The following is a 72089-nucleotide window of genomic DNA, read 5'->3' on the forward strand; positions in this document are numbered from 1 at the left end:
AAGTTCACTGTAGAATAATTTAGAGTATGTAGATAAATTTTATGTTTGTTTAATTTAATTTATCTGGTTAAGGTGTTACTAATTAAGTAAACAAAGGATTAGAGCAAGCAAGTTACGACCCTCGAAAAGGCTGAATTTATCAACCGCTATATAATATCTGTTGGTGTATTTTTGCATGGTTAAGTGCTGAAGCAATGCCTTGATTGGGCATGATTCATTTATGTCTAATGGATGGCGATTACTTTGCATGGTTAGTTAATTGCTCTATATATATATACTTCGTAGTATATGATGAAAAAGGGTCAATGAAAGAAGTAGAGTAATTTCTTTGTTTCATTCTCTTTGGTTTTGCAATTTTCTTATTTATCATCATCAGAATTTACAAAAATTTGCTTACATTTATACAACACATAATTATGACTGTTTCTTCGTTGTATCTCCTAAGTGAATTTCATGAAACCCAGTGTGTAGTATAAGGGTCGAAATGTTACTTTTGGTAAAGTGATTCGTTCACGCCTCGAAGCTTTATTGTTGTACAATTCCAACTTCATCTTTGTGACTCTTGTTCAAGTAAAATCCCCAACATTTGCAACTATGGGCTATATCCGGCTTATACCCTTATTAGTCTAATTACACTATCCAAGACAAGAGATGCTTTCGACCATGTAGATATACCCGTCATCCACTTGATAAGATCCTGTAGCAATTCACATGGCACCAGGCATTCTATAAATACCCTCTCATATCTCACTTAGCTTTTAAGATATGATAATATCTGTTCACAAACACTTCAATTTCCTTTTACCATCATATTTTATCGGTGTGTGCACCACAAACTATAATATGTTGTGAACTAACATTATCATCGGAGCATTTTTCCTAGACAAACCTCGAGGGTAATTGATTTGTGATGATCAATCAATCAAATAACCTATTCTAAAAGCAAACCTAAAATGACACTTGTCACAATGTCACTAAAAATTTTCTCGCCATTTTCATTATTTCTTTATTTAAATATTATTTATATAAATATAAGTATATAAATAAATAAATAAATTTTTACTTTAATTAACAAAATAGCTAATATTTTATTATAAATGTGTGATTTTATTACATAATATTATAAATCATAAGATTCCATTACATAATATGCGTGATTAATTATGGATATAAATCTTATGATTGAATTTATATATATATATATATATATATATATATATATATATATATATATATATATATATATATATAGAAAGGATTGACGCAATATTTTGGTTAGTGTTTAATGTGGTGCTTATTTCTAAGTGTAATTGACTCTATTGTATACACAATATTATCAGTCGTCATAAGATTCTATCAATAATCAATATCAATAATTATATAATAAAAGCGAAAATAGGAATGACAAATGTCATCTCCTAATTAAAAATTTTACCGCCCATTTTACTTTCTATTTTTATGTAGATTCTTTAAGGAAATTATTTTATAATCATCCAAAATATCTTTCTTAATCAATAATTCAATAATTATATAATAAAAGCGAAAACAGGAATGACAAATGTAATCTCCTAATTAAAAATTTTACCGCCCATTTTACTTTCCGTTTTTATGCAGATTTTTTAAGGAAATTATTTTATAATCATCCAAAATATCTTTCTTCAAATTAAAATTCTTAAAACTAATAATTCTCCATATAAACCCAATTAATATATTTTTACATATACGTATTAGTTTATATTAGGTAATTTTTTTTTTTTGTAAAGAAATCAACATATATTACATAAATATTATTGAACAATACTGCTCTATATTACCTTAGTTTTCGATAATACTATTAACTTTCTTTTTTCCAATTTTGTTACTTTTGATATAATTGTTTAATTCAATTAAAAATAAAATCATTTTGTTACCACACACATATATATACACTTTATTTTCTACTCTTAAAAGTCATATCAATAACAACGCAGCACGTGCAAGTTTCATCCTTAGAATTGTTTTTTTTAAAATAAAACCGCATAGATCTTTTTTTTTTAAAAAAAATCAAATCTAAGGGCCTATTCTGATTTACTGAAGTGGAGTACTGATTGGAGCTACACTAAACTGAAGTGAATTGAAATGAACGAAACTAAACTGATTGGAGCTGAGCTGAAATAAAGTGAAGTAACTGAAGGTGAGCTGAACTGAAATGAAATTAAGCTAAAGAGAACAATCCCTAAGTATCACTAATCTTGACACTAGTATAGCTAGGTATAAAATTAAAGTTTATTAATTTATTTTTGAATCAAAATTATGAGTATAATATTTTATAAAATTCAATACAGTAACTTGTTATAAAATTTAATAACAACCATATGCAGTTATCAAACATTCAAACTTGATAGGAAATCATTACCACCCCCTAGACACAATTTCGCACTTATACTTGATAGGCTGATACCAAACTTCTTAGTTCTTACCTCTCATTTTGTTGTCGCTACCCCGATGGTTTTTAAATTTCCATTTTCACCTCTTAAAGAATCTCATTTGGTAAAAGCTAAAACTAGTGATTCAAAAAACAAAAACTTTTGCATGCCCCCCAATTTACAATAATTTTATTGTACATCGAACATTTTACGAAAAGTGACCCTTTTTTCTTATAAAAGTGATCCTTTTTTTTTTTACAAAAGTGACCTTTTTTTTTCTTATAAAAGTGACCCATATTTTCACAAAAGTGACCCTTTTTTTATACAAAAGTGACCCCTTTTTTTTAATTAAAGCTAAATTACCCCTTTTTTTCACAAAAGTTACCCTTTTTTATACAAAAGTGACCCTTTTTTTTCACAAAAGTAACCCTTTTTTTTCACAAAAATAATTAAGCTATATATGCAAAATAGTGTATCAAAATCAAAATTAGAACTATTCCTCCATTTTTTCCGAACAAACCCAATTCACCCTCAAAATTTGAACCACTGCCAATTTCGAACAAGCCCATTCAAACTTGTTCGAGCACCGCCCATTAGGCTGCCTCTAACACTGAGTGTCTGCGTTTTGAAGTGTAATTATTGTTGTTGCTAGCGGCTGTACTTCTGGAGCTTGAGCGGCAACAATGGAAGGACTTCCAACTGAGATAATCACAGAGATTCGCCATGGAAGAGAGAGAGAAAGCTTGAATATCTCCAATGGAAGAAACAGGAGAGAGAAAAACAAGAGAATTAATAATAACACAATAAACCTAAAAATGGAATATGACCATAAAAAAAAGTGTTTTGAAGCTTAATAGCACAATCAAAATGGAGGAGAGAGAATGGGTAAATAGTGAGAGGAGAGAGAAAAACAAGAGACAGAAAGTGAGGAGAGAGAGAAACTGAAAAAAAGAAGAAAATAATGATGAGTGCTCATGTTATCATGTGCTAGCCCAAATTAAGTAGTAACTTGCTTCATTTGTACACAGATTTACAATATAGCTATCATAAATCGGATTTTTTTGAACATTTGTGTTCAAAAAAGTTCTAACTAGTAATTCATTACCATATTTAATACTAAGTATATATCATGCATACATAAGCCTTCATCAACGTCCTTTGACTTTTTAGCTTAGACCCTGTTTAATTCACCTTAATTTTGCTGAAGTGAAATTATTTTTACTGAACTGAACTTATTTTTACTGAACTAAACTTAATTTTATTGAACTTAAATTATTTTTTTTGAACAGAAATTATTTTTACTGATTTTCTATTATAATTCTTCTTTAAGAATACTGAATTTTACTAAACTGAACTTATTTTTACTGAACTGAAATTATTTTTACTGAACTGAAATTAATTTTACTGAACCGAACTCATTTTTACTGAACTGAAATTATTTTTACTTAATATTATTTTTTAAAGGTGAAGAGAACATAGCCTTAGACTGAAAATTTTCTTACGGAGTAGTAATTTTTTTAAAAATAACCTTTCTATAAATATTTTAAGCCACTGCTTTAATCTCCATAATGTCAACTAAACATGAAATTTGTTACTAAAGTTAAATTATTTAATGCTTAAGTGTTTTTTTTTTTACTTATAAAAACTACTATTAAAACTATTTTTTTACTGGGTTCCTTTGATTTAGTAATTAATTTTTATTAAGAAGTACTTATTAAAACTGTTTAATTTTTAGCTAATTTTAAATATTTTTGCTAATTCAAATATCTATAGATTGAACTCAAAGTACATTCTTAATAATTGAAGCTAATATTTACGTAATGTCATGTTCTCTTTACCTTATTTTTGCTGAATTATAATTAGTTTTACTAAAATGAAATTATTTTTGTTGAACTTAAATTATTTTCAATAAAAAATAAATTAATTTTACTGAACATAAATTATTTTTGTGAAATGAAATTATTTTTACAAATTCCCTACTATATTTCTTCTTTTCATTTATTGATTTTACTGAAATAAATTTATTTTGCTAAACATAAATTATTTTTACTGAACTAAATTTATTTTAATTGAACTGAAACTATTTTTACTAAATATTACTTTTTTAAGGTAAAGAGAACATGGCCTAATAAAACTTTTTTTTTATAGTTAAAATAGGTTTTTTTTTTTTCTTTTTTAATTGTATATTAAGTTGAAAATAGAACAAGGATATGCATAATTTGACTCAAAATTTTAAAGTAACAGTTGATTTTAATTTCATTATATGATTAATTTGATTTCATCTTCATACAAAAGTAAGAAGTTGTTTTCCCTCCGTTCATTTTTAATTGTACAGTTGTTCTCATAAAAATTTTCAAGAAAAAACATTAAAAAACTGCTAAATTATTGTTCTAAAATGTAAATATCGTTTTAATGTAAAATTATATGAGTTCATTAATTATAAAATGAAAATTGAAAAATGAATTTTCTTGAATTTTAAATAAAACCTTATATATAAATATATACAAGCATCTAATGTATTTCCTAAATTAATATTCATTTTTTCAAAAAAAATAAATTAGTATTCAATATCAATATGGAAATGCATGAGAAAATCACATCTAAGTTATTGTAATCCCTCTATTCACTTTTGTTAATTTGTACTCTTCATTTTAACCTCTCTTTTTCGTTTAATTTAGATCACTCTTTTTTTTTTTTTTTTCTTTTTGGCATACCTCGTTTTTCATCTTACCCCTTCGGCCCCACAATGATTACATCTGTCATACTATCACTCCTATTTTATTTACCTTTTTCTTACTCAAATTCACCTTTTACATTTTCCCTAATTATTGACTTACGATACTTTATCTTACACATGTATTGATATACACCTACTCATATTATTCAATTTTTTTTTTTTTTAAAAAAATTGTGTATTCATAGTAACTAGATTAAACCCCGTGCACTACATGGTTGTTAAAAAATTATAAAGATGATAAATTTTACCCAAAAAAAATTGATATAAAATATTATGAATAGACTCATCAGTATTACAAAGTATGAACTATATGAGAAAGGAAATAATTAAATATGTACTCGTAATAGTTATAATGGGCAATTTGATATTAAAAGAAGTTTATTTTAGAAATATACAAAGATAAAAGTCATAATTTAGATACAAATCTTATTTTTATGTAAAAATAAAGTTTTTTTTTATTTTAGTAAATAATTTTGGAGGGAAAACTTTTTATATTATATTTCCAAGTGTCACTCTAATAAGTTTCGCCTTTAGTATAATGTAACTAGTTCTTTGCCCGGGTTACATTCAAATATTCACTAAAAAGTATTTTTATTAGTTACACTAAGGCCCCGTTTACTTCACCTTATTTTTGCTGAACTGAAATTATTTTTATTGAACTGAAATTTATTTTTGCTGAACTGAAATTAAATTTACTGAACTGAATTTTTTTTGCTGTACTGAAATTATTTTTACTGATTTTGTATAATATTTCTTCTTTATAGTTACTGAATTTTACTAAAATGAACTTATTTCTGCTGAACTAAATTATTTTTACTGATGATATGAACTTATTTTTACTTAATTGAAATTAATTTTACTGAACTAAAACTATTTTTACTTAATATTAATTTTTTTAGGTGAAGTGAACGGGGCCTAAGTTTGTATTAGTTTTTAGATTTAGTATATATTAAAATAAATATGTACGTTATCAAATTAATATAGATTAGACATGTTAATATAGAGTATTTTTATTTTTGTAGTTTGCTGACAAATATATGAAGTTAAAATAGATTTAGAATCCCTATTTTTAAGTAGGATGAACATTTTATTTTATAGTGTAATGGATGAAGATTCAAGTGAATATATATTTATACGGAGTAACTTTTTAAGTTAGGTGATTTTCTATTTGCATTAATAAATTTTATTTTTATTAATTTAGAAATTTACCATTACTATGATTTTATTTTATTTTTAGAAAAATTGGCTTAAAATAATTCCAATTATTAACGGTATGTGCAAAATAATACAAACTCAACTATTTGCTATTAGTGATACCACCTTTTATACTATCACAAACTTTTAAAAAAATCGGGTCTATAATAATTATTGTACATCCATTATAAAGATAACCAAAAGTGATTAAAAGTTACCCCTGAAATGAATAAAAGTTACCCCAATATGCGTTAAAGTAACCCAATTCAAATAAAAATTATCTACGCTTTATTAGTAAAGAATCACATTTTAAATGACTAAAAATCAATTATTAGTGATTGAATGTAATTAAATTACCTTTATAAAACTTTTCTTGTTGTTGATTTATATAAAAATTGTATCATGTTTAAAGTTACCTAAAAAAAGATAAAAAGTTACCCTAAAATTAGCTAAAAGTTACCCTTATACTGCTCGATGCACACTAATATTAGTGTAAACCAGATGTATACAAAAGTTTTTGTTATGTGCAAAATAGTATGCCAATATCCAAAATGTATTTTGATGAATATTCCGTCTATCTTTGTATTTAATTATTATTTTTTATATTAATTTTCTGTTTTCTTTTCAAAATGCATACATAATACTATGTTAAAGATTTTCCTTACAATCTAAATTGATAATGCCCCACCCTATTGTTAGATTGTTTTTTTTTTTAAAAAAAAAAACAATATGTAATTTTTTTTTTTCATAATACAGTAATTTCAACATCTCAAAATAGTAAATAGGGTATTTAAATTCCTTTTTATTATGTTGATATAATTAGTTTAAAAATATCCGAAATTTTCCCACATTCACCAACCAAATAATGCAGGGATTTTTAAAATAATTTTTGAAACTAATTAAATCAAAAATACCCTATTTACTTGTGTGGTAGACTGGTAGTAGAAATAATTACTACATGTATTAAGAAATAAATTATTTAAATACATATTGAAAATTAAAAAAAAAATAACAAAGGGGTGGGGCATGCATTATTAATTTGATTGTAAAGGAAATTATTAATACAATATGTATTTTGAAAAAAAATAATAAAATAGTAATAAATATAGACGGAATATTATTCAAAATACCTTTGTGGTGGCTAGGCGTACTATTTTGCACATATAGTATAAAAGGTGGTACCGTTAATAGCAAATAGTTGAGTTAATTTTCCACACACCGTTGATAATTTGTATTATTTTAATCCAATTTTCCTTATTTCTATTAAGGGTGAAAAAAATCAATAATTTACTATCTACGTTGTTCGTTATTTTTAATCTTTTCTTATTTATTTATAAAGTAAAGAAAAAAAAATTAATTAAAGTTGTTATTGTTCTATTTTTTAGGGTTGTTTAGGTTGTTGGTTTTATTTTTTATTTTTTATATAGACTAAGGGCCTGTTCATATTTACATTTTTTCAGTTCAGTTTAGTTCAATTCAACTCCAATCAGTTTAGTTCAATTCAGTTCAGTTCAGCTCTAATTAGTTTAGTTTAGTTCAGTTCAGTTCAATTCTTAATTTTTGTGCTTTAGATGTTTTAGCATATTACAACAACAACGACAATAATAATAATAAAAATAATAATAATAATAATAATAATAATAATAAGGGGTGATAAGGGGCGATTAGGGTAGGTTTCCACGTTTTTTTCCGGCAGATTTTCCGGCGCTTTCCGGCGATCAGGTTAGTGTTCTGGTCAGGAGTGGGTTCTCGATTTTTTTTGTTACAAATTCATCGTCATTTAGGTGTGATTTTGGAGCAGTTTCGGGTTGGTTTGGTGCAATTTCAGGCTGTTTGGGTGCAGTTCCGAGTCCTTTTTCCAACATCATCTTTGGCGTAAGGTGTGATCAGGTGGGCGGTTTTCAGTCAGGGGTATTTCAAGCGGCTTTTGGGTGGATTTCAGGTGGTTTCCCGGGTGGTTTTCAGGCGGCTTTTGGGCGGATTTCAGGCGGCTTTTGTGGGTGGTTTCTTGATCGATTTTTTGGCGAATTCTCTCACTGTTTTCCTCGGGTTTTCGGGCTGTTTCAAGCGTCTTTACGGTGCGTTTTTTTTGTTATTTTTTGGGCTGTTTTGGTCAGTTTTCAAGCTGCGGTTTTGGGTGCAATTCTGCTGTGTTTTCAAGCGTAGTTTTGCTCTGTTTTTGGGTGCGTTTTGGGTGCAATTTCAAGCTGTTATTGGGTCATTTTGAGGGCAGCTTTTCTCGCGAATATTGGTGTTGTTTTTGGTCAGTTAGAGGAGGTTCTTTGTTGGTTTCTATTTTGGGTTTCGGTGATCAATATTTCCAGCGATTTTTGGTATTGGGGGCTGTTTTGGAGTAGTTTTGGGTGCTGTTTTTGCAGCAGTTTCTGGTGCAGTTTCTGGTCCAGTTTCGGCAGCTCTTGGGTGCAGTTTTGGGTGTTGTTTTGCGGCAGTTTCTGGTGCTCTTTCGGGCGTATTTCAGTTTTGGGTGGTGCAAGTCTGCTATGTCGGCTGCCATTGTGAAGTTTCATTGTCCCTTTGTGGGTCTTAGTGGTTGTCAAGATGGGAGTGGAAATGGCCTTACTCGACGTTCTCTAATCAAACATCTTAGTGATCGTCATTGTTGTATCGGTGCGCGAGATATCACCCGACATTCTCTTACTTCTAATTTGGCTGTTTATAATGAGGCAGAAGTTACTTTTAGGCGTATGGGGATTTGGTTATGTGGAGTTTGCTATAAAACGCACACGGTATGTATTAAGTGTCGTCATGGTGGGGATGAGGATGTGTCACCCCCTGATGAAGGAGATGGTGTTGTTCGTTTTGTGCTTCATAATTTCACCAAGCCGCAATCTCCTTCTTCTCCTGCTCGAGTTGATCGTATGGATGGATTGGTGCGAGATCATAACGGTGGTTTTGATGTGGCCCTCCTTGATTGTTTATTCTCTAAGGGGTTTCGCTTTGTTAAGTCTATCCCTCCCAAGTGTCGTTTGGGGTTTTCTCGGGTTCTGAAAGGTGCTCTTGATAAGGTGATCTCTAAGCCTGATGACATTTCTAATTGGGTCTCTTTGTTGGTGTTACCTCTTTGCATCCTTAAAATATTTCGCCCGCGGAGTAGTCGTGAGTCTCGGTCTTCGGTAAGACGTCGGCATCAAGAAGAGAGTATTTCCCGTGCTATTTGTTCTTGGAGTGTAGCGGGTGGTAATTTGCAGCTTATGAGGGAAATTTTGGCAGAGGATTCTCCTACTTTGTCGATGGTTGATGATGAGGACATTGATTTGGAAGAGCGTAATATTGCAGTTCGGGTTCTTTCTTCTTCAGGCGTTGCACCTTATAATGACGCCACTCTTGCAGATTTACAGTCAAAGCACCCTTCATCTCTAGCTCCATCCTTTCCTGATATACCTATTGATCACCTTCATCTCGTTACGACTTCTGCTGTTGTTTTAGATCGGATTAGGAGTTTCCCTCGTGGCACATCATGTGGTAGGGATGGTTTGCGTGCTCAACATCTTATGGATTGCTTGAGTGGTGCAGTTGTGGCAGTCTCAGATGAGTTGGTTGACTCTATTACTGGGGTGGTTAATCTCTTTCTAGCTGGGAGATGTCCTATGGAATTAGGAGAGTACATTGCTAGTAATCCTCTTACGCCACTTGTCAAGCCCGGTGGTGGTATCCGTCCTATTGCTGTGGGTACGGTTTGGCGGCGTCTCGTTTCGAAGGTGGGTGTTGTTATGGTTGGTCAGTCTTTAGGGATTTACTTTGATGGCCTTCAATTTGGTGTTGGGGTTTCTTCAGGTGGTGAGGCAATTCTTCATGCGGTGAATCGGTTGATTGAGGACCGTGGTTCTGATGTTGGTCTATCTATGTCGTTGGTGGATTTTCAAAATGCCTTCAATCTGGTTGATCGTTCGGTCATGTTACGTGAGGTACGTCGTCGTTGTCCGGGCATTTCGCGATGGGTAGAATTCTGCTATTCTAATCCAACCAGGTTGTACTATGGGGACCAAACCTTATGGTCATCTCAAGGGGTACAGCAGGGTGATCCCCTTGGTCCTTTGCTTTTTTCTTTGGTTTTACAACCCCTGGTGTGTAAAATCAGAGAGACTTTTGATGTATGTCTTTAGGCTTGGTATTTAGATGACGGCACGATTATTGGTGACACTTTGGTGGTGGGGCAAGTTCTGTGATTATGGAGGAAGGACCTCGTTCTGGGTTATGTCTTAATGTGGAAAAAACTGAAGTTTTCTGGCCTACAGAAGACCCTCAAAGCAGGCTGGTGGGTGTCTTTCCACCTAATATTGCTCGACCTTTGCGTGGTGTTAGGTTGCTTGGAGGTCCCGCTAGTTCCGATTCTGGTTTTAGTGGTGAGCTTGTGATGCAGAGGGTGACCAAGACCATTGCCCTTATGGATAAGGTCGCTATGCTCGATGATCCTCAGTGTGAGCTGTTGTTGCTTAGGGCATGTACTGGAGTTTCAAAACTCTACTTTGCATTGCGTACTTGTCCTCCTAGTACTTTTGAGGTGGCTCAGCGCACCTTTGATGCAGCTCTTCGATCTTCCATGGAGCGTATTGTTACTGCTTCGGGGCCTGGGTTTGGTGATGGGCAGTGGCGACTTGCCACCTTACCATTTGCGTTTGGAGGGCTTGGTGTTTATTCTGCAGGTGATGTTCGTCACTATGCTTTTCTTGCTTCTCGGTTACAGTCTACTGGGTTGCAGACACAACTTCTTCGGCATGCTGGCATTGTTGGTCTTGGACGAGCCTTTGAGGATGCGTTGAGTCTGTTTAATGGAACAGTGGAGTCTGACATTTTGAGTAATCCTAGTGAGGTCGCTGCCCCTAAACTCATGAAGAAATTGGCAGATATATATTTCACAAAGGTTACCGCTTTTGCAGAATCTGCTTATTCTTTAACTCCTCGACAATCAGCATTATGGAAATCACAGCAGGGTGATCACACCTCTGCTTGGCTTCGGGCGGTTCCTATTTCAGGGTTGGGTCAGACGATGAACGCCAAGACTTATCGCTGTGTGTTGTCCTATCGGTTGGGTGTTCCATTGTTCTCTATCTCGACGTTGTGCTCTGCTTGTTCGAGGGTTTTTGCTGGAGATATTTTCGGTGATCACGCAGTGTCTTGTGCTGGTATTGTGGGTATTAAACATCGGCATAATGTTGTTCGGGATACCCTTGTTGATGTTTGCTATCGTTCTGGGATTTCAGCGATAAAAGAGGTAGACATTGGGTTGGCCGGAGGGAACGACGAGGCCTCAGACCCGCGGATATGTTACTTTATTCATGGGATCGTGGTCGCGATGTCTGTGTTGATTTGACAGGGTCTTCTCCTTTGACACAGTCAGGGCTATCTGACTTCATTCCTGGGCGGGTTGTGGCTGATGCAGCTCATCGGAAGCGGGTTAAGTATGAACCTCGATGTCAGGCGATTGGATATGGTTTCATTCCCTTCTCCTTTTCTTCGCTTGGGGAATTAGAGAAAGAGGTTGTTGCGTTACTGAAGCGGATTCAGAGGTTCTCGACGACGCAAGACATTGGGGCTCGTGCTGCAGCTCATATCTTCACTAGGGTAGGATTTGCAATAGCTAGAGGAGTGGGGGCCCAGATTGTATCTCGGCTTCCCACTAATTTATTGTAGGTTGTATGACTTTTGTTTTTGAGATAATAATAATAATAATAATAATAATAATAATAATAATAATAATAATAATAATAATACCTCCGGTTCATGGTCATTTTAGTCGCAGCAAAGGACAATTTTACGCAAACCTAGGCAAAAGATTGAAAGCATGATTATGGAAAAATAAGGGTACATGCTTAACAATTAATCCTGCCAAAAAAAAAACCTTAATTAAATTAAAATAGTAACCCACCACCACCACCACTATTGACACCACCAAGCATCACCCAAACCACCCACCACCACCACACAGAATCACCGAAACTACCCAGTACCGAACTTAACACCGCCGACGCACCACCCCTACCCCACGCACCCAGCAACCCGTCGTCCCACCACCACCACCCCACGCACCCAGCCACCCACGAACCCAACCACTACCACAAACCCAGCCACTACCACGAACCCAGCAACTACAACGACCCCACCACCACCACGGCACCACCCCACGCACCCAGCCACCAACGAACCCAGCCACTACCACGAACCCAGCAACTACCACGACCCTACCACCCCACGCACCCAGTAACCCACAAACCCATCAATTACCACGAACCCACCCGCCGATTTCATACCCACGAAATCAAACCACCGATCTGCAACCTAGAAAACCAAACCCACAAACCACTATCGCCGCCGATCTACAACCCCCGATCTGCCGATTTCAAACCCACAAATCAAACCCATAAACCAAACCGCCGATCTACAACCACAAATCAAACCCACAAAACCAAACCCACGACGCCGCCGATCTACAACCCCCGCCGCTCGTAACACCATGGAACCACCATGAAAATGTGGTTGGAGGAGGAGAGAGAATATTCAATGGGAGGAGAGTTTAATTAATTAAGATTGGGGTTTAATTTAATGAAATCAGATTTGTAATTTAATAAGGGTGTTTAAGAAAAAAAAAGTAAGGGCATATATGTCATTTTACTGGCTAAAAGTTACCAAATAAGGAAAAAAAATGTTGCAAGTAATTTGAACCACCCCAAAATGGAAATTGTTGCGACTAAATTGAACCGGAGGTAGTAGTAATAATAATAATAATAATAATAATAATAATAATAATAATAATAATAATAATAATAATAATAATAATAATAATAATAATAATAATAATAATAATAATAATAATAATAAATAATAATCATTATTATTATCTTCAATTATATTCGTCGTTCAAAATGGTCACATTTGTTTTTTTTATAGTTGAGCTCATTGACAAAATGAGAGTACTACACACCAGTTACTAGCTTTCATAATTGGTTAGTTCTTCGTCTTCTTCTTCTCCATTAAGTTGCTCCATTACCTCGGCATTCCTCTGAATTGACCCCCCATATCTGATCAATTATTTGGTTTCGTACAATATCCATAGCTGCTTTATTTTCTGTTATCATCGTACATAGTATGATCTTCTGTTGGTCCCATGACTTCAACTTGATGCGTAAAGGAATCCCTAGTTCATGTAAATGAACAAATTGTGTAGAGTACAACAAGCAACGATTATTTGCAACTGATAACAATAGTCCATTTACGGCATCGAATTAGGTTGTAGAACCTTCCACCTATTTTTCATAACCGCAAAAATTCTCTCAATTACATTTCGACAAGAAAGTAGGGTTTTTTTTTTTTTTGAGAAACTGCAACATATGTGATTGACTACAGTAAAATATTGAAGAATACTTTTTATTTATATATATATATTTAATATTACAAAATTTAATAATTTAAAATACAGAGTTATTTTTATAACACTTTTATATTTTCCACAATCCACTATATATATTATCATTAATTTTCATAAACGTTTTCATATATTTTTATGCATTTTAATTTTTCCAGTTAGTTCAGTTCAGCTCAGTTCAGTAAATATGAACATGCCCTAAATTATTATTTTGTAAGGAAATTTTTTTTTTTTTACAAAAATTGACGGGAAAATTTTTATTGTGGACGCGAAACGTGTACTTATGAGTTAATTTGGTGATTACTTTAGTATATGTATACATAGATTGATTGAGTAGAACATAAATGATTAAAAGGAGTAATTACTATTTAAATTAACTTATTATATTGGTTATCTTACATGCTACAATCATATCATTTTTTTTTTCTTTGGTTGTTTATTTATTTATTTTTTTATTTTTTTTTTTTTTTTTGAACGGATATCATTTTTTTCTACATGAGGGGAACTTGAATTCTAAAATTGCCATGTAATTATGTGCTTATTGGAAATGGATATTCACATGCATGATTTTGAGCGTCAAAAGGACGTAAGATGAAACAAGTAAATAGTGTACCAACTTAGGCCAATATGATGTGATTTTGCTGTTCTTGGACTCGTGTTGCTTTGACTAAGATCTCATGTATTGTATGTTGTAGCACAGTAGCACTTGCACATAACATTTGTCCTTTATGATAATGATTAGAAGACAGAAGAAACATAGACAGACTTCAGAGATGTTAATGGGGGACGTTCGGGACGGGGAGATGTTGGTCTTCTCATGTCATCCCAGCCTATTATTGTCTAAGCTAAATGTACAATCACGTTTCCATCCATTTTCACGACGACTCCAACATTCATCCTCAACCTCATTCTAGTAGATACAATTTAAAAACATCACTGCTTACCAGTTAGGCAGTTACCACTCATTCGGGTACCTAATACTCTCCACCTTTGCCTTAACACCCACTTAATCTCCGTTCTTTTATGTATCCATTGGAATCTGATTTCATTTGATACACATAAAGAATCAAAGTGTTAAAAAAACATAAATGGAGAACACTCTTTAAAAATACATTATTGTACCTTTTGCACCTATGAAACTCAATTGCTAAATAATCTCAAAACCAATTTTTCTTTGAATGTCATGCAAGTTTACTACTTCGTGAAATTCAATATAAGGAGGGAAAAAAAAAAAAGTGGTGTGGGACAAGGTTGAATTCAAACACCTATTATACTTTAATTGATATATAAATAACCACCAAATTTCCAAGTAAAATAAAAATTAGGGTTCATGTTCAATTGAAATTAATTCGGAATCTCTTGATGTCAAGGGAACACAAATCAAGCATAATATATGCTAGGTGAGGATGGAAAAAAGCTTTATGGGCAAGAACCTTTTACAAATCAACCCCGTCTAGGTCAATGGGCCAGACTAGGCCTGTTAAAAGTGGGGTGGGGGAGGAATCTCCACCCAATGCAAAGAACTTTAAGCAGGGTATGTATGATCCAATAATTATATGGTTGGAAGATGCAAACTTTACCACTAGAGCTCTATTCTCATAACATTGAAAAAAATAAAATTTAGTAAAAAAAATTTCAATTCAATAAAAAAAATTATTTAATTAGTAAAACCTAATAATTTTTTAATGAAAAATTAAGTTAGAAAACCAATAAAAATAACTTCAGTAAAGTAAATTAGGTTTTTTGACATAATACTCCCCACATCATGATATAATGCTTAAATTATTTTTAGGAAATTTTGTTTTTTACCACCTCACAAAAACACGAAAATCTGTTTTACCACCTCCCAAAAAAAAAGTATTACTTTACCACCCCATAAAAAACACGAATATATGTTTTACCACCACTTAACGGTTTTCATCCAAAAATTCCGTTAAGTGTGGCCCAGAGTAACACATGTCAGCATTTTATTTGTTAAAAAAAAGAGAAATTAAAAAAAACAAAAAAAACCTAAACTACTCCAGCCACCACCACAGCGCCACCCCCGCCGCCTTCCCCCTAACTCACCATAGCACTCCCCGAAATCACCACCCGTGTCGCACCACCATTCCCAACCCACCTGAACCCTCCCCGTCCCTTTCCCGCAACCGAAACACCCCCCAAAACCACCAAACCCAAAAACCTCCTTCCCTAATACGGTCACGATTTCGGCCACAAATGGCCGAAATCGGCCGGTTTTGGGGCTGAGTGACCTTAACCGGCCGATTTCGGCCATTTGTGGCCGGAATCGTGGCTGTTTTGGGGGGATTTGTGGTCATTGAAGGTTGTGGGTCGGTGGTTTTTGGGTCGATTGCGGTTGCGGGAGAGGGAAGGAGGCGTTCAGGTGGGTTGGGAGAGGGAGGGGGTGGAGCCGCGCCGCCGGTGGTAGGTTCGGGGGGGCAGTCGTGGGTTGAGTGGTGGCGCTGTGGTGGTGGCTGGGTAGTTTTAGGTTTTTTTTTATTTTTTAAATTTTTTTTCTTTTTTTTTTGGCCAATAATAATACGACACGTGGCTTTATGGGCCCACTTAACGGATTCCTAAACGGAATCAGTTAAGTGGTGGTAAAACCTATTTTTGTGTTTTTTATGAGGTGGTAAAGTAATACTGTTTTTTTGGGAGGTGGTAAAAGAGATTTTTCGTGTTTTTGTGAGGTGGTAAAAAAACAAAATTTTCTTATTTTTATGGTATAACTTTATGAAATTTGACCGAAAAAAAACCTCATTAATATAAATAAGATACATAATCATGTGAAATAATGTTAGATTTATCTTAAAGCGTGAGTTTGAATATCATTTTATTTTAAAATGAAATTAAAAAAAATATTTTTTATACGTACATCTTAAAAAATCGTGTAAAATAAAATAAACACTATATCATTGGACGAAGGGTGTAATAAATAAGGGGTTGAAGAAGAAAATGAGGGGGGAAAGAGAGAGAATAGGACTTCTTAAATTGCTTTAGAGTTAAAGAGATGAGGATGCCCCAACTAAAGAGTTAAACTGACAAAATCGTAATTAATCAACGATTTGTCCAGTTAACATGGCATTTGTGTAAATAAATCAACAATAATGGGGTCCTATTTGATTTATTTACGAGTTTGCTAGTTGATATATATTTTTTTGTTTATCAAGGAGATACACTTGTATTTTATCTTAAAGAGATAGGAATTTAAAAAGCAGGACTGAATATTGACAAAAAAAAATGGAGAATTTAAATAGAAGTAACTTTTGTATACATCTGATGTACAGTAATTTATTGTACATCGGGGGTCACTTTTATCAAATTTAGGGTCACTTTTACAATTTTTGGGTGACTTTACCAATAAAGCATAAATAGTTCATAACTTTTATTTATATCAGGGTAACTTTTATTCATTTAGTGTGACTTTTGCTCATTTTAGGATAATTTTATAATAAATGTACAATATTTATTGTATATCTAATTTATTTTAAAGTTTGTCTTTAAAGAGAAATAAATTGAGGGTGGGGCGAGGGATATAGGTCTAACCATAAGTCCATAACCATATAGTTTTCTTCTATAATGGAAAATAATGATAAATCTAAGAAAGACAAATTTGTTTTTACAGTAGGTCGTAGAAATGGTGTAAAAGAAAATTCATGTAGATAAAAGTGGACATGAAACGATGAAAGAGGACGGGACCCACTAACGGAGTCATAGAAATTTTTTTAAATCGTGGCAAATAAAATTCAACTTTTTTTCTATTTTATGGTAAACAAACTTAGGCTCTGTTTTTTTAGTTTCGGGCACAGCGGAAACTTAGGCCCCATTCTTTTGAGTTTCTGGGTAGAGTAGATCCGATCTTATTATTATTATTATTATTATTATTATTATTATTATTATTATTATTATTATTATTATTATAAAAAAACAAAACGTACAGAGTCAATCAATTTACAAGAAATTGGTAGGGAGCCGAGATACAATCTGGGCCCCCACCCCTCTAGCTATAGCGAACCCGATCCTGCTGAAGATGAGAGCAGCTGCACGAGCACCAATATCCTGAGTCTTAGCGAACGCCTGAACCCGCTTCAGCAACGCAATAGCATCCTTCTCTAATTCCCCCAACGAAGAAAAGGAGAAAGGAAGAAAACCATAGCCAATAGCCCTGCAACGCGCCCCATACTTGTCCCGCTTCCGCTGAGCCGCCGCCGACACAACACGACCAGGAACGAAGTCAGACAACCCCGATTGTGTCAAAGGTAAAGACCCCGTCAAATCAACACATACATCAAGGCCTCTATCCCAGGAATAAAGCAGCACATCTGCAGGTCGTATTATTATTATTATTATTATTATTATTATTATTATTATTATTATTATTATTATTATTATTATTATTATTATATCAAAAAAACCTACAAAGTCAATCAATTTACAAGAAATTGGGGGGAGCCGAGACACAATTTGGGCCCCACCCTTCTAGCTATAACGAACCCGATCCTGCTGAAGATGTGAGCAGCTGCACGAGCACCAATTTCCCGAGTAGCGAACGCCTGAACCCGTTTCAGCAATGCAATAGCATCCTTCTCTAATTCCCCCAACGAAGAAAAGGAGAATGGAAGAAAACCATAGTCAATACCCCAGCAACGCGCCCCATACTTGTCCCGCTTCCGCTGAGCCGCCGCAGACACAACACGACCAGGAACGAAGTTAGACAACCCCAATTGTGTCAAAGGTGAAGACCCCGTCAAGTCAACACAGGCATCAAGGCCTCTATCTCAGGAATAAAGCAACACATCTGCTGGTCGAAGAGCCCCGTCGTTCCCTCCAGTCAACCCAACGTTAACCTCCTTTCGAGTAGAAATCCCAGACCGAAAACAAATATCAACAAGGGTGTCACGAACAAAGTTGTGCCGATGTTTAATACCCACCAACCCAGCACAAGACACTGCATGATCCCCATAAATATCTCCATCAAAAACCCTTGAGCAAGCAGATAACGGTGTTGAAATGGAGAACAAAGAAACACCCAACTTGTACCAAAGAACACTACGGTAATAAGTCTTACCATTCATAGTCTGACCCAAACCCGATATCGGGACCGTCCGCAACCAGGCCGAAGAGTGATCTCCCTGTTAGGACTTCCATAAGGCAACCTGACGCGCAGATAAGGAGAAAGTGGAATCCGCAGATGCAGTGACCTTCTTGAAATATATATCTGCCAATTTTTTCATGAATCTTGGGGCAGCGATCTCACTAGGGTTACTCATAAGTTTAGTCTCCACAGCCCTGTTAAAAAGACTAAGAGCACCATCGAAGGCCGGTCCCGAACCAACAATACCGGAATTGCTAAGAAGCGTAGCCTGAAGACCAGAAGACTGCAAACGCGACGCAAGGAAATCATAGTGCCGAACATCACCCGCCGAATAGACACCTAAACCACCATAAGCAAAAGGTAAGGTGGAAATTCGTTATTGCCAATCACCAAAACCAGGCCCCGAAGCAGTTACAATGCGCTCCAAAAAAGCCCGAAGGGCCACATCAAAAGAAATCCAAGTCGTTTCAAAAATACGATGAGGACAAGTGCACATAGCAAAGTACAGTTTCGAAACCCCAGTACATGCATGAAGAAGCAACAACTCACATTGGGGATTATCGAGCTTAACAACAGCATCCATTAGCACCATGGTCTTCGACACTCTCTGCATAACAAGCTCACCACAAAAAGAGGAATTAGCACTAGCAGGACCACCCAGCAACTTAACGCCATGGATAGGACGACCAATATTTGTTGGAAAGACACCCATGAGACGGCTACGAGGGTCCTCTGAGGGCCAGAAAACACAACGTTGACATGAAGTCCGAGACGAGGTCCCTCCGCCAAAATCAACTCCAAAACCTTTCCCAACTCAGCAGGACATTTCCCAGCGAGAAAAAGATTAACCACCTGCGTAATAGAGGCCATCAACTCATCTGAAATAGCAACTGCAGCACCACTCAAACAATCCATAAGGCGTTGAGCACGCAAGCCGTCTCTACCGCACGACGTACCCCGCGAAAAACCCCTAATCTGAAACAAAAGAACAGCAGGAGTAGCAATAAGGTGCTGATCAACGGGAATATTTGGTAAGATAGGAGTCGAAAAGGAAGGTTGCTTAGCTTGCAAATCTGCAAGAGTAGCATCATTGTAAGGGGCAAGACTAGAAGACGAAAGAACCCTAACCGCAGCAGTGTAATGTCTGTAAAAAATCTTTCTCTTACTGATAGGTTGTCGTACACATGTCAAAAATAAATTCCTAACAAAACCAACTAACCATGTAGTAAGGTAAGTAGGGTCGAATCCACATAGAGATGGCTATTCAATCTAGCTTTCAAGGTATGGAGAAACTAAACTATGTAACGAAATTGGGATAGATATAGATTCTAATTTAAATAAGAAATAAAATAATTAATAGAAAGATCTAGGGTTATGGTTCACCATGTTTATAGTTCGAAATCTATCAAGTATCAATAACAATTCAATCAATCAATTATCTAGAGCAATTGCTAAGCCTAAGGTCAGGTCTTAACGCTCTCAATTCAACATATGTAGTTCGGTCGCTAACATAATCAGAATTGCTAATTGTAGGTAAGCCTCTAAAAGTAAGATCTTTCGATTCAAACTCTTATTAACAAAAATTAATCAAACAGTTGATCAGGTTGCAAGATTAACAATAAAACACTATCAATTAGAGAAATCAATAATCAAAATATTAAAATTATCAATCAAGATTCATAATATAAACATGGATTCCCTAACCCTAGAAATAAACTACTCAAACATGGAAGAAATAATTAAAACTAGATCTAAGGAATAAAACATAATTAAAAATAAGAAATAGAAATAAAATACCTCAATGAATTGAAATAATAAACCCAAGAATCATCCATGGAAGAATCCATGGAGATGCCATGAGACACTAGGGTTCAAGAGAAAACTCAAAAGAACGTAAAATAACAAAAATCATAAAAAGGCATAAGGAAAAAATAATATCCCTTGAGTATTTATATTATCCTAAAAATAATCTAAAAAATAAATAAAGAAAATAAAGATTACATAGGCTGAATTATTATTGGATGATAAAAGATAACGTGGAATAAAACCGCAAGCAAAGTCAACAACACGAGCACCTCATGGGCTGCTTTGGCTCGCCAGAGCCTGCGGGAGCAAGCTGGTGGCCGCGGGCTGGCAGTAGCTACGGCTGGTGTCGAGTGGTCGCGGGACAGGGGCGCAGCAACATCCCGCGGGGGGCTGACTGCATTGCTTAGATTCAAACGTCTATAACTTCTATTTTAGGAAGCTTATGAGGCGTGCACCTATCATTGGAAAGCTCTTCAAGTCTAGTTTCCAACGCAATTTGAATCGCTTCAATCCAATCTGTAGAACTCAAGTTATGATCAAAAGAGTGACCAAAGGTCTGTTTTGCCACTTTGTAAAACATCGTTTAACTTTGTTTCTAACTCAAATTCAATTCCGAAAAGTGCATAACAACCCTTGTGGATGCTATATTCATTCCTTATGCATATAAATCTCAAAATCAACATCCACGTTCGTGGGATCTTTGATTTATAAACTCAATTAATCGACTTCCATCCAAATATCATTCGAATCAACTCCAAACACTACGAAAGTGTCCAAATGTTTATCAAATCACCTGAAACATTAAGAAAAACACAAACGGAGCGTAATAGAGTACAAAACAAACAACTTATGTATTTACGACCTAAAAAGCGATTAAAAGACCTAAAAAGAAACTATAAACTTAGCATAAACGTGCCTATAAATCCTATATAAATGTGATTCATCACTTACACTGCTTAATATTGCGCTCAGACAAATCAATGTCCTCATTAGCGTCCAATAAAGGTGAAGACACCTCAGCCAACATATCACACACAAGTTTCACATAACCACAAGGCTTACACCAAGAACAAATAGCAGAAGTGATACTTTCTTCCTGTTGCTGACGCCTGACACCTAAAGAACGCTCTTGAATACTCCTCCGAGAAAAGGTTTTAAGGATACAGAGAGGCAACACAAGCAATTGAACCCAACAAGAGATGTCATAAGGCTGGCAAATCACCTTATCAAGGGCGCCTTTGAGAACCCGAGAAAAACCCAATCGACACTTAGGAGGAATAGATTTCACCGAACAAAACCGCTTAGATAGCAGACTATCAAGAAGAGCAACATTAAAGGAAAAATGAGGCTCACGATGCACACCAGGAACAAGATGAGATGCCATCGAAGAAGGACCCTGCGGTCTTGGAAAACCATAAAAAACAAAACTCACAACACCATCCCCAGAATCAGGATGGGCCACAAAATCATCAGGACCATGCTGACACTTCGTACGAAGAGTATGTGTCTTGAAACACTCCCCACAAAGCCAAATGCCCATACGACAAAAGGTTGACTCCGCCTCCAAGAAGATAGCCAAATTAGAAGAAAGAGAGTGCCGGGTCAAAACTCGCGCATTTGCACACCAATGATGATCACAGAGATTATTATTATTATTATTATTATTATTATTATTATTATTATTATTATTATTATTATTATTATTATTATTATTAATACTATTACTATTACTACTATTGTTACTATTATTATTATTATTATTGTTGTTGTTGTTGTTGTTGTTGTTGTTGTTGTTGTTGTTGTTGTTGTTGTTGTTGTTGTTGTTGTTGTTGTTGTTGTTGTTGTTGTTGTTGTTGTTGTTGTTGTTGTTGTTGTTGTTGTTGTTGTTGTTGTTGTTGTTGTTGTTGTTGTTGTTGTTGTTGTTGTTGTTGTTGTTGTTGTTGTTGTTGTTGTTGTTGTTGTTGTTGTTGTTGTTGTTGTTGTTGTTGTTGTTGTTGTTGTTGTTGTTGTTGTTGTTGTTGTTGTTGTTGTTGTTGTTGTTGTTGTTGTTGTTGTTGTTGTTGTTGTTGTTGTTGTTGTTGTTGTTGTTGTTGTTGTTGTTGTTGTTGTTGTTGTTGTTGTTGTTGTTGTTGTTGTTGTTGTTGTTGTTGTTATTTTTATTTTTATTAATATTATTATTATTATTATTATTATTATATCTCAAAAACAAATAAAGTCATACAACCTACAAAAAAATAGTGGGAAGCCGAGATGGGCCCACACTCCTCTAGCTTTAGAAAAACCTATCCTAGTAAAAATATGAGCAGCAGCACGAGCCCCGATGTCCTGTGTCGTCGAGAAATTCTGAACCCGCTTCTGCAACGCAATAGCCTTCTTGTCTAATTCCCCAAACGAAGAAAATGGGAAAGGAAGGAATCCATATCCAATTGCTTGACAACTAGATTCATACTTTACCCGCTTCCAATGAGCTGCATCAACCATAGCCCGTCCAGGATTAAAGTCAGATAGCCTCGACTGTGTCAAAGGAGAAGACCCTGTCAAATCAACACATACATCACGACCAAGATCCTAGGAATAAAGTAACACATCTGCAGGTCTAAGGGCCCCGTCGTTCCCTCCAGACAACCCAATGTCAACCTCCTTTCTAGCTGAAATCCCAAATCGATAACAAACATCAACAAGAGTATCCCGAACAACATTATGCCGATGTTTAATACCAACCATACCAGCACACGATACCGCATGATCACCGAAAATATCCCCGGTGAAAACCCTTTAACAAGCAGCGCACAGCGTCGAAACAGAGAATAAAGGAACACCCAAGCGGTAGCACAATACACATCGATAAGTCTTTGCGTTCATCGTCTGACCCAACCCTGAAATAGGTTCCGCCCGAAACCAAGCAAAGGTGTGATCTCCTTGCTGCAATTTCCACAAAGCTAATTGACGAGGAGATAAAGAGAAGGTGGATTCTGCAGATGCGGTAACCTTTGTGAAATATATATCTGCCAATTTCTTCATGAGTTTAGGGGCAACGACCTCACTAGGATTACTCAAAATGTCAGACCCAACCGTGCCATTAAACAGACGTAACGCATCCGTGAAGGCTCGACCAAGCCCATCAATGCTAGCATGTCAGAGAAGCTTTGTCTGCAACCCACCAGACTATAACCGAGAGGCAAGAAAAGCGTAATGACGAACATCACCTGCGAAATAAGCACCAAGTCCGCCAAACGCAAATGGTAAGGTGGAAAGCCGCCACTGCCAAACGTCAAACGTCAAACCCAGGTCCCGAAGCAGTAACGATACGCTCCAAGGAAGATCGAAGAGCCTCGTTGAAAGTGCGCTGAGCCACCTCAAAAGTACTAGGAGTACAAGTACGCAAGGCAAAGTAGAGTTTAGAAACTCCGATACATGCCCTAAGAAACAACAACTCACACTGGGGATCATCGAGCTTAACAACCCTATCCATTAGAGCAATGGTCTTGGACACCCTGTGCAGCACAAGGTCACCTCCAAAAGCGGGATCAGAACTAGCGGGACCACCTAGCAACTTGAAACCATGAGAAGGTCCTGCAATATTAGGCGGAAATACACCCACAAGCCTACTTCGAGGGTCTTCTGAAGGCCAAAAAACTTCAGTTTTTCCCATATTGAGATGTAACCCAAAACAAGGCCCTTCCTCCATAATCAACTGCAGAACCTTCCCAACAACCAAAGTGTCACCAATAACAGTACCGTCATCCAAATACCAGGCCTGAAGACATAAGTCAAAAGCATCTCTGACTTTACAAACCATGGGCTGTAAAACCAAAGAAAAAAGTAGAGGACCAAGGGGATCACCCTGCTACACAACCCTAAGGATTGGTCCCCATAATACAACTTGGCAGGATTTGAATAGCAAAATTCAACCCATCGCGAACTGCCCGGACAACGACGACAAAATTCACGCAACATAACCATACGATCAACAAGATTGAAGGCATTTTGAAAATCCACCAATAACATAGAAAGACCAACCTCAGAACCACAATCCTCAATCAGTCAATTCACATCATGAAGAATTTCCTCACCACCTGAAGAAACCCCAACGCCAAAATTGAAGACCATCAAAGTAACTACCTAGAGACTGGCCAACCATAACATCACCCACCTTCGAAACCAGACGCCGCCAAATAGTACCCACAGCTATAGGAATAATACCGCCAAATAGAACTAGGAGAACTTACAATATACTCTCCTAGTTCCATAGGACACTTTCCAGCTAAAAAGAGATTAACCACCCCAAAAATAGATCGAGTCAACTAACTCATCTGATACAGCCACCGCAGCACCACTCAAGCAATCCATAAGGTGCTGAGTACGTAAACCGTCCCTACCACATGATGTGCCACGTGGAAAACTCTTAATCCGATCCAAAACAACAGCAGAAGTAGTAACGAGATGAAGGCCATCAACAGGTATATCAGGCAAGGATGGAGCTGGAGAAGTACGGTGTTAAGACAAAAAATCTGGGAGAGTGGCGTCATTATAAGTTGCAACGCCTGAAGAAGAAAGAACCCGGACTGCAGTAGTGTAATGGCCTTCACAAATCTTCCTACGACATTGCTTGATATTACACTCCTCCAAATCAAGGTCCTCATCACCAACCACTGATAAAGTAGGAGAATCATCTACCAAAGTATCCCTCACAAGCTGCAAATTACCACCTGGTGCACTCCAAGAACAATTATTATTATTATTATTATATTATTATTATTATTATTATTATTATTATTATTATTATTATTATTATTATTATTATTATTATTATTATTATTGTATTATTATTATAATCATTGAATAATATTATTAAAAATTAATTACAATTATTATAATTATTATTAAATATGAATTATTTATTATTTATTATTATTAAATATTAATTATTTATTATTATTAAAATTAATTACTTATTATTATTAATAATTATTATTATCTTTCAGTATTATTTATTATCTTTAAATATTAGTTTTTATTATAAAAAAATCTATTATTATTATTATTATTACTATTATCATTATTATTATTAATTATTATAATTTTTATCATTACTATTACTATTATTATAATTATTATTAAATATTAATTATTATTATAATTATTAAGTATGAATTATTTATGATTATTATTAAATATTAGTTATTATTATTATAATAATTTAATATTAATTATTATTTTTAAGCAGAGCAAGGGAGAGCAGAGCAGAAGAGCAGGACTCAGTAGAGTAGAGTAGAGAAGAGCAAAGCAGAAGAACGGGGCCTTATACTCCCATCGTTATTAAATACTTGTTCCACTTTTCATTTCCTTCCATTTTTAAATAGTTGCTCAATTTCCTTATTTAGAAATTTTTTAGTATAATTAATTCATTACTCTCACCAGTGGACCCAACATAAATCATATTTTATTTATTTTATTAGTTTCAGATTCTCTCTCCTCCAATTCTCTCCACTACTTTTACTTTTTATAATTTCTTATTCTTCCACTTACCCCACTACCTCCATATTTTAATATTGTCTCCAAATTTTTCTTAAACTTTGCGCATAAAGAATATGGAAAATTATTTTATAAAAACTGAAGCCTTCTCCTATATTCAATTGCTCTACTTTCATGAACAGTTCTTGGAATGATTGGATCAATTTCAATTTCACTCAAACCCTAAATGGAAATGTATATTCCTAATGGGAATGTGGAAAATCTGGAAGCTTAGAAATGGTGTTGTTTTCAACAATGAAGAATACAATTGTAATTATGCATGTGTTTAATAGATTTATAATTGATTATCAAATCCACACTTTTATTTTACAGGGTGGATCAAAAGGAAATGCCAAAGATAAATTATACTGTGCCAAGGATCCCCTAGTAGACATATTAATTCCATGGAGGCCACCTAGAGCTTGCTTTATCAAATTGAATACTGATGGAGCCTGGAAAAGTGAAGAGGAGGAGGGTGCATGAGGTGGTGGTGTGTTCAGAAATGATAAAGGGGAGTGTTATTTTGGATACTCCAATAAGTACAATGCAAAAACTTCTCTACAGGCAGAGCTATATGCATTAAGGGAAGGATTAAACTTTGCAAGAGCTTTCCCTGTCAGATACCTTGAGGTTGAAACTGATGCTGAAGTTGTCCGATCTATGCTTAACAAAGAGCCTGACAATATGCATCATGAGCCTGCAGCTATCATTATTGATATAAGCAGGTTTTTGAGAAACCAGGAAATGACTATCTTGCTAAGCCATATTCCTAGAGAGAGGTACTCAGTGGCCCATTATTTGAGCCAGTTTGCAATGTGATGCGTATGCACAGGAGACATATTCCACACTATGTTGTCCCAACTAGTGTTCTTGCTGTTTATGAGGCCGACCTCAGTGCTTTGGAGGGTATTATGTAGCTCATGTTGGAGCTTTAGTTAGTTTTTATGTCATCTTTGGTTGTTTGAAATATTGTTATGTTATTTTAGTTGGATGAACTTGGTCCTTGGTTTTTATTTTGGGTTGTTCAAACCAGTGGACATTAGGATGTAATATATTTAGGGCTTTGTCCCAGTAATCCATGCTTTGTTCAGTGTATAAAAAAAAAATGGGAAATGGAGCAAGTACTTAAAAACGGAGAGAGTATTTATTAGGATGGTAAAACACAAACCTGCGAAATTTTAACACAGTAAAATTCATCTAAAAACCCCACTTGTTTTACATCCATTATCTGATCCACAGGGGCGGAGCTAGGGGGGCTGGGGTGGGCCATGGCCTCCCCCTTGGCTCAAGATAAATATTAAATTTAGCTTAAATTTGTTATAAGTTGTAGTGTAGAGGAGTTGGTTTTTGCCATGTGATTGTGGACAAGAGGTCAAGAGTTCAAACCTAGCAACTAACATTTTGTAGGGTTTTTTTTTTTTTTTTTAATTATTTTATATTTTTATAGTAATTGTAACCAACAAACTCAATAGTAGTTGCGATTTGCAAAATTAAATATACATGATCTTGGCCCCTCTCACTTAAAAAAAAACCCCACTTAAAAATGATATTTAAACATTGGGACAAACAAATCGGTACGAAAGGAATTTACACACACGATAGGTTTATGAGTCGCTTGATCATGCACTAGGAATTAAAACTAAAGCTAGGTTGCATTGTTAGTCACTCCTTATTTTATTATTTGCTTCATTTGTCTTTTGCGGCCATATTTTAATTTATTACTTGTTCCTTTTTCTATTTTGCAAACTTCAAAAATATTATTTTACTATTTTCCTCTTTTTTAATAGTCGCCTCACATCATATTTTAATACTTTCCATATTCTCTCTCCTCTCCACCTATACTTACTTTTGCCTTTTTAGATAATTTTTATTCTTTAACCGACCCCACTTATATAATTTTTTTAATACTCTCTTCTATTCCTTTTAAAACTCTAAACAAGAAGAAATAAAGCAAGTAATAAAATATAGAGGGAGTACTTTAAAATGCGGTACATCAGTACATGAACATTGAATTGAACCAATCATCGTTATTATGTAATGTGATGGGTGAACGAATTTTATCATGAAAGAGCACAAAAGAAATTTAGCCTTACCTAGGTTGCATAATTTGTTATAGTAGTCTGATGCTTGCGACTTGTCACTTTGAAGCTAGAAGAACATGGAAACCGTAGCTACTATTTAGGTTTAGGTGCGATTTAATATACTACGTATATAACCATTATTATTGATTATATGTCCCCAGGCCCCTTAATTATTTAGCTTTGGTACCAAACTACCAACATGATAACTCCGAGTAGGAGACTAGGAGTGTATCAAATTATTATATTCTTAAAGTTTAGGTTGTCTCATAACTTCATTATTATGGAGTACTATTTTCTTGTAAGAATATATTTATAAAAATGCAAAATTTAGGTGATTTTTATAGATCAACCTTAAATGGAATATTAGAAAATTGTAGATCGGGTGGTGCATATGTAATTTAATTTATTGATATCATATACTTCACATATAGATGACTAATTTGGTCTTAAATGGTTGGTTAGAGGATATATTTATCATTTGATGTGGTTATATTAATTATGTACAATATGAAAAAAGAAAGTTACTCCGTAAATTGAGTATTTGATAAATAGCCCTTTACCAATATGTACAATTTTAATACTCCCTCCATTTCATAATGTTAGTCTCATATGGAATCAATCACATAAAATAATAAAACAAATATATTTGGAATCTAACATTAAAGTAAAACAGATTTCATATTAGTTTACCTTATTTAACTTTTTTGATTTTTCATTAGGAAAGCACAAGTCATAATATAATTGCATAATTTAAGGTAAAAATTTCCTTAGTTAGAGTCATGTCATCAATACACAATCAATTAATTCCAAAAAAAAAAATCAAGTTTAAATGAAATATATTCAATATGGGAACAACTTTTTGAAACGCCCAAAATAGCAGAAAGACTTGCGTGGACCTGGTTCACAATAATATTATTGTGGACTCGAGGTTTATACACACGCAACTGACATTATTTTGGACATAGTGACCCTTATTTTGAACATAGTAACCTTATTTTCAACATAGTAACCTTTATTAATACTTGTATAACGTTTAATGTTATTGTGAATTTAAAATACGACGTTATGACCCCTAATTTTAACATAGTGACCTTTATTATTCATATTGAATATTTCATCAAAAATATTAACCTCTTATAGCTTATATATTACCAAAATGACTTTTAATTCAACATAGTGAACTTTTTTATTATTATAAAAACCATTTTTATATTGATAAAACAATTATAATTTCTCTAATGATAGTGGTCCACAATAAATTAGTGTGAACCAGGTCCATTTAAGAATTTGTACCAAAATAGTATATGGGACTAACATTATGAAACGGAGGGAGTAATATTTTTAACAAAATCTATACTTAATATTTAAAAACTATAACCAAGAAACTAAGAAAGACACATGTCCCCATCCATTCTATTACATTTCTCCAACCATAGTGTCACATGTCATCTTACACTATTAATTTTTTATTGCACCATTTTTTTAATTCTTTTATTAAACTTATACTATATTTTTCATACACACTCCATCTCTTCATCTTCTTCTCTCCCCTTTAATTCAACCTTTTCCTATTCTCTCTTTAATTTTAGCACTTCCACCTTTTATTTAAGCCTTTTTTTCCGATTAAAATTCTAAAATTTTAATTTCTTTAATCATGTTTCCAATTACATATTATACCCTATAATGACTTACTGATATTTCCTCACTTATCTCTCAATACAATTTTATAGGAATCACCCGTGCATTGCACGGGCCCAAATGCTAGTTAATATTGAAACATCAACATAAGCTTTCATTTTCCAACATTTATATTCTTTTTTTAGCTGGAATATTAATGTTCTTATAGATACTTATCGACTAATATTTCAAAAAAAAAAAAAAAAAAAAATATTAGAAAAGAAAACTTAATAGAAATAAGATTGGAAAAAAAAAAAGATGAAATAATAAACAAGGTCGATCCATCTAACTTCTAAATACATCAATTTTGGACAGTTTTATTTCTAGTTTGTATTCAAATATGAACAAAATTAAAGATGCATGATTATACACTATACGTAATTTCTTGGCCGCAGCAATAATTGGCAAGGAAAATGAGACGATACTTATCGTTTACTTAACATTAATAAAAAAGAAATATGGAAAAAATATGTTCCACATCTCTAATGGTGAAAATTTTACCCTACACTCTAGTGTAGGGTGTGTTCCCTACACCCCCCCTATGCTACGTCGTTTTGTAGCTGGTACTGAGTTCTCATGTGCAGCTTTTTTCCTTTTGCGATTCTTTCCTTTTTTTTTTTTTTTCTCTTTTCTCTTTTTTCTTTTTTCCTTTTTTCTTTGTTTCTTATTATTCAAGCTATGTATATATATGCTTTTAAACCCTTTTTCTCTCTCTTCAATTGATCAACCTCCATTTTTTATCTACATTTTTCTCTCGTTAATTCATCTTCTTCATTTGATTTTTTGAACGAACTCGTTAATTGTTACCGATCATCAATGGCGAATTCTGCATCTGGAGATTGCGTTGATTTTGATCGTGATTGCGAGCGTGTGTTTCCTTCTGGAGTTCGTTTGGTTGATTCGTTTGTGCAACAATGTGAGTAATTGTGATCATAATTTTGCAATTTTTAATTATCTCTAATTTGTTCTGTTATAATGCTCTGTTAATTTGAACTTAATTGATGTATTATTTTTCACTATCGATTTTTGAATTTACTACTTTGATTATATTATGATGAACGTTTTTGGATTGTTATACTTTGTATGAACATTTTGTTGCTTCATTTGTTGCTTCATTTGTTGTTTTCTCTGTGTTTTAGAATTGTGTGTTTTTGTTGTATATTTTGTAGATTATACTTTCAATTAATCGTTTATGTTTTCTTATTCATACTTACTAATGTGTTTATGTTCAGTCTTAAAGTCTTTTTTGATCATTTAATTTTACATTTTTATATCGATATTATGTGTAGTGGTAAATAATGAAAATATTGTTCAAAATATTATGTGCTGAAATTCTTTTTGCTATTGATCATGTGCTGTTTTGATATTGAACATTTTACTTATTTTTTATTGTTCATTCATGAAACTCTTTATGATCATTTATAATTGTATATTGTGCAGTGGAAAAAAATGATGATATTATGTATTTAGAAGCAGAACAGTCTGAATTAAAGGATAAAGAATTTAAATCTGAAGATGAAGCTTTCGAAGCGTATAATGAATATGCTTTTAGGAAAGGTTTTGGAATTCGAATTGGGAAGAGTAAGAGAAGAAGAGATGATTCTTTTTTGATGAAAAGATTTGTTTGTTGTAATGAGGGATTCAAAGATAATAAGTGTAAGAATAAAAGGATTTATGAGAAGTTGGATCATCGAACTGGTTGTTTAGCTTTTGTGCAGTTTCATATTGATCATTTAGGGGTCTATACATGTACAAGACATGAAATGGTTCATAATCATGCTATGATTCCTCCTGAAAAAAGGCATTTGATAAGGTCTCAAAGAGATGTGAATAAAGAGCAGCTTCTTTTCATTTCAACAATGAAATTGAGTGGAGTCAAAGTTACTGATTCTTTGAGGGTTCTAAAGAAGGAGGTTGGGGGATCTCCTAATCTTTGTTTTACTTCTTCTGATGCTTATAATGCATTGTCATCTGAAAAAGCTGCCCAAATTGAAGGATGTGATAGTAACCAATTGATTAAATATTTTGCCAAGAGACATGTGGATGAGGCAGATTTTTATTATGATTTTGAACAAGATGATAGTGGTGCTTTAGTTAGTTTTTTTTGGCGTGATGGTAGGATGATGAGAGATTATCATTACTTTGGAGATTTGTTGGTTTTTGATACAACTTATAGAACTAATAAATATGGAATGATATGTGCTCCATTTGTTGGGATGAACCATCATGGTAACAATGTCATGTTTGGTATGGGTTTTATTCTTAATGAGCGCACCGAGTCTTTTGATTGGTTGTTTGATACATTTTTGCACTCAATGGGGAGGAAAAGTCCCATTACAATTATGACTGATCAAGCCCAAGCGATTGCAGCGGGTATAAGAAACATTTTTCCTTCAACTGTTCATCATCGTTTATGTGTATGGCATCTTGAACAAAATTCTAAGAAACACATTGGAGCATTGAGAGCTTTGGAAGGCTTTACAGATTTGTTTGGATATCTTTTGAAGTATTGTGAAACTCCTGCTGAATTTGAATATTTCTGGAAAAGGTAAATTATTGTTTTTTGTATTTATTTTTTATTTTTATTATGTGATATATTTGATTATTATGTGATATATATATGAACATTTAGTGTTTTACATATGATCATACAATTTACTTTGTTATGTATGTTATCATAATATTATTAGTGTCCATATTGTTTATGATCATTATTCTTTATACAAATGTACATATTTTAATTTATATTTTGTTCATTTTTCAATTAATATATGATCATTTCTGTTATACAGGATGTGTGATAAATACAAATGTGAAAATGATGATTGGTTATGTGATTTGTATAAAATAAAGGAAATGTGGTGTCCTGCTTATTCTAAGAAGTATTGGTCTGGTGGTATATTGTCTTCTCAACGTAGTGAAACTACTAATAAGTCAGTTTCACAACGTCTTAATAAGACTCAAGGTTTATGTGATTTTTATCATGTTTTTCTTGATGTCATTTCTGAGTGGAGAAGTAAGGAAGGTGCAAGAGATTACAATACTCTGAGGGGTAATAGGCACCTAGCTTTTGCTAATATTGGTATGTTAGTTCATGCAAGATCATTGTACACTATTCAAGCTTATGTGCTTTTTGAAGAGGAGTTCATTAGGGGGACAGCTTATGATCATCTTGATAATGGTTTGCGTTTTCCAGAATATTCGTATCTTCTTTGGAGGCCTGGGAAGGATATAATTAAGCATGAAGTTGTTTTTAATAAGGAAACACATGCAATTTGTTGCACATGCATGTACTTTAGTGAGACTGGTTTACTTTGTTCTCATTCTCTTCGAGTATATCATTTGCATTGTGTGCGTAATATTCCACAAGAGTATATAATGAAACGATGGACAAAGGCTGCCATGTGTAGTCATGGTATTGAAGAACCTACTTTGAGGACAAATGTTGTGGCTACTAGTGTTTGGAGGTCACAAACAATCAGAATGTTTGTTAAGTTGATAACAAGTTGTCAGAATTCTTTGAATGCAAGGGCAGAGATTGAGTGTTATTTCAATCTGTTAAAAGAAAAGGTTGAGAGTGTATCAGGTGTAATTGACTTTAGTGAATCTGTTAAAGAGGTTGAAATTGTTGATCTTGAGATCAAGAATCCTCCAAAATCTAGGCCTAAAGGTGAGAGGAATGTAAGGCCTAAGAGTACCTTGGAGAAGCAGTGTAACAAGGCAAAGGGTAATTTCAAGAGGAAAAAGTCTCTGTACACTCCTTACAAAAGGGGTATAGGGCAAGCAGTTGTACAGGTATATGATCATTTCATATTTTCAAATTGATCATTTCAGTTTTCGTAAATGATCATTTATATATATTTTTTTTAAATAGGAACTTGATGAGAATGGTTGTGCTGTTACTTATGCTAATTCTATTAGTGATCCCATTGAATTGATTGTTTTGAGCAATAAACGGGCTCAGGTAAATTCAAATGTGCCAAAAAAAACATTTTATTTATATTTTATTAATATTGATTTTTATAATTTAAAAATATAGGTTGGCTTAAAATCAGCTGTTGTAGAAGAAATTCCTTCTAGTTCTAAGGAATCAGATCATAGTATTTCCAATGATTTTGATCAGGTATGTTTGTTTGTTATTGATTATAAATTTATTTTATTTTTTGGCATTTATGATCTATATTATAATTTTTTTTATTTAATTTTTTATTTTTTATATTTTTTTTGGTTTTTTGTAGGCTACTGGTGAAAGCTCTCTTTCATCCAGCATATCTATTGATGTTGATATTTCATCTATTGCTAAGGTTTTTTTTTTCCATATTTGTTTGTATAAGTGTTTGTAACTGATCATATACTGGTTTATTAATGATCAATTTAATTTTTTTTAAAGGCGAAGGATTTAAATCTTGAAGGTGTTTCTGCTGTTCAAGCTCGTTCTAATGTTGGTGCAAATAAAGGTGCTTCTGGTGTTAAAACTTACTCTCAAAATAATCCAAGAGTTCCAATTCATACTAGTGCGTCAACAAAATCTCCTGTTGTTATTCAACCTACTGTTCCCAGGAATGTTCAAAATCAAACTCAGAATTGTTCAAACACCCATCCAGAAATGATCATATCCAACTCCAGGAATGTTCAATCAACAAATGTTCAAGTTATTTCTCCTACGGTTCAAATAAATGATCAAGGATTTCGTGTTCAGAATGTTCAAGTTACTCCTCCCACAGTTCAAAGAAATGATCAAGGTGCTCGTGTTCCAATTCTTCAATCAAGAAATGTTCAATTAGGTTCTAAAAAGATTTCTTCTAAGTATGATAGGTTGTTAGCCTTTTTTGATACAAGTGTAGCTAAACGTTTGGCTAATAAAGATAAATAGTTAGTATTCCAGAACTTTATAAACATTAGACTTTTTTGTAATGTTGATTTAATTACTATTTTGTAATTTTGAATTTTCGATCTATTATGTAAAAGACATAAATATTATATTTTATATAGTACTATTTTTAGTATATTTGAACTTTATATTAGAATTTTATATGTTTTTAAAATTATACATTTATCAATGATTATTTAGTCATTAGAATTTTATATGTTTTAAAATTCTACATTTATCAATGATTATTTAGTCATTTGTATATGAACAAAAGTAAGAACCAACATCCAATTTATAAAACTTATAAAAAACTTTCATTCAAAGATTAAAATGAAATATCAATTACAATAATATTAAAATAAAATATAAAAAACTTTCATTCAAAGATTAAAATGAAATATCAATTACAATAATATTAAAATAAAATCCATAAGTCTATTTCTTAAAAAAATAAAAAAATAGTCATATATAAGAAATGAACATTTGAAACTACAAAGTTGCAAATTTTCTAGCTTTCCTTCTATTTGCTCTTGATTCAGTGTTTTCTTCAAATAACATCAGTTCTGCTGTGTATTGGAGCCTTAGCTTTCTAATTTGTTCCACCTGTTGAACAAAATGAATTGTCAAATTTTAATTAAACAATCTTTACTGTTTCATAAATGAACATTATATCTGAAATAATTGATCATTTATAACTCTTACATTGTTTGGTTTTAAATCACAAATCCAGCTCTCATTAGGATCAGCAGTGAAGGTTTCCATATGCTTCATAATGTAAACTCCACAGTTTGTATAGTCATTGTTGCTACGCCATTTCATCTTTTCCAAAACAACTGTGTAGTCTTCAATTATTTTTGCATCTTCATATCCAAGGTGTTTCATGTACTCTGCCAATCCTTTTAACTGATAGAAAAAAGAGTAAAAATTGTTTAGAAGTTTGTATTGTGATGAAGACATGAACAATTAATAAAATATAATTGATCATGTAGCCAAATATAAATGAACATATTATCTCACCATCATTTTTGGTTGTTCTTCATATTTTGCTTGGACTGATACATGTTTTGGTAGTTTTCTATTGTCAATTATATGAATTTTGTCTTCTATATGATTGACGCACAACAGAAAAAAATGTTGAGAAGTTGATACTGGGAAGAAGACCTGAACAAATTATATAATGTTATTGGACAATATATTGAATGTAATTGAACATTTGTATTAAACAAGAATTAATACCTGTTTATATCCAACAATGCTGTCAATTTTATTCTACTTCAGTTCATTGTCAATTCTTTCTATGAAGGCATTAATTCTTGTCTTCATTGATGATCCTTCTCGACAAACTCTATTTGTGCACATAATGTGCTGTTGAAATAGAAACAAACATATAGAAGTTAAATGAATTTTTAGCAATTATTTATCATAGGAAAATAGAATCAATAATATAAAAAAAGAAGAAAGACTAACATAAAGCACTGTTGAGAAATAAATCTTGTTTCTCGGCTTTTTATGATTAAGAAACCTTGCCCATCCATCTATGACACAATTTGTCACTTCAACATCATCTCCAAGAGTTTTCATTTCATTTCTATTGATGAGATTCAAGCCATCATAGTATAAGAGTGCACTGCATTATGAACATTTAATAATATGAATGTGAACATATTTTTATAAAAGATATTAAACCTTAAGTTTAATTAGTGTAAGTAATTACCTTTCATCTTTTCCACCAAGAGCAAAGTCTACTGCAATTTGGTTCATGGATTTCTCATCTTTAAACATATCCTTGTACTTGACCAAGTAAGGAGATCGAAAAGCAGGAGGAATTGTTTGCTTTTCGCGTTTTGGTCTTGTTGTTCAATATAAAATATTGTTAAATTAAGAAAATTATGAGGAACATAAATGAACATTTGAGTGTATATAAATAAATTTGAAATTATACCTTTCAACCTTTTCCTTTTTCAGTTTTTTTCTTCTTTTCTGCAATTGACTTTTTCTTATCATCATTCCTGGTCATATTACATAACACAAATGTACATTTAGGTATATGAAAATGTTCATTATTATTTTTGAACATTTACTTAATATAAATAATGTACCTTTTTGTGACTTTTGAGGATGAAGCAACAATCTTCTTGTTTTCACTGAAAATTCAAACAATGTCAGTACATATTAATAAAATATAAGCTTCTTATGTAACACCCTGAATCATTTTTAATTCATAAAATGAAAGATATTGATTTAACATAAACCACACATTCATATTACATATTCAACAAAATAATGTACACATATACAATAGTTTGAGAAACTCCAGTTTCAAGTTACAACACGATAGTAACATAAGTTAAATTGTTCCATCTAGATATTTTATCCTTACTAATTACATAACCCTAATAGTAAGACATGTCTTCAAGATTTTACCCCTCCACTTTTTCATCATTTTTTGTTTTTTCAAAAACATCTTCCTTGTTTTGTTTTCCACCTCCAACTGTGTTTTTTGGATCATCACTTTTTTCACCACCATCTGACCTAGGGTCAGCATCAACCACTGAACTAGATCCTGCATCTAAGAAAAAAATTTAATTAGATATAATATTATTTCTTTGTAAATGAACATTTGAGTATTTATAATTGAACATTATACCTGTTCTAGGCAATCCTTCATTATCTGACCTAGTGTCAGCATCAAATTTTGAACCAGTTGCTGCATCTAACAAAAAAGTACAATTAATAATGAATATTTCTTGTTTGTAAATGAACATTTTACACTTTTTAATTGAACATTATACCAGTTCTAGAAAATTCTTCAATTCTTTGTTCTGAAGCTGCTGAAGTTTTACCCACATCCTTTTCTCCAGCTGTATTATAAATCATCATTTTGGAGATACACTAAGTTAATAGTATTTACACATAATAATTAGAAATGAACATTTCCACTTAAGTTTATGTACATTATTATTAAATATATGAACATATTACCATTTGTTGAAATTATTGGTTGTTCAATTATATCACCAAGTGTTGAAGAGGTGGGCCCTGTTTCTGTTTAGGACAATTTAGACCACAAATTTAGAATTTTTCATATAAAAATTAGGATATATAGTCTCTTTTAGTTAGAATTTACCAATGGCTGGAGAAGGTGGAGTCAACCCCAAGCTGAAAGCTTTTCTGATGTCATATTCTTGTTCTTTTTCCTTTCCCTTTTTGGTTAATTTCTTCCCAGTCATTTGCTTCTTAGTTGTTTGCTTTTCAGACCCTTGCATCAGATTCTTCTCAGCTTGTGCAAGTGCATTTAGGAAATCCTCACTGCCAAAGAATTCTTCATCTTGGCTTAGAATTGATGGTTCCCTAGCTGCCACCTTTCCTAAAACTTCATCAACTTTTTTCACCAAGTCATTTCCAGGGAAGATATCCTTTGCCTTCACCAATTTTGAAGAAAGCTTTGACAGGTTTGAACAAGTTGTTTTTACCAGGGAAACAAAATCATCCATAAAAACCTATATGAATGAATATTAAAAATTATGCAGTTGAACATTTCATATTATACAAATGAACATTTATGTTAACAAAAGTGATCATTTTATAACCTCAGGACTTTCTTCAACTTCTGCAGCAATCCTTGGTAGAATTTTCCCTCTCCCAAATCCCAATTCTAATTCAATTTTCAACCTCTCAAGAACCATGTCTCTATTCCATGCAGATATGATAGGAATTGTTCTTGGAGGCCTTTTGTCTAACCTCTGAACTCTATCAAAATAGAACAACTACAAGAAAAAAGAAAACATGGAACAGAACATAAACAATAAAAAAAAAGTGCATTTATTAAAATTTAAATGAACATTTTGTATCTAAGAATATACCATCAGAAATTGAAGAGGGCCTTTGTAGAACCCCTTGCCTTGCTGCTTTCTCCAATCAACATGACATTTGATAAGTGAGTCATATACAAACTGACACCAGTTCAAATTTTTTATGTTTTCTTTGTCCATCATAGAATAAAAAAATTTGAAATGGCATTGATTGTTTGATACACATTTCATCAAGCAGTTCACAGCCACTGCTAAAAAGTTAGTAATGAAATGTTCACTTGGTGGTCTGTTGTTGGTGAATTTATCATTTATGTATCCATTCACAATCTGCAAACAAAATGAACTAAACATTTATACTTTTGATCATTTAATGTATTTAAAATGAACATTTAAAACTGATCATACCTGACTCACTGATGGAGTTTTTCCTGACCATGATTTTCTCCATTTCTTCAGAAATTCTGCATACTCCTCACTAATTTTATCAGACTTTGGCTCAACAATTGGAATTTCTCCTGTAGGCAAGCCATAAACTACCCTAACATCCTCTACCTCAATTTCTATTTTTTCATTCTTTGGTAGTTCAAAACACTGGCTATTTTCTTCAAAACTTCCCAATAACCAATTACAGAACTTTTGATCAAGTTGAGGTAAACTAATGTCAAGAAGTGATCCTAACCCTATATCAACAACTTGTTGTTTTTGGGTAGGTGTCATCTTTTTTATCCATGCAATGAACTTCACATGTCCTCCTCTCTTTGAAGATTTCTCTTCCTCAAATTCATCTTCCTGAATTTCCTCAACTTCATCAGTTTCCATTGCTTGAACCATTTCAGTTTTCATTTTCTTTTTTCCCCTACCTTCAATCTTTCCTTCATCATACAGTACCATCTTTTGCTCCTCCTTTTCAACCTTTGCCTTCACTGAATTCCCTTTCTTTGCCTGTTTCTTCCTTGGCTTTACTTCTTCCTCTTCCTCCTCTTCCTCCACCTCATAATCATCCTCACTGACAGGCTCTGCTTCTGCTCTATAAACTGACTCTTCACTATCATCATCACTGTCAGTAGAACTTTCATCAGTAGGATCTTGAGATGGTTCATCTGATGGTACTTCTTGTATTTTTTTTCTCTTTCCAACATTTCTCTTGGCAGGACTGACATCTGAAAATTAAATATATAATTTTGTTTAAGTATTGAAAATGTACAGTAAGCAAATGATAAAATGAACAAAATTGTTTTCTCAAATGATCATTCTATATATAGAAATTGAACATTTATAATATATCATTATATACCTGCTTTTCTTTTGCCAGCAACCTTAGAAGTTTTCTTCACTTCTTCTGGAGTTTTCTTTTTCCCACCTTTATATTGAAATTGAACATTAATGATATACCATCATAAATGATCATTCTATACATTAAGATTGAACATTTACCCTTTTTGCCTTGGTCTGGAGGATATTCAGCAGGAGCACCTGCCATTTTTCTGATTGGAGTAGGTGCTGGAGTTTTCTTTTTCCCAATATGAACATTTTTTGTAATAAAAATGTACATTTTAAAATTTTTACCTTTTTCCACAGTTTTCTCTTCTACTGTCCCTTTTTCTTTCTTTTTTGCTTCACCTTCAAAAGTAATAGTATTGTTAAAATTGATATTTATGACTATTAAACAAAAATATTCAATGAATATGATCATTTACCTCTCCTGATTTCCTTGCTTGCCTTTTCCATTCTTTTGAGATTTCTCATAATTCTGATTGTCGATTCTTTGTACTTCCTGTAAATGTATGATACTGTTATATAACTTTGAAATATATTCATTAATTGATTAAATTAATTCAATTATTTAAATTTAAACATACTTTGTGTTTCTCTCTATGTCTAAATGTATTTCTTGCATCTTGTCCTTTAATGTTGTTATTCTTGCATCATCTTTGGGTTTTCTGATATTTCATTAAAAATATGTTTGAATTTACAATTTTGATTAGTAAATAAAAAAAATGAACATATAACTTATATTACTATTGGCCATGAGCAAACTTTTTTGTACTGATTTTCAAATGAACATATAGTCTATCTAAATTGAACATTTAAGTTTTCTTACTTTTGGCCAAGACTATTCTTTACTGGATTGCTTTGCACTTTTGGTTGAACTTCTTCTTGCTTGCTGAAATCAATATTAAGAAATACTTTAAATAAAAATGAAATAAATGGTACACAAAATAGATAGTTATCAAAAATGAAATGAACATTATATATTTATACCTTTGATCAATTTCATTTTTGTCCTTTTTCTCAGGAGTATTCCTGTCTAGATTGCTCTGCTCTTCTGGCTGAACTTGTTTTTGCTTGCTGAAATCAATTTTAAGAATTACCTAATAAGTTTGGTATATATATACAATGTACAATAATTGAATGTAAAAACAATTATTTTATACATATAAACTTACTTGTTTAAAGTGTATCTTTCATAACTATTACCATATTCATTTTGTTCTATAACCTTCTTTAGAGTTAATGGTTCAGATTTCCTATCTCTAAATTGAAGCAAGTGTATCACTCTAAATGGCACATCACTACATTATAAATTAATTACATGACATTAGTTTGAATGCATATCACTGAAATGATTATTATCATATTTATATATGTGCATGATGATTTAATGAAATGTACATTTGTTATTTAAATCTCAATGAATACTCAAATGAACAAATATACATATATGATCATAATTATATCTATAAATGAACATTATGAGTATCAAATATGATCATATACAATGATGTTTCAATGAAATGTACTTTTGTTCTTAAATCTCAATAAATACTCATATGAACAAATATAAATATATGATCATAACTATATCTATAAATGAACATTATGAGTATCAAATATGATCATATACAAATAACATTTTAAACAAAGATAAAACCAATGTTTATCAAATACAACTAGCATATTAGACATGAACATAATATCTTCTGTAAATGACTAATTACCTTGGTAGTGGAGACATTGTTAAATCCGTACCAATTGACTTGTCAATATCTTTTAAAAGTTCAGGATCTACAATTGGATCATTTTGGCGGTTTTTTTTCAATTTGTCGACTCTTGACTGAAGAGGTACATCATCATCATCGTCTCTGTTTTATTTAATAAATTGTTAATGTTTTAGTTATTTTCAGTAAAATCTTAGAACAATTACTACAATCGCAAAAAATTTTAACAAAAATTAGGTTTTACAAATAAATTCGCTCTATAATTTTCATCGCAAGAATATGAACAAATTAGGTTTTACAAAAGTTAGGGTTCATACATTTCTTCAGAAATTTTCAACAAATTACTCGTCTCTGAAGTATTCTTCTCCAAAATCATACTACAATTGCAAAAAATTGAACAAAAATTAGGTTTCACACATAAAATCGCACTATAATTGTCATCGAAAGAAAATGAACAAAATTACTTACTCTTTAGATACATTTTGCTCCGATTTTGCAGTTTCTTCTTGCATGTTCTTCTCTGTAGTGGTTTTTTGCAAAATCGCACTACAATCGCAACAAAATGAACAAAATTAAGGTTTCACACATAAAATTGCACTACAATCTCAAAAAATGAACAAAACTAACGAAATTACTTACTCTTTTTGTTGTGATTGTTTAATTTCTTCTCGAATATCAGACATTTGAAGCAATTTTGGAGTATTTTGAAGCAATTTTTCAGTGATTTAAATTGAAATTTGTTCCGATTCGTTGGGTTTGATGAGAGAGAAACTCTAGAGAAATGAAGAAGATGGTGTTTAGAGAGAGAGAATGATTTGAAATTGATTTTTTTTTTATTTTTTTTATGTATATATATATGTGGGGTAGGGGAAGTTAGTTATGCAGTTACTGCGGTTATTGTGGGGAGTGGGTAATTATTGTGGGTTAGTGGAGGGGGTGTGGGTAGTAACTCTAAACGCTGCGTTTAGAGGGAGTGTAGGTTGGGCTACCTACACTAGGGTCTAGTATATACCAATGGTGATCTCTTTTGCGTTCGTTTGTGTAAATGAAACCCAATGCAAGATTATAGGAATTATAAATATAGAAACATGCAAGTCTAAGGGCCTTTTCTCATAGACTGAACTCAGCTGAATTGAACTAAATTGAGCTGGGCTGAACTGAAATGAATTGAACTGAAATGAATATTTTATAAGAGAAGGAAATTAGGAGTTGAATTGAATTGAAATGAAAATAAACGTATGAGAACAGGCCCTAAGTTAAGTACATCTACTAATTTTTTTTTAATAAATTCTTATTGAAATTCATGTTATGTTATGCATAAGAGCTCATTTGTTAGCTTCCCTCCCGATTCTAGGAGGTTCTGGGATCGATTCTCACCCCCGCCCTTGTGGCTCTCTAAACACCAAAAAAAAATAAGAGCTCATTTGTTATGGAATACAAAGGTATTATAAATGTGATTTTTTTTTTTTTCTATTTAATTTTTTTTTTTACAATAGCAAATTAACACACCACCAAAGATTACCTAAAATCGAAGAGGGAAAGCCGACACCTCCTCACCATGTCGTTTGCTCTTTGTACTTGATCTCTTTGTGCCTTTAAGATCGTACACCTGTTAAAATATTCTCCCACCTTCCAGATTTCCTTTAGTATCCATGTTATCAAGACGTCCTTACCTAGCCTGTCTTTGATGTTGCTTAGTAGCGAGACCGAATCAGAAAGAATGAGGATTCCCTATTTCCCTTCCACTTTTGCCCATTTCATTGCCTCCAGACAAGCCCATGCCTCACAATGTAGGGATGAAGAGGATATCCCATGTTTCCCGCCCCTACTCCATCCCGAATCTTGGCCCCCTTCCTTAACTGCCCAACCAATTCCTGTCCTTTTGTCTTCTTATCCCATGACCCATCCACTTCTACGATAAACCTATCGAATCCAGACTTATCCTTTCCCAGTTGTGCATGATTGAACCCTGGAGGAAGGTTTGGCCCTTCCCTGCTATCATCATTCACTTCCTCATGTCTATCACTTTTGATGAAGGTCTCATGGTCCTCCATTGCCTTGGTGATGAATTCCCTCACCAAGCTTGCTGCCCTAGTGGCCTCGTTAAATCTTCTAGCGTTCTTGGTTTTCCACAACCCCCATAGGGTTGCGATAAACAACTCACAACTTGTTCCCTTTAACCCATCCTTGCTATAAAAGAGCAGGATATAGTGTTGGATCTATCTTCGCAAAGTAATGAACCCAGTAAAATCAGAGCAAATTGCCAGGGATCCATTCTCCCAGACTTCCTTTGCCATAATGCAAAACCTAAAAAGATGTTGAATGTCTTCCAAATCCACCCCACAGAAACTACACATTGCATCAATTATATTTGTAAGCCCCTGTTAGCTAAATTGAGCTTTATTGCGATCCCATCATGGACAAGCCTCCATAAGAACAATTTTCATTTTGGCTGGATATCCATTCTCCAAATGATCTTTACCAGCTCCTGCTCGCAGTCATCTAGATTAGGTCGCTCTGAGCCTTGTTCCCTGGAACAGTGGTAGTCCCCAGTTTTGACAGTATATCTGCCTGACAGTATAAATGTGAATTCTATAATTATTTAGTGATTAATCATTGCAATAATGCAATATAATTGACTTTACTTGTAGTTTATCAGACAAAACTCTATGCATCATTGCATCATGTATAGGTTATAAATTAGATAGATTCTTAACTTAATAGTAGATAATCAAAGCATTTACAACTACAAGAAAATGAAGCTTTATATATTTATATTTTTTATTCTATTAATAACAAAGCAAAAGCACACCAAGTAAGGATTGTCTTCAATCTTGAATGAAGATTTTTGCTTTGTTACACTTGTAATACTCATCATTAGTAACCTTAATTATTAAGGTATGCTTCCTTCATCTTATTTCATGTATATTATTACGGAGTAAGATTTTGATATCTTATGGTTTGGTCTGTTTTGAATTATTTTTCTTTGGATTGACCATTTATTTTTTTGTTTTGTGTGAACTATTGTTATCTTTACAAACAACCCTTTATTCTGGTTTGATTTAATATGGTTATAAATTATAACATAATAATATACTTCGTTCCCTCTGTTTTTATGTATGCCCCATTTTGATTGGACACTACTTAAATTATATCAATGTAAAATTTGACCAATAACATCTTTAATTATCAATAAGTATAAATATAATTATAAAAGTTAATATTCAAAAACCATATATTGAGACGTTTTTAATAAGTAACCACATGACTATAATTTATTTTATAGTTACATATAACAACATGAGACGCTTAAAAAAACAAAGGGAGTAAAAATAGGAATTGAATAAGACGAATAGATTGAATAAAACCTTGTTTAGTTCACCTTATTTTTATTTAATTCAGAAAAATAAGTTCAGATCAGAAAAATAAGTTCAGATCAGATCATACAACATAAGTTCAGATTAGATCATCGTTTTATGTGCAGGTTTTTTTATTGCTAAATATCTTTAATATCGTAATGAAAAAAAATTATGAAAATCACATATTAATAAAATATATATTGTTAAGAATCTACAAGATCCCACTTGATATATTTTTTCCGTATAGATTATCATATTTTTGAGGCAAAGTTCGGTTAAATCTGACATTCAGATTACATCAGACCAGATAAGATAAGTTCAAATAATGAGTAAAAATAAGGTGAACCAGGCCGTGCTATCCTAGATAATCCTTCTATTTTGCCCTAGCTACAAGCATTGCACTTAGCCACTTACTATAGGCTTTATTTGTGATTGATCCAATAATGTTTATTTTAAGTTTATTCTCTATTAAAATTGACATTATTTATACACACCTCTTTGATCGTTTCTTGTAAACGCACTGGAAGAATTTTCAACTTTGTAAAATCTTATTAGAATTTTCAACTTGTAAAATCTTGTTAGACTTGTAAATGCACTAGAAGGATTAATTATTTAATGTTTATGTAAATATTTCCAGATATTAATGATCTAAATCATGCAAGGGTAGATTAGCAATCATAAAATTAAAGTCAACATATACTCCCTTTGTTCCGAATAAGATGATACAGTTTGACTTTATACACTATTCACATACTCCTTCCGTGTTTAAATAATTGCCCTATTTCTCCATGCCGGAGTTTTGGGAGAAATGGAGAAAGTAATAAAATATGGAGGTAGTGGAGTAGGTGGAAAAAAAACATTATAAAAAATAAAAATAGTTTTTTTTAGAGAGAATATGAAATTAATAAAATACTGCCTCCGTTTGTTTTTTATTTTATTTGCATCACTTCTCTATATAGTAACTGTACACTATATTTTATTATTTCTCTCTCTTACTTTAAACCCCACTCAAATTAATTTATCATTTCTCTATCTCATGGTCCCCCACTACTCTCTCACATACTTTTACTTTCATGGTCCCCACATTACTTTTAACATAATAAATTATTCATCCACTCACATTATTAATTGATCATTCTCCTAAAACTCCGCACACTTGCAAGTGATGCAAATAAAAAAAACGGAGGGAGTATGATTTATATTGGATCCATTAGTTGAGATAATTATAAATGATAAATGAATTAAATATTGTACAAGTATTCCAAATAAAAAAAAATAGAGCACGTATTTAAAAACGGAGAGAGTAACTTGTTTGACTTCGTTTTGTGATTTCATGTTAAGAAAAAATATAGTCATGCGGGGTCGTCTCAACATCTATTTTTTGAATATTAAAATTTTTAATTTTTGCTAATATGTATTCAAAGATATTTGCATTAGAAAGTATGTTTTGACAAACGTGCCTAAATAAAATGTGTCATCTAATATAAAACGGAGGAAATATATACAATAATACTAGCCTATTGGCTCTATTCCCCTTTCCCTTTGCACACCTTGGCTCGGCCTTATCAAGTCATTATCTCTAACCTCTTGCTTGGATTAAGGTTGGAACCCTTAACATTTGTATCTATGCTCACTATCACCAAACTAACACCACAACCAACTTAGGATTCTTGCAAATTAAAGGAGAAACATGCCAAAGTACATAGTAAAAAAAATTATCTCTAGTCTATAAGTTAACTGTTATGCTCTTGTGTACTTTGTATTACTCTAGCTAGACAGCATGGATATGGTTAGATTCACAACAAACATAAATTCATTAAAATATTTTATTTTATTTATATTATTATGTGGAAAGTTCTCTTCTCTTTAGCTAATCATTACTCTTGAAAAAAAAAAGACTTTTTACAAACTCATCATTGAATTTTTTGTATGAAGTAGAAGACCTTCTTTGCCTCCCTCTGACTTCTTTTCTCCTCACTCTCTCTATTCTTTCTCTCTCTACATTCTCTCTCTTCATTTTGTAAATAAATTACTATATATACAAATATATCCACTTTGTCCAAAGGCTCCAAAGTCTTCCATATTTTTCAAAAGCCACTTAGACCTTCCATTCACAATTTTTCTCTCTTCCCAACAAAAAAAAAAAAAAAAAAAAAAAAATCAAGATTTTTTTTTTTTTTTTTAATAATTAGATTAGAAGAGATAGAAAAAATAAAATAAAATAAAATGGGAAGAGCACCATGTTGTGACAAAGCAAATGTGAAGAAAGGGCCTTGGTCTCCTGAAGAAGATGCTAAACTCAAAGATTATATTGAAAAATTTGGCACCGGTGGTAACTGGATTGCCCTACCTCAAAAAGCTGGTAATTATTATCCAATTATTTTGATTATTAAATATTAATATAATGATTGAGTTATAATTAAATTTTGTGGGTTTGATTAGGTTTAAAGAGGTGTGGGAAAAGCTGCAGATTAAGATGGCTTAATTATTTAAGACCCAATATTAAACATGGTGAATTTTCTGATGAAGAAGATAGGATTATTTGCAGCTTGTATGCTAGTATTGGAAGCAGGTTTGTACTCCACTTTTTATATATTCACTCTTAATTATTTTTATAATTTTTTTTGATGATTATTGATAGAAGTTGATAAGTTTGGGTACTTGAATTTTCGATATTCCTTTAATTATACCTCATCATCAAATAATATGATCTATGTAACATCTTATTCTTGAGCTTCGGCTACTTGAATTTTCAATAGTTTTAATTTATTAAACCACCTTTTGTAAATGGAGAGTGTACTAAAAAATGAAATCAACTAAAAAAGGGGAAACAAAGAGCAGATTATGGAAACCATAAAGATAAAAATCTTAGATTAGTGGATTTCATGCATGTCAAATATAATCAACTAAACTTGTACATATTTTTTATTCATAGGTTTGCTTTAGTTTCACAAAAGCAATTATGTTTTGTCCTATATTTCTTCTGGTTTATTATAATTATTATAATTACAACCATAATAATAATGGAAGAAATAAATTAGTCAAAAAAATATATTAATGAGCATCAAATATTAAATTAATGGTTTGGTCATAATTTTCTTGGTTTAATTATTGGTGTAGGTGGTCAATAATAGCAGCTCAATTACCAGGAAGGACAGACAATGATATCAAGAATTACTGGAATACCAAGCTTAAGAAGAAACTTATGGGAAACATTATTACTAATTCCCCTAATTTAAACATTATTAATCAAAAAAAATTTACTACTAATAATAATAATTTTTATCCTATGCTTCAAAATCATCACTACCCTTCTTCACTTTCATCTCCATCCTCCTTACTATCACACGGCGTTTCGCCGCCTTCATCGTCTTCATACCCTATCACCATGTCTTTCTCTGAAGGGTGTTCAAATGTTAACAACAACAATACCCTAATTCTCATGCAAAATTATCACCAACATCATCAAGTAGTAAAAGACAATAGTACCCTTCTCGTATTTGGTAATGATGAAACTATTGTTCGTCAACAACAGCAACCAGCTAGTTGTAGTTCTGATGGGAGTGGGAGTATTACTCAGATCACTAATAATAATCAAGTTAAAATCGAAGATAATCGACAAAACTACGGGGGCTTTTACTCTAATCATGTTGTTAATCATAATCAAGACGACGATCAGGCGAAGATGTTATTGATGGAAGAGCAGAAACCATCATCGGCTGCCGCCGGTGTTACTAATGGTGTGTTATGGGGGCAAAATGGTCAAAATACGACTCCTGCTGGTGCTACCACTACTTCATTGTTAGATAATTATGGTTTAGAGGAGATCAAGCAGCTAATTAGCTCTAATTACAGCTTTGATGAAACCAAAGCAGAAGAAAAAGACATGACCAAGGTGATGTACTATTATTATTGATATCATAAATCAATATTAAATTATAAATTATTATTTTTAATTAGATTGGGTTTAATTCTTGTAATGACATGTTTTCACTTATCGTATCCTTTTATCCATATGAATCAGTTAGGTTGTTTCTTTTTACTACAGTACTTCCGTTAATTGCTAAATTTTTTAATTTTTTACACCGCACAAATAATACTCAAATTTGGATAACAATTAATGGGAGTAATATTAACTAATGTTCTAAATTAATTGTTTTTTTTAAAACCAAAATAATTAGTTAAAATATTCAACAATTAGATATGGTAATTGAATTTGTTTTTTACTGTCAGTTTGAAGATTTAATTTCAGTAAATGGAGTAAGAAATCAGAGAAAAGATATAACAGAGATGAGTGGATAAAATAAATTATAGTACAACTCTGAAATTGATGGGAATATACTAGTATAAATTTTGATAGTACATGGTAAAAGAAAAAAAGGAAAATTGGGATTGCTTCTGATTGCATTTCTTTTTGGGAAATGATGCATGAAATTTTTGTTGTACAGTAACAGCAGTCTAAGTTTCAGTTCTTTCTTACTTTATTTTTTTTAATTTCTCTGCAAAATTTAAACAAATTTCCATCATTATCTTCTTAGATTTCAACAATGTCAACAGTCTACATACTTGTGTGAAATAAACTTTGAACTGCTATCTACCCTGGCCTTCTACCAAAAAATAAAAAATAAAAATAAAAAATAAATAAATAAATTATAATAATAATAACCCACCAAAATTTAGGAGTATTCTTTTAATCATTCAATTGGAGTGATAATTTCATAGGGATTTTTTTTTTTAAAAAAAAAAAAATATACATGTACTAAATTATGCTAGTATTGGACACATATCCATATTTCTACCTCCAATTATTCCTTTAAGTTTGTGGCATTTATCTTTGATATATCAATGCGCTTCTTTGACCAACAACATTTACTTATAATTCTTGTGTGTAATTCAAATTATGAAAAGTTTTGTAGCTTAGCCTTGAAGGTACAAACAATACGTCAAGTTCAAATAATGATTCACAAGTAGGTTTTTATTTATTATTATTATTATTATTATTATTATTATTATTATTATTATTATTTTCATTTAAGAAAAAGGTTTCTTCTATTTACAATGGCTTTTGATTCTATACTTTATGTTTCATCTAGTTCCTCTTTTATCTTTTGATTTGATTTCTCCAGATTGAGTCATAAATTTATTGTTCACCTAACCTTAAAGCGGTGACTACTTCCTCAAGTGTCCAATACCAAGCCAGTTTTTATAAACGGAATCCGTTATACTTTTACCGTTTAACAACCACAAATATGTCAATGCTTTTTTTTTTTGTTTGTTGTACATTGTTCAATCATTAATTTTGTCAAATAAAGAAATAAATTGGACAAAGCAGGAAAGTGATTAGCAATTGTGTAGTTGTGTGTTTATCTGCAAAATTTTGAGCAACAATATCTTTTATAATGTGTTTTCCTGAGCATCATATATTTAAATAGTACTGTTATTATATTTAAAAAGGTTATGATAGAAACGTCCATCATTAAGGCTACATGTAATAAACATTACACACATTTTGAAAATTAAGCGTCAATTAATTTTGTTATAACTCAATTTTTTCCAATAAAAACCAATAAAATGTTTTATTTACAGTTTAAAAGGATGACATTTTCATTATTGTTAATAAAATTGTGTAAAATTCAAGATACTGAGTAGCCCTAAAAGGCTCTAACTAGCAATGGAGCATTACTTTTAGGCGGAGTATCAATTATCAAGGGGAAAAAAACAAACTAATTAAAATTTTAATCACACAATCATTGCATAGCTCCTTGAAAAGCCATATTTCCAAAGTGGGACAAAAATCCAGTAGAAAAGATAATTTATATAATATGCATACCAACATAAATATAATCATAGAGTAGCAATCAGTTCTTCCTAAATAAATAAATTCTAATGTCATCTTTATATTCCTTTAATCAAAATTTGATTTGCACTCGTGTATAATATTGTTAGTTCTTAGTTTCTGACCATATTATAATTTCCCTGTTTTTTGGTTTTAGCTAATTCCTCATGACCTGCATTTTTGTTAATTAATACGAGTATTAGTCAATAGTCTATAAGAATCTTGTTTCTCTTTTGTATTTTACCGGCCTAATTAATTAAGATTTCATTAATCCCAATTAATTAAATTAAGTTTAATGCTAATCTATCCATATTTTAGCCATCTGTTTCATGCAAATTGTACTTATTTTAGCTCATCAGCATGTCAAACAACGGACATAGGACAATGGAATGACGTCTCTTATAATAATACATGCTATAATGATAGTGATATGTAAATTTAATATAATTAAATATGACAAAACTTGTTTAAGTTTGTTTAGTATGTTGATGAAAGATGTTTAAATGTTTGATAATGAAATTTCACAAATAGGTGGTGTAGTGTTTGATTTGTGCCCAAAAGTAATAGTCCATGACTAAATAAATATTGGGAAACAATAAAGAAGATAAACATAACACACAGGGATTTACGCAGTTCAATCAACTAGACCGACTCCATTAGTAGTAGAAATTCGATAATTTTTCTTCACTTGAATGGAGAAAATAAGAGTAATAATAAGTGTTTTTTAATGGCTTTATCACAATGATAACCATTTTTCGTTTTTATTAAATAATATGTGGGAAGTACCATTGGTGGCTAAGCTAGTTTTAACTTTTTTTCTTCCCGTCGATGAGCAGCTGGGGTGTTCATGGAAATGGTGATATATCAGTTAATTTATTGGACAATGCATAATATATAGCGTACATCTTAAAAACTGATTGAAATTTTTTTACAAATAAAGGAGATGAAGTATTCCTTTTAAGGTTCATATTGTAGTATTTACTTTGTTCTCTTTAAGGATTATTATAGTAGGTTTCCATTTAATTTGGTGATGAGAGTTTCAAAAAAGAATCCTTTTGTTACTTAACTTGCTTGACAAACCGACTCTTAATTATTAGCCATTCTTATTGTTTTCAAAACACGTTGTATCTATAATAGGTAAAAGACAAATTACCAGATAAAATCCATGAACATAAAGTAAGTAACACATTCATCTCAACATTTATAGGTGGAGTACCATGCAAAAAGAAAGGCCATGAATTGATGTAAATCTAATTACAAAATATTATAGATTCATTCATAATCAAGGTTACATATTGATTAGTAATGGGATTTGATGGAGACTTTTTGTGGGGTTTGAAGTGGCAAAAGGGTTATTGATTTCTAGACGAAAACATGATTTTACCAAATTACTTAAATTGTTTGACAGAAGAAAAAATTTGGAAACATAAAATATTACTCCGTATAAATAAAAAAAATTATTTATTGCACAGCTGATTGTAAAGAATCCGCATAGGGAACTGTTGCAAAAAGGTCCAACATACAATAATTTCCCAAAAGTACTTTACAAACTTTTACCCTTGTTAATACATAGATTAACACTTTATGTCTTTGAAAATTAATAAGCTATAAATTAAAAAAGATTAATATTATAAAATTTAAATTAAAACGACGAAGATAATAAGATTCACCTAACTTTTCCTAAAAATAAATAAATAAATTCACATGATTATATTTCGCCTAACATTAGAATCAACAAATGAGGTCAAATGCGCATATTGTGCAAATAAAGTGCACAACATTGCAACTAAAAGAGAACGTATGGAAAAGTGTTTTATTTTTTCTTTTGAAAAATTGTCGGGAATAATCGGACCTTTGGCTCATCCGCCTAAAATAATTCCACCTTTTGATTATTTTTTAATAATCCGACCGTTATACCCAATCTGCCGCCAATGGTCCCAAGTGACCGGTTACCTGTTAAAAAAGTTATTTTCTTTTGGTTTAAAATACAAGTGTCACCATACAATTTGTGTACAATTTTAAATTAAAAAATAATTGAATAAAAATATATATATAAAAAACATGGTAGCCAGCCAGTCGCCTCCTCCACAAGTCCCACCACCGCGTCATCGTCGTCCACTAGCCACTACCGCCTCCTCCACTAGGTCCAAACATCATATCGGAGCTCACGTCGTCGTCGCCGCTAATGTGGGTGGTCTAGTCGGCCAAAATTGAGGCAGGGAAAAGTGTGGGAGGCTGAAATCTTGGCAAGGGAATGTGAGGAAGGTCGAAATCGTGCCGGGGAAAAGGGTGGGAGTCCTTAATTGAAACGGGGGAAGGGGAAATCTGTCGGAATCGGAACATGGGAAGGAGAGGGGAGCCGGGGTCGGGGTGGGTATGGGGTTTTGGAGGGTTTAGGGTGGTTTTAATGGATTTTCGTGGGGTAATTTTAATGGAGAAGGGGGTGAAATCGTGACTGTGGAAGGGGGTTGATGGTTCAGTGGAGGATTAAGGGGGGGGGGGGGGTGAGGGAGAGGTGGTCTGGGAGGTCAGGGGAGGGAGGCTGCTGGGCCGGCGGGAACGGGCGGCAGGGAGGTGGTTTGCGTTGGTGGGGGGCTTTTTCAAATAATTCAATTATTTTTTTTTAATTTATTTTCTTTAAAAAATTAAACTTTTTGAATTTTTGTTAGGAAAAATTCAATTTAATAATCCCAAATTTGCCCAATTTACTTTAAATAATCCAAACTATTGATTATTCTGTATTAATCCCAACTTTGATGTGCGTTTTCTTCTAACAATCCCAAACTGGTCAACAAAAGTTAACAACTTATTATTGTATGTTGCCTAACACGTGTCGACACGTGATTGGTCAAAAAGATTAAAACTAAATTAAAATAATTATTAAAAGAAACAGAAAAAAAATACAAAACTTAAATCAGCAGCCACCAGCCACCAATGGTGGCCACCTTTCTTCCCAGCCTAACCCCAACCACCCCTTCCAGCCCCGCCGCCAATTTCCAACACCGAAAATCAGTCCCCCACTCCAACCACAGCCCAAAAACCGCCCAAATATTCACCTAAAAAACGCCCCAAACCACCAGAATACAGCCACCGAACAACAGCCACCTGAAACACTTTAAAGACGCCTAAAAACTACACTTGAAACAACACCAATATCGCACCCAAAAATTGAGATAAATGCCTGAAAAGTCCCCTAAATACGTCTAAAATCGGCAGAAATACTGACATCTCCAGAAACTTGAACGCGCCTATGCCGTCGCTAGGAAACCATAGCCTAAATTCTAGATAATTCGCCCAAAAATTGCAACCTAGAAGCCGAGAAAACTGGACCTTCGCCGTCAAACCTTGGTTGGACCGATATCTAATCTTGGGGGTTATGTTTCCGGGTTAGGTTGGGTAGGGAGAAGGGATAAGAGAGGGGGAAAGAAAGGAGGTAGTAGGCGCCGGAAGTCGTGGCCACCGGCTGTGGTCATGGCTGAGTTGGGAAGGTCTTGGCCACTGACGGTAGTCATGGCTGTGTATTGGTTTTGGGGTTGATTTTTTTTTTTTTTATTTATTATTTTATTTTTCTTTTTTTGAACAAAAAAACGTGCGACATGTGGCAGTTTCATTTTTTTTAAAAAATATTAACCTTTTCTTCAGGTTACCAGTAATCGGGACTGAAGAAAAAAAAACACAGGTAAAAGTTGGGATTATTACATAATAATCGAAAGTTTGGATTATTTAAAGTAAATTGGACAAAGTTGGGATTATTAAAGTGTATTTTTCCTTTTTTTTTTTTAACCAATCATAGGCTAATATGTGTCGAGTAACTTGTTATAACAAGTCAGATGACTGGTTGGGACCATTGAAAGCGGATTGGGTATAAAGGTCGGATTGTTAAAAAATAATCGAAAGGTGGGATTATTTTGGGCGGATGAGCCAAAGGTCGGATTATTCCCGGCAATTTTTTCTTTTCTTTTTTATATTAGAAACGATAAATTTGTTATATAGAGTACATAATACATATGTAAAATTCTCAATATAATTGAATTTTTATGTTGTACTTCATAGTTTTAGTATCTTGTCAATTCGAGTTAATGGGTGGGCTCTGGTTAAATTTCAGGTCATCCTAAAAAAGATTCTCAAATCGAGTAAACATTAATATCATTACAAATTAGGATAAATCGGTCAAATCAGGTTGAGTTAGAGTCATTCGGGTTTGATTTAGGTCTGATTCAGGTTTATCTTAATAACTTCAGGTCGACTTATCAAGTGGGGTCAAGTTAGGGTTGACAACTTTATACAAAATTGCAAATCTCTCAAGAACGGTAGTGATATTTTTTTTTAGAAAAATTGGTATATTTTAAGTCAACCTGTTGGCCATCTTTATGTATTATATATATTAACCTTTGGACTATTTTTAAACATGTCAGCCTTATTTTTTATATTACACATATAATTATTAAGTGATTACTAATTCATGAATAGCTAATAATTAAGATAACATAACTTCTTTCAAAAAAAAAATAATTAAGATAACATAGATATCATTAAGTAATGTTCTTATATAAATCAATGATGTCTCATGCTAATTAACATATTCTACATAAAAATATAAAAAGACTGGATGAAGCCCGTGCGATGAATGATTTGTTTATACTTTTTAAGACAAATATTTTTTGTATTTGTGTGATAAATTTTTTTTGTTATTCGTTGTACGTAGTATGAGGGCCGTTTTGACTTATTTTTAGAGGCCTAAGGGCAAACTAATAATTAGGGGCCCTATAAATTTAGGCGTTTACATGATATACTAATTAGACATTCAATTAAATAAAAAAATAATAAAACTATACTTTAATATTGTATTGAATTTGATTTGAATACACGATAGTTCAACAAACAATCACTTGAAAAAAAAGCAAAAAAAGAAAAAAGATATACGTAGTACATAGCTTGGTTTGTTAAAAAAAATAAAATAAAAATATGTAGTTAGGAAACAATCAAAAGGAATAGTGTTACTATATGTACGTAGTACATAGCTTGGTTTGTTAAAAAAAATAAAATAAAAATATGTAGTTAGGAAACAATCAAATGAGATCATATGAGACCACATCCCTTATGTGAGAACCCTATTATATGTGAGGACTAATTATAACAGTTGGATCAATTACATCCAACGGCCACAATTAAATCCCGGTCAAACAAAACTCCTGCGTTTTTTTCTCTCTCCTCCTTCCTCTTTCACACGCTATTTTCTCTCTCCTCACAATTTCTCTATTTTCTACTCTCTTTCTCTCTGTTATTCTCTCTGATTTTTCATCACTACTCCTTTAATCTTCATTAATTCTTTGTCAAGGTGAGTTTATTGTTTATATTTTCGTGTTTTTCAATTAATTTTAGGTCACATTCAGTTACATTTGTTGATTTTCGTTTTGATTTTCGTTTGATTTTCGCTGATTTCAGCTCACATTGTTTATCAATTTGTGTCGATAATGTTTTACTTTGTTTTTTTTCATTGATTTTAGTTTTATTTTCGTTTTTTTTAGTAGTTATCAAGTTGATTTTGCTTATTTTCGTTATTGTCTAGTTTTTTTGTTTTTTTGGAAACCTAGAAATCACTGATAATTTGTGCTATTATGTTGATTTTAGCTTGATTTTAGGTATTTTAATTATTTTGTGTATTTTAATTTGATTTTCGGTTTACTTTAGTTCTCAATTATGTTTTATTTTCTGGTTTTATCTTATTTTTTGTTTGATTATATCTTTATTTAAGTAATTATTAGTTGATTTAGTTTTAATTTTGCTTCATATGAGTAATTATCTTACATTTCTTTGTTTTTTTTGGAAACCTAGAAGTAATTGCTATGGATTCTGCAAATGTTCCTCAAGAAAATACAATGTATGTGTTTCTGCTCATTTTATTTTTATTATTTGAGTTATTATTATTTTTGTTGTTGTTATAGATTAGTTGATGAGTTGTATTGATTGTATGGGAGTTCTTGTAGATTAGTTGATAACTTGTTCATTTTATGTTTTGTTGTTCATTTATGAAATATTAGCTTTTTATTGACAGTTACAAGCAATAAAAAGTTGTAGATTATGTTGGGAAGTAATTTTCAATACATCTAAAACTGCCACAGGTTAATACTTGTATGTGAAAGCAAATAGGAAAGAAAAACAGTTTAAGATGGGAGTACAGGGCTCTCATCTCTTTTGTTTGTCTTAGAAATTCTCACAATCAAAGTTCCATGTGCAATGTTATTACTATCGTCACCACAAAGCTACCAACTTCGTCGTGTACTTAGTTCGGCTTTTCACATCAGAAGCCAAGAAGCTGATAGTTTGAAGGCGTTTTACTGTTCGGCTTTTCACATCAGAAGCCTAGAAGTTAGTTCATTATGTTGCACATCAGGTCTTAAAGTAGATATCAGTGAGAAAGAATTTGAGTTTAAAAACAAGTTCTGATCTCTAACTTCTTCACAGCTTTGAAAGTAGTTGATAACTTGTTCATTTTATGTTTTGTTGTTCATTTTAGCACTAAGTATTTGCTCATTTGAGAAATGAGCATTTAACTATTTGTTTATTTGAGAAATGAGCATTTAAGCTTTTGTTCATTTTGTGAAATTAGTAGCTAAGTATTTGCTCATTTGACATCAAGGATACCTATTTTGTTGAGCAGGACATCTGTTGAGACAGATTCTGCTGTTAATGTTGGTGAGCAAGATGCAGTAGGGGCAGGACAGTTAAGAGTTATTGGTGGTGACCAAGATGCAGCAGGGGCAGCACAGTTAAGAGTTGGTGGTGACCAAGATGCAGCAGGGGCATCACAGTTAGGAGTTGTTGGTGGTGACGAAGATGCGGCAGGGCCAGCACAATTAGGAGTTGTTGGTCGTTCTACACAACCACAATATAAAGGAAGGAGTTCCAAGACAGGATCTTCTAATGACAAAGGAAAAATGGTTTTAAAGGACACGTTAAAGAAAGAAAAATAGATGATTAAGGTAGTGGAGATGAAATCCAGCAATGAATTGCAAGGTTTGAAGTTAGGCAATGAAGTGGAAGGTTTGAAGTCTCACATTCATGGGACATTGCATAGTCGGATGTCACCCTCATCCATTGTTCAAGTTATGGAATCAGTTTTACTTTCACAAAATCAGTTGAAAGCAGTTAGAGATATAGGATTTGGGTCGATGGAGTTTTTGAAAGTGACCCAACTGCCTTTGCGGTTGGGTTTATGGTTGGTGCAACACTTTGATGCTAAGACGTGCTCATTAAATATTCCTGATTCTGATCCTTTCCGTATTACTGAAGACCATGTGCATGAAGTTCTTGGGTTGCCAATAGGGGGCATAGAGATTGATAAAAATAATTTTTCCAGAAATAAAAAAGTCATTCAACAATGGAAAAAGCAATTCCAAAGCAACTCACTCTCTATCAAAATAGGGGAGCTTAAAGAGTTTTTGAAGGAGCATAAGTCAGCTGGTGCTATGTTCAAACGGAACTTTGTAGTTCTTTGTGTGTCTACACTGATGGATGGTAGTCTTCTTATTTTTATTATGCTCATTTTACTTTCAATTTTCTCATTTTCAATTTAGTTTGCTCATTTCTATTTTATTTTGCTCACTTAAATTTCTATTTGCTCATTTCTCTTTTGTTTTGCTCATTTTTTTTGTCAGGGAAACAAAACATGAATATTAATTCTGATATTCTTACATTTCTTTCTGATGTTGATAAAATCAAGGACTTGAATTGGTTATTACTTGCTCATATTTGAAATGAGCAAATAATTTTTTTGTCAGGGAAACAAAACATGAATATTTGTCTAATGAGTAAGCAATTACTTGCTCATATTTGAAATGAGCAAATAATTTTTTGCTCATTTGACAGATGAGCAAATTATGCAATTGGTTATGTGTTATAAGTAAGCTTGGTTTATATTTGTTAGGATATTTGCTTTCAACTTGTTCTAACTTTCTTTTTCTTTTTTTTTTTGTTTTGTTTTTGTTTGACTTTAGGAACAATCTGATCCAATTCGTACAAAAAATGAAGAAAGTGAACAAGATCCAAAGAAGGTATTTATATGAGTTTTTTGGAAACCAATATTAATTTTTTGTTCATTTTTAGACATTGTTTAACAAGAGTATTGATCCCTTCTAATTCTGCACTCCCCCCTTCCTCCATCCCTTAAACACACACACAAACACACACAATTATTCTTGTTTAATTGTCATTCTTCAATCATAATCTGACTCAATTTTTTGCTCATTTGTGAAATGAGCAATCAATTTTTTGCTCTAGAACCGGCCGTGGAATGTGAAGAGCACATAAAGCCTAAGAATAAAAAAAAAAATTGAAAAATTAAATTTTAAAGAAAAAAAGAAGTCAGATATAATAAAAAGGGAACATATTATATTCTTGAAATTACCATCAACAACAGAAAGAAGCAAGTGAGAAAAAAAATGAAGAAGTGGAAGGATTAATACTTTTTTTTTGCTCTAGTACTATTGCTTCTAGTTATTTTGTATCAGATTTACTGTCTTCTTAGATCTTAGTGCATGGTCATCAGTTTGCAAGACTCATTAATTGAAGTGGAGTTGTAGTATGTTGAGCAGATCTTTGTTTCAAGTTTTGGGAAGAGGAATGGGGTGACTTGGCATTGTAGTTTGTAGAGTTCTTCTCAGTATGATGCATAGAGGCAAGTGGCCATATGTGTGCTTTTGCATTACTCATATGCATCTCATGAATATAGAAAAAGTATTTTATGTAAATGTTGGTCTTTGGTTACTGCAATCTTGTGAAACTCATATATGATAAATATGTGGATATTTCTTGTGAGCAGGAGCATTATAGTTCTTAATTTTTTGCTCATTTGTCAAATGAGCAATTAATTTTTTGCTCAATTGTCAAATGAGCAAAAACTTCAATGCTCATATAAAGTTCAATTTGGTCATTTTTATATGACTTTGCTCATTCCATATCCACTTTGCTCATTTCATATCCACTTTGCTCATTTCATATTTACTCTTCTCATTTATATTTATCTTATTTATGTATTTTTTTATTTTATTATTTTTTTTTTTTACAGAAATTCCTTATGGAGCTTGCAACAGCATCTACAAACCTGGTCTTGGCATACATGTATTTCAGTCAAAAACATGAAACTGCTATCAAGTATTTTCCAAACAACGAGAAGATATAAAATTTGAAGGAAGATGCCATGGGCATTTGCGATGAGCATAAGATGAGCTCCAAAACTTTGACTGAAGATAATACTATTTCAGCCAAGATGAAGAGTATTGGCAAGATCCAGCAGTTTTTGAAGCTTGGGATAGGTTTTCTGAGATTTCAAGCAACAAAAAGCATGCTGAATCTTCAATCAATGCAATGGTTGATCATCCAAATGAATCGGAACCCATTGATGTTACTAATATTGCTTTTGAAAGTGTCCAGATAGCAATTTGTATCCCTAATGTTGGATGTTCAGATAGGGCTACTAAAAATGTGTTCAAAAAAATTGGAGATTCAAGTTTCAAATCTGCAGCAGGACGTTTACTTGCCAAAGGATCTGGAACTCCTACATTCAGTTTAGGAGTCTTTTCTCAAGAAACTGATTCTCCCCCTAGCAATGCGCCTACTGAACCTGTAGTTGCTTCTGTCAGTGCACAAGTTGGTGCTTATGTTGCTGATGCTTCTCAAGGTGTTGGTGATGCTCTGAATGCTAATCCTCAAGATCTCATTTCTGATGCTCAAGAAGCTTTAATTGTGCATAAGAGAAAAGGTGATACTGAAAAGAAGAGTTCTATTCCAAAGAAACGCAAACCTCAGCCATCAGTGCTTCTTAGATCACCTTTTAAGTCCCGCATTATGATAATTTACAATCCATTATCACCAGTTCAGATGAGCGTCTTGAGAGCAATGTTTTCTTATGATAAAAATCGTTTGTAAGTATTTTTTTTATCTATAGAATTTATTATCTTGTACATTAACTTCCATTTGTTTTAGTCATCCTAACTTTCTTTATAATTTTTATGCAGTGAACTAGTATTTAATGGAGAGAATGGTCTTGAAATTTTGATATTACATCTTGAGAAGCTTTATAATAAATATAAAGTTGATACAGAGATCATTAATGCTTGGTGTAGCATTCTGAATTATAATGAGCAGTTTAGAGATCCAAATTCTCCTGCTCGTTTCTTTTTTGACCTTAGTGCTACCGTAAGTTCAAATTCTTTCATTTATTTTGTTTTATTGAATTATTTTGTTTTTTGGTTGTAATTAATTTTTTTTCTTTAACATGTAGGACTGTCTTATTCACTATGAGATAGATTCTGTTGCCCACCGGAATAAGATTTTTTTTGAGGTTGCTGAGAATTTGTACATGAAATCAGTTGTACCACACAAGGATATTCAGCTTTTTTTCTTCCCAGTTTATGAATAAGATCATTACTATTTGGTATGTTTTAACACTACCACACTGAATGGTAATATCGAGATTTTTTATTATAACGAAGATGCTGGAGATCATAAACAACTTTTAAAACATTTGGTATGGCTTAAAAGTTAATCTCTATTCACATTATGTTTGTTTCTTTTACTTGAATGATCAGATTTTATTATGTTTTCTTATTTGATGTTTTTATTTTCAGAGAAATGCTTTTTCAAACTTTATTCAATGTGAAGGAAATGTACAGAGTTCTATTTTGGAAAATGATATCAAGCAGATGGAAATTTCTGTGATTAAATGGTTCATGGAAGTCTTCGGATAAAAATCATTTGCATTGTGGAGTTGCAGTGATGAGACTCATGGAAACATACATGGGTTGTGCAAAGTGGGATCCTAGTTTGAAGAAAAATAATGTAAGTTTTTCAGATTAGTCTCATTAATAATAAGATGTTTTAGTCTATTTGCTTACTTGTTCATTTCATAAATGAACAAAGAAATGTTTGCTCATTTCACAAATGAGAAACTAATTCTTTGCTCATTTAAGAAATGAGCAATTAACTTTTTGATTATTTGCTAAATGAGCAAGAAATTACTTGCTCATTTATCAAATGAGCAAAGAAATGTTTGCTCATTTGACAAATGAGCAAGGATTTACTTGTTCATTTCATAAATGAGCAAGGATTCCTATCAAATGTTTAATTTAATTTTGAGGTCTATGGTCCATTAATCTAGCAATACCGTAGGCCATTGCCTTACAAGTTACAACTGCAACTTGTGGTGTTACTTTTACATGTTTGCTCATGTTATTGAAATCTCCTTAATTGTATAGGGTTTGATTATGTTATTTGTTTTGCAGCTGATAATCTTGGCTAAACTTCGTGAAAAGTACACCCTGGGAATAATTACAAGTGAAGTGAACACTATTCAATCTGTTAAAGAAATTGCTCAGAAGAAGAAAAAGCAAAGTAAAGTTTCTGTTGCTGACAAAGAAGAAAATGCTGAAAAAGAAGAGCCTGAAGAAGAAAAAGTTCAAGGAAGAAAGAGCAAAAGACTGAAGAAAGCTGAATGTTAGGAAATTAAATAGTTAGTAGTGATGATTTGTCTTTTTTGGTTTAGGGAATTGGGTAAATTAAGATTTTATCTACTTTTAAGTAGTCTTTGAATGATGTAAAACTGATTTATAAAGACAGAGTTAGTATATAAATGTGAGGCATGCTTTTCTATCCCTAGTGGTGTTTTGCACTCAGGATATTTGTGCTTTGAATCATTATCATTCTGATCTTGAGTGTGTCTCTGGGCATCAATTGCAGCTTCATATCTCAAGTAAAACTCAACAAGTGACACATGAGGATTGATAAAGGAGCAGAAAAAGTTGTTTTCACTTTCGGATCTTGATGTTGTACGTATTATTCCTCCAAGGAACACATCTCCTAAATAGGCCGGAATCCACTTGTCTCTTATCTTGTACATATAACCTAACCATTCATGTTGTTCCAAGTGGTATTCAATCATCACCTTGTTCCACCTTTCTTCAAACTCAGCGGGTTCAATTTCAAGGTGCCAAACGCAAGCACATAATTTTTTTAGGAAACCAGTTTCTTCTTGCATGATTGATTTCTCCACCTTATCTGGTAACTTTTTCATTATGTGCCACATACAGAACCGATGTTCAGTTTTCTTAAACACACTTCTAATAGCAATTTTCATTGCTGGATCCTGATCTGTGATCATACAATTAGGTTCATTCCCACCCATTGCCTTGAGGAATGATCTAAACAACCATTCAAATGACACGATATCTTCCTTTGCTATGAAACCAGCAGCAAAATTAATGCAATTCTTATGATGGTCAACCCCTGTAAATGGAGTAAACACCATGTTGTACCTGTTTACACATACAAAATAAATTTTAAATGAGCAAATAATTTAATACTCATTTGAAAAATTATCAAATAATCGATTGCTCTTTTGTCAAATGAGCAAATAACTCAATGCTTATTTGTGAAATAAGCAAACAATTCTTTGCTCTTTTGTCAAATGTGCAAATAATTGAATGCTCTTTTGTCATATTAGCAAATAACTCAATGCTCATTTGTTAAATGAGCAAACAATAAATGAGCAAATAATTTAATGCTCATTTGTCAAATGAACATGCAATTCAATGCCCATATACATACTCTTATCTAAGAATATTAGACTTATAGGGATATTCAATTTTCACATAGAAGTAATGAGCAATTAAACTAATTTTATTTAAAACAAAGTCATTAATTTAAGCCATAGCTAGTAATAACACATAAATGAATTACCTATTGGTTTGGTATGTGGTATCAAAGGATACCATATCACCAAATAGAGCATAACTCTTTTTACAAAGGGGGTCTGCCCACAATGCTCTACAAAGGCAATAATCTTCATCCATCTCAAAATCAAAGAAAAAAGCGCTCCACATTAGCTTTTTGTTGGTAAAGTTATCCACGAACATTTGAGCATCACTTCCTTAAATGTATGCTTTTAAATCTCTATGAAATTTTTTGAAATCTTCCTTAGATGCACCAATGTTTTCATATCCTCCAACAATTTTCTTCATCATTCGAAAAGTTGTAACGAGACCAATATTCACTTATTTAAAGAACAAAACAGTTTGTCACATGAGCAAATAATTCAATGCTCATTTTTAAAATGAGCAAACAATTCAATGCTCATTTGTCAAATGAGAAAAAAATTATTTGCCCATTTGTCAAATGAGCAAACAACTTTTAATAGAACATACAGAGAATTCATGAAACATAAGAGAATTCATGAAACAATTCAATGCTCATTTACCAATCAAATAATTATAATTCAAAACAACTCTTCACATTAACGTGTTTTTAGTTCTCGAATGTTCAATTGACTTATTAATTCTTTATAACGTATTCCATTTTTCTTTGACAAATAAGCCAGCAGTCGTTGACGTTTTCCCAGAATTTTTCGTAGCCCTCGCTGAGATGAATAGTCTTTTTTGTGCAATTGCAAATGGGAAGTAAGTCTTCGTATCTTATTGGTAAAACAGACTACTTGAAATTCAACAGACCCTCTGTTTTCTTCTTTTTTTTCCTCCGAAATAACGGATATGAATGAATTTTTTTTCATAAATTCTTAACCTTCCTTACCTTTTTTAGCAAATATTGAATTTTACCGATCAGTAAACCAAATGAGCAAAAAACTATTTGCTCATTTGGCAAATGAGCAAACAAACTTTTATTAGAACATACATAGAATTCATGAAACATAAGAGAATTTGAAAGTGTTACCTTAGAATTATTCACAATTATTTTTTTGTGTAAAATGTTCATTTTCCTTCCTTATTTTTGGAATAGATTGCAGCTAGGTGTATAAAGTGCATGAGTATGTCCCTCATGAAATTTTGTCACTATGAATGTGTTATCATCACAATGCTTTAGGACAATATGTGCCTTGCACCCAACACGAGTAACGAGTCTCTTCCTTTTGATTGAAGCTTTTTCTTCATTGTTTTCCCCTTCCTTGTTATTTCAATCTTTTTCTACAGCAGTCTTTCTTTTCTCTTTGTATCCTTCCTTATTGCACAAGATATACTGATATTTTAATTCTTTGCTTCTTCTTTGTCTTTTAGTTGTAGACTTCCTTGTATTGAAACCAGAAGCAAATGCATAGCCTTTATAAAATTCAAGGCCCTCTTCAAGATTATTAAACTTCATCCCTATAGCTGGATTCAACTCATTGGGGCATATTGGATGCCATTCTTTTGTTCCTCCAGGAGTGATCAAAGGTGCTACTTTAGGAGAAACTACTATTGTAGGAGTAGTTGGCACATTTGTGATGGTACTTGATTGACTCTCAACTTGTTCGTTGTTGCTCATCATTTGTGAATATGCACCTCCTTAAACACACTTAAACACACACACACACACATACACTCTCAATAATTAGAACTAAAATCAGATTCTTAAACAAACTTACACACACACAGACATAGATACACACTTACACACACACACACACACACACACACACACACACACACACACACACACACACACACACACACACACACACACACACACATACAATAATTTCATAATCTATAATTAGAACTGAAACCAGTTTCTAAAATCAGAATTGCAAGCAGAAAGAGGAGGGGGCAGGGGGGATATGTTTGCTCATTTGTCAAATGAACATGCAATTCAATGCCCACATATATAAACTCTTACACTCAATCACACTCACACACAGACACACTGTTACACTCACTCACACACATACACACACATACATACACAATTCTGTATACTTAGTGTTTTTACCCGAAACACCGAGTACTTATAGATCCTTGAATTACTTATGAATGTCATTAATATTTGCTCATTTTAATTGTAGTTACCTCATTTTAAATGTTCTATTATACATATTTAGGTTTGCTCATTTTAATTTATTTGCTCATTTTGAATTTGATTGAAAATAAGAACATAATAACAACATTCAATTGAAAATAAAAACCTACTAACAACATAATAAGAGCATTCAATTGGAAATTTTTGAATATTTTTTATCATAAGTTTAATATGATGTCATTACAATCACTATCAAGTTTAATCTGATATTATTAAAATCTCTATCAAATTAATCAAACCTAAATAATTGATTCAATTCAATCAAATAATTGATGCAATTAAACCTTCAATTCGATTAATGTAATTCGAAAATTAACATGTAATTCAATTCGAAAATTAACATGCAATTCCAAATTTTCCAGAGATGTAAAATCAAAATATTTTGAACATTCAGATTAACATGCTATTCAAAATTAAAATTACGAACAAACCTCAATGATGGATGAAATCGTGACCGTTGAAATTTGCAAAAAGAAACCGTTGAAAATTGCAGAAAGAAACCGTTGAAATTTGCCGAAAGAAGAGCATACTCAGTGAATTGCCATTGATAAGTAAATCGCCATTGATGAGCTTTGATTTGCAGACAGAATAGAGGAGAGAGATAAATTAGATGCTGAAAGTTAGTTTGTTAGGCAGGCTTATAATCTCAGCGGTTGGATTTCATCTAATCTAGCGGCTGAGATTTGTTCTCACATAAAGGGTGGTTCTCACCGGATCCCGACCCAATATATATATATATATATATATATATATATATATATATATATATATATATATATATATATATATTGATTACTTTGAATTTGTATGGTACTAGAACTGCTAATGAGTATTATACACTATTGTTTAGCAATATTTGGGTGCAAACATAAGAATTTTGAGAAGCCTTTGTGTATTATACACTATTGTTTAGCAATATTTGGGTGCAAACATAAGAATTTTGAGAAGCCTTTGTTTCAGGAGTAGGGTTTTATTTTCCGAAACTCTATTTCAAGGGGTGAATAAGTGGGTGAGAGAGCAAATTTATATGCTTCAGAATAAAGGTTGAGGGTAGTTAATGGAATCACGTATCGAATTGTTTTGGATGCTCGACTTCGTGATTGAATTATGAAAGTTTAACATATTGGTATTGGTCATTCAATGACTTGATCATTCATTTAATCATAACGTCGTGCACATTAGGCTAGAAAAAGTATCATCATATGATCATTAGTCTTCTAGTTGATGGGACTGAAATGAGCAAGAAACATTGTTAACTCAGGTGTGCATTATTGCTGATTTTTGGTCCTTTGTGTTTTGTTTGGGTGAATTCTTGTGCGCAAAGGGATTGATGGCTAATAAAGGATGTTTGGTTGTTTCTTGTTTATAATGCTAGGAAGTTATACACACACGTATATATTTCCTTATGTGGATGATCTGTGGAAATGGGTCACTCCTTTTAAACACAGCGGTATATAGGATTATTTACGAACTTGAGTAATTGATATGGTTGTTTACGAACTTGATGACTGTAGGTCTGTAGTCTCATATATCTGCTTTCATATTGGGATGTCTATGGTTGTACCTCAAAGATATGAGCAACAATAAACTTGGAAGGTTTATTGCCTTTGTTTGATATTTTTCCTGGACTGGGATCACTAACTTTTGTCTTGAAATGCAGATTAGATGAATCTATGGTTCAGTGACAGAAGATATTCTGACGGGTTTTAAGATGAATGCTGGTGGTTAGCGATCAATTTACTATATGCCAAAGTGCCCTGACTTCAAAGGTTTTGCACCTATTAATCTTAAAGGTTAGAAGCTGAGGTACTAAAAGGTTTTGTTTAGTGTTGGTAGTTGTAGGGAACCCTAAAATGATAAAAACCCTAAAAAAGTATCCCGCGGCACGGCAATGTGTACCGTGACACGGGAAATCCCACCGTCAGACGGGAAACATTCCCGTGACACGGTGTACTTTTGTGTGACGCGGGAAATATATGCTGAACGGGAAAGAAAACGCGTTAAGGGTTTACGCGGAAAGGACACGGAAACCCCCGTGTCACGGCAGGTGTCCCGTGTCACGAGGAACCCCACCGTCAGACGGGAAAGTTTCCCGTGACACGGTGGACTGTTGCCGTGACGCGGAAGTTTTCAGTCCGCTTTTCCGTCTAAATTCATTTTTAACCCTAATTTCGTTCAGCATTTTAAGTGCCGATTGATAATTTCGGGCCATTTTCTGATTTTATTATTATTTGGGCTAAAATAAATAAAAAGTTTGGGCCAAGATAAATAATAAAAAAAAAAAGGTTTGGGCTAAAATTAAATAATAAGTTTGGGCTGAAATTAAAATTATGTTTTTACCAAACATCAAGACTAATCCATGGACTATTCAAAAATACGAATTTAATCAAATAAGATTTTTTAAGCACTCTCGGGATTAAATACTGAACCCGACCAATAGTGGCGGTGAAAGGTTGTTCATCATCGGGTTTGGTTTTGGGGAGTCATTTTTAGGTGTCTACAAAAGCCCCCACTTTGACAGAGTTTGTAGAAACGTCAGTTTCGAAAACGATAGTCAAAGTAGCCGATAGGGACGGAGAATGATTTAAGACGTTCTGCGATCCTAAACCACTCTGTATACGCCGATACTTGTAGAAAAATGTTAATTCCACAGATAAAAGAGTAAAAGGATAGAATACGTATCTGGCACCAGTGTATCGGTGACAAATGAGTTTGGCAGCTTCCTATGCTTGAAGGAATCCACCGGATGACGTTTGTTGAAACGCTTTCCATGCCTGAGGAAAGCCGACTGATGAATTTGGTAACTTTCTAAGCTTGAAGAAATCTACCAGATGATACTTTCCATGCTTGAGGAAAGCCGACATATGAATTTGGTGTCATTCTATGCTTGAAGAAATCCACCGATGATGCTTTCCATGCTTGAGGAAAGTCGACTGATGATGAGATTGCAAGTCTCTGTGTATTGAGAACCTTGCGTCATGAAATGATGGTGGTTCGATTGTCCCCGAACGTGGGCTGTAGTTGGTTCGCTTGTCCCCGAACGTGGGCTGTAGATGGTCCGCTTGTCCCTGGACGTGGGCTGTCGATGGTCCGCTTGTCCCCGGACGTGGGCTGTAGATGGTCCGCTTGTCCCCGGACGTGGGCTGTAGATGGTCCGCTTGTCCCCGAACGTGGGCTGTAAATGGTCCGCTTGTCCCCGGACGTGGGCTGTAGATGGTCCGCTTGTCCCCGGACGTGGGCTGGTTGTAAATGGTCTGCTTGTCCCCGGACGTGTGCTGTAAATGGTCCGCTTGTCCCCGGACGTGGGCTGTAAATGGTCCGCTTGTCCCCGGACGTAGGCTGTAGATGATTTGCTTGTCCCCGGACGTGGGCTGTAATTGAGACCTGCAAAATAAAATTTGCCAGGGACTCGTATAGACTATGATTGACTTGACCAACTGACTTGACCAAGTTTGACTTGACACGACATGACATGACATGAGTATGACTTGTGATTGTGTGTGTATAGTTTGAGTGTGTGTGTGTGCAGACACAAGCAACCGAAAATGCAAAAGCAAAAATTTTACATCATTTTTGTCATGAGACGAGTGGAGGGTACCGACTTTCTCCCAAAAAAGAAAGACGTGAAAAATGAAATTTTATTTTCGAACTTCCCTCGATAAAAATTTTGAAAAAGTTTTTGAACTTCCCCAAAATAAAATAATGAAAAAGGGAAGAAGTTTTGAACTTCCTCCTTGAGCAAGACGAAATGAATCGTATGGATTGAATTGCTTGTCCTGAAAATAATGTATGCATGATGCATGTTCTTAGGCCAGGAGGCTAAGAACAATTACATCATATGACACGATAGATGAATGAACTTAAGTCATGGAGCTAAGCATCATATATGGTGTAAAGAAATAATCTTGAACGTCACTTAGGTCTGGAAGCTAAGCACGTATACAGATGAAGTGATTATTGCATAATGAACGTTGCTTAGGTCAAGGAGCTAAGAATGATATGCTTTGTATTATTACAAATCATTGATATAGAAATGTTACTCAGCACATTATGCGATGCATGAAACAATGAACATTTCTCAGGTCAAGAAGCTAAGCAGGTATACAACGTTTCTTCTGATGAATGTTGTCTTGAAAGATGATGAAGCATGCGCGGTAGGGAAACAAGATTTCATGATAAAGGGTTCCTAAGGGAAAGATGATATGGATATGTATGTGTGAAAGTAGTGTGTGAAAGTGATACTAAGGTGAGGCTGCAAAGGTTGTGGCGATGGAAATATATGCGTGAAGAGTCAAAGATGATGACTCTTTAGGCTGGGTAAGCTAATGTGATGTGGGTTCAAGCCCCCAAGTCTAGCTCTAAATGGGTAGGGATATAGATATAAGCATTGGATATTCTTTCACTCGATCATGCATAGATATGAATATGAATGTGGCCGCACCTCAATGTGAGGTTGCCTACGTATCCGTTAGGAATCAGGCCGAACTTAGCTCTAACCGAACTTTGCACAAGTGTATGTACACCTAAAAGAGGTCTTTCAAGGGTTGTAATGTGGTTAAGTTGATGGTTTAAGGAAGAAAGAGGTAAAAGGCTCAAGACCCGAGAGAAGCCCCCAAGATGTGTAATTGTGAATTTGAAAATTTTGAATTTTGCAAGTTTATTTTCAACACATTTTTTTTTGCTTTGATTTTTTTTTCTTTTTTTCTTTTTTTTCCACTCTTTTAAATCAATGTAGGCAATCTCAGATCATGCGGTCCATCACTCACTTAGCATTCATGTTTCTCAGGCACGGTGCCGAGCACTCGATGAGAGACACAATTTGAGACGTGTTCATATCAAAGACATTGGAACACTTGCCTTTAGACATTGTTTTATTGTTGCTTTGTTGCTTTTTTTTTACTTGCTTTTTGAATTTTATACAATTACACATCTTCCAATCCCAGGGTTAAGTAAATGTGGGTTGAAGAAATGAATGCCAAACGTTAGACGAGGCTCAAAATGGTTGATGAAGAAATGTAATGTGATTGAACGGTTAACAGGGAATGACAGGGTTGCAAAGGTGCCTCAAGTCATTGGTGTACCTTGGGTGTAGTTCGGTAATTGATTTTTTTTTTATTTATTTTTTGAGAATGAATGAATGAATGAAAAATTCTATGATCGAGATGTGAAGGAAATTTGCTCATTTTATTAATGGAAAAGGTGAACGAAACACATGAAACGTATAAAAATTCAAAATGGAAAACCTATGCTAGACATGAATGGAGGATTGGAGATGAATGATAAAGAAAGAAATCATGAAATCTTGCACGAAGGATCTGCTGTGCGCCTTGTGTTCATTACTTCTTGCCGCCTGGAGGGACAAGAAGTTTGTTTGCATCCATCAAGTCTTGAATGATGTCCTTCAAATTCCAACATTGCTTCGTAGTGTGGCCCCTTCCTTGATGGTAATTGCAATGGGCATTGGGATTCCATTTGGCGCTCCTTTCTTCAGGTTTTGGCTCTGGAAATGGCCCAATAGGTGTGATCAAGCCTTGACCATAAAGGCGATCAAAGGCCGCATCATAAGTCATTCCTAAAGGAGTGTAAGTTCTTTTCTTCTTGGGCAATGGAGCATCAAGAGCTAATACTTCATTGATATCAACTTGGCTTATATTGTTGGTAGTATTTTCGTGCTTAGAAGATGAAGAAGAAGGATGGTCGTTGTAGGAAATAATTTCAGGCTTTAATCCCACTAGCTTGAACCCCACTGTGATCATACAATAAAGTACGGTGGCGTCCAAAAGAGAAGAAGATAGAGCAAAAGAGTCGCCAACAAGTTTTTTTTAGGAACTTGTAAACCGTTCACAGGGTGAAGGTTACACCCCTTAACGATCCAAGAGATCGTCAACTCAATAAGGTCTAGAACCAAATAAGGGTTCGGGGATGAAGGTACAAATCCAACCTAAAAGAGATTGAACCTGCCCTAATAATAGGCCTCTACTTTATTCTGATCGTATTCATGTGCGCTTTTTAATTAACATGCAATCAATAGGATTAACCCTAAACCTGTTTATCTATGTTGGTTAAATTTAATGCACAAATAAATCTATTATTGGCGATCACTTGAAATTATAATCACAATTAACCCTAACAAGATTATTAATTATCTTATTAAGCGTGGTTACAAGTACAAATTCCCTTTAAACATGCAATAAAGGTGATCAAGCAATAAAAATAAATATAAAATATCAAGCAACATAATAAATAATCACAATAATAATCATGAACAATAAAATTATAATCATCAAAATAATAATAATCATAAATAAAATAATCATCATCAAAATAATAATAATAATATTCATAATCGTCATAAATTATAACAATCATAATCATGATCATGTTAACGTTAAAGCATAATAATAATAGCAAGATCCTAGGCCTGATACTAACAAGATTAATAACAAACCCTAGAATGTCACTAAGCAATAAAAATCAAATCT

General features: G+C 33.0%; 2 protein-coding genes and 2 long non-coding RNA genes across 4 annotated transcripts; 2 read left to right on the forward strand and 2 right to left on the reverse strand.

Moving 5' to 3' along the window:
- Positions 1-30706: 30706 nt before the first annotated feature.
- Positions 30707-34500, forward strand: LOC145624893 (protein FAR1-RELATED SEQUENCE 5-like). The gene is made up of 8 exons (XM_081677979.1): positions 30707-30806; positions 31331-32438; positions 32683-33685; positions 33765-33854; positions 33930-34013; positions 34129-34194; positions 34281-34347; positions 34451-34500. Exons 1-8 carry the CDS (start codon positions 30707-30709, stop codon positions 34498-34500), a joined length of 2568 nt encoding a protein of 855 aa, XP_081534105.1.
- Positions 34501-35641: 1141 nt separating this feature from the next.
- LOC145612190 (uncharacterized) lies at positions 35642-36072 on the reverse strand. Its single transcript, XR_014106550.1, has 3 exons — positions 35997-36072; positions 35778-35921; positions 35642-35663 (listed from the first exon to the last, which is right to left on the reverse strand). It is a non-coding gene; the product is annotated as an uncharacterized LOC145612190 (long non-coding RNA).
- Positions 36073-36858: 786 nt separating this feature from the next.
- Positions 36859-37983, reverse strand: LOC145612197 (uncharacterized). Its single transcript, XR_014106552.1, has 5 exons — positions 37888-37983; positions 37743-37799; positions 37553-37621; positions 37408-37467; positions 36859-36904 (listed from the first exon to the last, which is right to left on the reverse strand). It is a non-coding gene; the product is annotated as an uncharacterized LOC145612197 (long non-coding RNA).
- Positions 37984-46909: 8926 nt separating this feature from the next.
- Positions 46910-48972, forward strand: LOC145612203 (uncharacterized). The gene is made up of 3 exons (XM_081667586.1): positions 46910-47292; positions 47373-47502; positions 48051-48972. Exons 1-3 carry the CDS (start codon positions 47157-47159, stop codon positions 48844-48846), a joined length of 1062 nt encoding a protein of 353 aa, XP_081523712.1. The 5' UTR covers positions 46910-47156; the 3' UTR covers positions 48847-48972.
- The last annotated feature ends 23117 nt before the right edge of the window (positions 48973-72089 follow it).

This window comes from Chenopodium album, chromosome 3 (genome assembly GCF_948465745.1).
Source record: "Chenopodium album chromosome 3, dcCheAlbu1.1, whole genome shotgun sequence".
Classification (NCBI taxonomy): domain Eukaryota; kingdom Viridiplantae; phylum Streptophyta; class Magnoliopsida; order Caryophyllales; family Amaranthaceae; genus Chenopodium; species Chenopodium album.

Bases quoted from the DNA above. Each gene is read 5' to 3' on its own strand.
- LOC145624893 (XM_081677979.1), top strand. From the start codon at position 30,707: ATGGCGAATTCTGCATCTGGAGATTGCGTTGATTTTGATCGTGATTGC. The intron at 32,439-32,682 runs GTAAATTATTGT...TCTGTTATACAG, and splicing joins TTTGAATATTTCTGGAAAAG to GATGTGTGATAAATACAAAT. The intron at 33,686-33,764 runs GTATATGATCAT...TTTTTTAAATAG, and splicing joins TAGGGCAAGCAGTTGTACAG to GAACTTGATGAGAATGGTTG.
- LOC145612203 (XM_081667586.1), top strand. From the start codon at position 47,157: ATGGGAAGAGCACCATGTTGTGACAAAGCAAATGTGAAGAAAGGGCCT. The intron at 47,293-47,372 runs GTAATTATTATC...GGGTTTGATTAG, and splicing joins TGCCCTACCTCAAAAAGCTG to GTTTAAAGAGGTGTGGGAAA. The intron at 47,503-48,050 runs GTTTGTACTCCA...TTATTGGTGTAG, and splicing joins TATGCTAGTATTGGAAGCAG to GTGGTCAATAATAGCAGCTC.